Here is a 72089-nt window from a genome sequence, read left to right as displayed (position 1 = left end):
TCCGTGAGGACGGAGAAACTTTCAGCCTTCCAGCGCGGTCAAAACAGAGAATTTGACCTCAGCAATGACAATTTTAATTTCAATCTCAGACCAGGCATTCTTTCTGGTCACGCTATCAGGTCGAGTGAGGTGGGGCTCTCCACTCCTCAGAGTTTTCTAACCCCCGCCACCCCTCTGTTAGTGCTGGACGCGCCACCGGCACCCATACCCACCTTCCCTCCGGCCACTTCCAGTGAAGAATTCACATTTCCCATTAGGAGACCAACAGTAATCCCGCACCGACCATTACCCATCATCCCACAAGGGCCTGTTGCAGGCTTCCCTCAGGGCCCCGTCCCTGCCATCAACGGTAGGTAGCCATAGTCGCCTGACCATGTCATGTGATGCAGTTGTCTCTGTCACTGATATTTCATCACATAATGTTTGTGTTCAGAATATGGCAATAATAACCAGAAGTTTGTCCTTAAAACAATCAATATTAAAGTAAAGTCTGTTATAATATACTTCAATGTGAATACAGTGAAAGCAAATTTACTAAGGTGTTCAGGAAGGTACTGTGTTCATCACAGCGCTCCTGTAATTTCCTGTATTGTCAAATTTTTGACGCTGTTGACCCTAATGAGTCGTAAGTGTTATAAGAATTACATTTTCTACGAGATGCTATTATTCTTATGAGTTATCGGAGCGTATCTTCCTACAGCCTTGTACGACGTGCCCAACGCGGAGACGAGCCCACAGAGCACCCGGGGCTCCTGCCGACCCCAAACCGTCGTGGTCACTTCCAGGAATGTTGTGGTGTCTACCAGAGTGTCCGTCTCACAGGTCAGTGACAGGTGAAGGAGGTAGAGGAATTTATTTTAGAGGAAGATTAGAGAAACTAGGGGCAGATAAGTGAATAAGGATATTCACAGAAAATAGGGGTTATTTTTTCCTGAACTATAGGTACAGTATATATTGTCTTCTCCTACCACCCCATCTTATGTTTATAATAATTTACAATCTTACTCTTTATAAATATCTTATTCATTCCAATTCAAAGGATCACTCGAGTTCCTCAGGTCAGGAGCGAGATCCAAGTGTGCAACAACATTCCCATTCCGGACTACTTCACTCAGGCTCTGGAACAAGTAGCTTGATGCTCTTATGTCTCTGGTAGTTTCAATGGGCCTGGAACCCAGGCTCATATATATATATATATATATATATATATATATATATATATATATATATATATATATATATATATATTATTATTATTTTCTACTGGATTAGCCCACCAGGGCACAGGTCAATGACCCACATCAGGGCCTGAGGGGCAAAAATGTAACAATATAATAATAATAATAATATTAATAATAATAATAATAATAATAATAGTTCATAGTGAATAAAATTTATAATACAAAATACAAATTAAAAATAAAATAATAATAACATTAATATTAATAATAACAACACTGATAATAATAATAATAATAATAATAATAATAATAATAATAATAATAATAATAATAATGATAATGATAATAATAATATTAATATTAATATTAATAATAAACACAAAAATGAAAAAAAAGATCAATAGTGAGAAACAATATAATTACGTATATTGTGTTGTCAAAGTAAGAGAAACAATTGAGACCCTGGAATTGTGTGTAAATGAGGCAGAAAGTCAGATCAGCAACCTGGGACTTGGTCACAATTTTCTTGATGCCATATGGCAACAGGGTCTACCATTAGACAAAACATTATGCTTCCAATATCTTCCCAGGCGGTAGTACCTCCCGGTTTTGTGTGTGTGTGTGTTACAGGTTATGAAAGTAGAGTTCTTACCGAATCGGTAATATGTTTAAGTAAGGTTAATAGTTAGGTTAGGTTAGGTAATTACCTCCATTAAGTGTAATACACACACATACGCTCACTGTTATACTAGGGTAATGTTGTGTTCCCAGGTGGTGGTGCCGACCACGGTGGTACAGAGGGTCACCTCCACGGCATACCAGGTCCAGACAGAGTTACAGACCTCCTACGTCACAGTCCAGGGTCCTACTCAGGTGAGGCTAGTGTTTTCGTGTGAGTCTGTCCATTCCAGATGAGTCTATCACTCCCAGAGGAGTCTATCACTCCCAGATGAGTCTATCACTCCTAGATAAGTCTATCACTCCTTGATGAGTCTATCACTCCTTGATGAGTCTATCACTCCCAGATGAGTCTATCACTCCCAGATGAGTCCATCACTCCCAGATGAGTCTATCACTCCTTGATGAGTCTATCACTCCTAGATGAGTCCATCACTCCCATATGAGTCTATCACTCCTAGATGAGTCTATCACTCCCAGATGAGTTTATCACTCCCAGATGAGTCTATCACTCCTAGATGAGTCTATCACTCTCAGATGAGTCTATCACTCCCAGATGAGTATATCACTCCTTGATGAGTCTATCACTCCCAGATGAGTCTATCACTCCTAGATGAGTCTATCACTCCTAGATGAGTCCATCACTCCCAGATGAGTCTATCACTCCTAGATGAGTCTATCACTCCCAGATGAGTTTATCACTCCCAGATGAGTCTATCACTCCTAGTTGAGTCTATCACTCTTGATGAGTGTATCAGATGAGTCTATCACTGAGTCTATCACTCTTGATGAGTCTATCACTCCCAGATGAGTCTATCACTCCTTGATGGGTCTATCACTCCCGATGAGTCTATCACCCTTGATGAGTCTATCACTCCCAGATGAGTTTATCACTCCCAGATGAGTCTTTCACTCCCAGATGAGTCTATCACTCCTAGATGAGTCTATCACCCTTGATGAGTCTATCACTCCCGATGAGTCTATCACCCTTGATGAGTCTATCACTCCTTGATGAGTCTATCACTCCTTGATGAGTCTATCACTCCCAGATGAGTCTATCACTCCCAGATGAGTTTATCACTCCCAGATGAGTTTATCACTCCCAGATGAATCTTTCACTTAGATGAGCTCACCCCAGATGAGTCACTCCCAGATGAGCCCTCACTCCTAGATGAGTCTATCACTCCTTGATGAGTCCATGATGAGTCTATCACCCTGATGAGTCTATCACTCCCAGATGAGCCTATCACTCCCAGATGAGTCTATCACTCCTTGATGAGTCTATCACTCCTTGATGAGTCTATCACTCCTTGATGAGTCTATCACTCCCAGATGAGTCTATCACTCCCAGATGAGTCTATCACTCCTAGATGAGTCTATCTCTCCCAGATGAGTCTATCACTCCTAGATGAGTCTATCACTTCTAGATGAGTCTATCACTCCTAGATGAGTGTATCACTCCTAGATGAGTCTATCACTCCTAGATGAGTCTATCACTCCTAGATGAGTCTATCACTCCTTGATGAGTCTATCACTCCAAGATGAGTCTATCACTCCCAGATGAGTCTATCACTCCGAGATGAGTCTATCAATCCCAGATGAGTCTATCACTCCCAGATGAGTTTATCACTCCCAGATGAGTCTATCACTCCTAGATGAGTCTATCACTCCTAGATGAGTCGATCACTCCCAGATGAGTCTATCACTCCCAGATGAGTTTATCTCCAGATGAGATGAGTCTATCCTCCAGATGAGTCTATCACTCCCAGATGAGTTTATCACTCCCAGATGAGCTTATCACTCCCAGATGAGTCTATCACTCCTAGATGAGTTTATCACTCCTAGATGAGTCTATCACTCCCAGATGAGTCTATCACTCCTAGATGAGTCTATCACTCCTAGATGAGTCTATCACTCCCAGATGAGTTTATCACTCCCAGATGAGTCTATCACTCCTAGATGAGTCTATCACTCCCAGATGAGTTTATCACTCCCAGATGAGTTTATCACTCCCAGATGAGTCTATCACTCCTAGATGAGTCTATCACTCCTAGATGAGTCTATCACTCCCAGATGGATGAGATGAGTCTATCACTCCCAGATGAGTTTATCACTCCCCTCCTAGATGAGTCTATCACTCCTAGAGATGTCTATCACTCGATGAGTCTATCACTCCCGATCGATCTATCACTCCTATCAATCCCAGATGAGTCTATCACTCCCAGATGAGTTTCACTCCCTATCAAGATGAGTCTATACACTCCCAGATGAGTCTATCACTCCTAGATGAGTCTATCACTCCCAGATGAGTTTATCACTCCCAGATGAGTTTATCACTCCCAGATGAGTCTATCACTCCTAGATGAGTCTATCACTCCTAGATGAGTCTATCACTCCTTGATGAGTCTATCACTCCAAGATGAGTCTATCACTCCCAGATGAGTTTATCACTCCCAGATGAGTCTATCACTCCTAGATGAGTCTATCACTCCCAGATGAGTCTATCACTCCCAGATGAGTTTATCACTCCCAGATGAGTCTATCACTCCTAGATGAGTCTATCACTCCCAGATGAGTCTATCACTCCCAGATGAGTCTATCACTCCTAGATGAGTCTATCACTCCCAGATGAGTCTATCACTCCCAGATGAGTCTATCACTCCCAGATGAGTCCGACATGTTTAAGTGGCGTGACCCGCATAGTACGAGGAAGAGGCTTATATACTCTGAAATGATCTATTCTAGCAATCATCTGTCAGACAAGATCACCTGACCATGAAGACTAAGGCTGAGTGTTTTTATTTTCTTCTTTTCACATGTGTTTCTCCCGTATATTATTAGAAATATATTATGAGATACTTTGAAGCGAACAAATTATAACTTTTATTGTTATAACTTAATTTAACTATCATGCGAGGCATAAGCTTCGTTAATTACAGTATTATTTTTATCGATCAACTTAGCTAGTTTAAATATTTTTCTGAAGTTATATTTAACGTTTATTGAGGATGGAAATATGAGTCAGGTCAATTTGGCTCAGGTGGGAACTTATTCTAACACAGGCATGAATTGTGTAATCAGTCTGGTTTAGGTGTAAACTGTGTAAGAAGTCAGGTTGGTTTAGGTATGAAGTGAGTCACGTTAGGCTTGAGGATAGTGTAGATCAGTTGTCTGTAATGTTGTTTGATGTGAGGTAATGTTTATAAATCATGGCTAATGTTGTGTGATGTTAGTGCGTATGTGTGCGCAGCCACACGTAGGGTGGTTAAATGCATCTAGAGTAGCAGCATATGTTAGTGTTAAGGTGCAAGCACTGCTTACTCCCCCTCGCTTTCAGCTGCCGCCACTGGCTAGCCCTCGTGGCGAACAGGGAAGCAACTTGCATTCTTCTTCCCGGCCAGTACATCCTCCTCACCATCAAGACTCATGCTGTGCCTCCTCGTGGCAACACACGGTAACTGGGTGCCTCGTGGGCCGAGGATAGATCAGCATCTCGGAGTAGCAGTGGGCCCCAGAGGGATGGCGCATAGGCCCACTGGCATGTGGACACGTCTTGAAGCCTACCAACCACGTCCCGCTGCCTTGCGGACTAATCTTGGCAGATATAAGGCTACGGGAGTAAACCCCGAGCGAAAAACCTGCAGTGGAGCCCTGCATCAGGCAGACATGCTTACAGAGCTCCAACAAGACCCCAACAGCGGTGTAGGCGGAAGAGGTGACCACAGTGGAAACCCAACGATTACACTGTGAGACGAAGGCTATGCCTGATGGACAGACTACTGAGGCGAAACCCAAACTGGGCTATCGGCAGTCCATTGCGGCTGTCCCTCTCCCCAGTCGATGCACCACTGGATTAGGAAAAGGGAGAGCCAAGATGTGTGGTTGCAGCCTGTGTCCCCGCCTCACCACATAAATCATCTCACGCACAGCCATCATCCAGTTCATAATACCTTTCATCATCATTTAAACCCCTATACCCCCAAAAGTCCTATGGCGAGTGGCGACGGGGACAGGCAGAGATGACTGCCGGGAGTCTCTAATCACAACTCGGCACATGGGCGGCACAGATAAGATGGTTGTTTATGCGCTGGGATCTAGGCAGCTGTGCAATCCGGTCCTGTCTTTGCGACTGAGCAGCCCTTTCGGGGAGCCACTCTGCTCACCCCACATGCGGAGGGGCTAGAAGAGGTGCACTAAATATATCCTGCCTAAAAACCCAACCTGATTGGGCAACTGCACCCATTAAGGTCATCCTTATGAGTTCGAAAACATACCCAAAATCACAGATCCGAATAAAAACAAAACATACAACCTCTTATGGTCGCTGTGTGGAATGTCAGGACCCTTCTGGATACTGGCACAAATATGCATCATGAAACAAGAACTGCCCTTGTGGCAAAAGAGCTGGCTAGGTATATCATCGACATAGCAGCCATCAGTGAGTCCCGGCTCCCAAATGAGGGCCAACTCACAGAACGGGGGTCTGGCTATACCTTCTTCTGGAAGGGTAAACCGGCTGCTGAGAGAAACCGCATTTATGGAGTTGGCTTTGCCACCCACCAACGCATCCTACACAGGCTAACTGAAATGCCTGTTGGGATCAATGAGCGCCTCATGATGCTTGGAGTCCCACTAAATCACTCATGTCATGCCTTCTTCATCAGTGCATTCCCCCCAATACTGGATGCAGAGCATGACATCAAGGAGGCCTTTAACGCCGACCTCGACAGAGTGCTAACCTCTATCCCCAGAGAAGACAAGGTTGTGCTCCTTGGCGACTTCAATGCCAGATTTGGTAGAGATACTGACATTTGGCAGGGAACCATAGGGAGAGATGATCTAGGCAAGTGTAATCCCAACGGCCTACTCCTCCTCAACAGGTGTGCAACGCACAACCTCACGATCACCAATACCTTGTTTAGGCAGGCCGAAAAGTACAAGGGTTCCCGGCAAAACCCACGATTCAAACACTGGCATCTCATTGACTACATCATTGTCTGAGAAAGAAATCGCCGAGATGTCCTCATCACCTGTGCCATACGTGGCCCAGACCACTGTGACACCGATCATCGACTTGTCAGATCCAAGCTCTCACTTCATGTGGCCCGAAAACGGCGAGGGAAGCAAGCCTCCAGAAGAGGTTTTAATACTAAGCGTCTGGAGGATCCAGCGGTAGCACATGCTTTCAGAGAGCAACTCGAACATGGGCTTATAAACAACCCAACAGGAAACAGCGTGAATCCCATTGCCGAATGGGATACTCTTAATACTGTTACGACAAAAACCAGCAGAGAGACCCTCGGCCAGATCAAAAGATTACACCAGGACTGGTTGGATGATAATGACCCGGCAATCAAAGTACTCATCGATGATAAACGTGCTGCTTTTACTGACTGACAGAACAACCCTCAGTCTAGGACCAAAGCTGATACCTTCCGCAAGAGGAAAGCAGTAGCCCAGCGGTAACTTCGCAATCTGAAGAACGACCGGTTTAAAAATATAGCATGTGAAGCACAAAAACTTGCAAATCAGCACAAGATGCGCGAATTTTTCATTTCCACTAAAACATTCTATGGGCCAGTCACTCGTGGCGCAGCCCCCCTCCGCTCATCTGATGGTAACCTCATAATTAAAGACAATGAAGGCCTCTTTCAGTGCTGGAAAGAGCACTGCCATTTATTGTTCAACCGAAACACCGATGTGGATGTTCTGACTACCCAACAGGTCCCTCAACATCCAGAGCTGACCCACCTCAGCTATCCTCTATCCCTGGATGAGGTAGCTACTGCCATCAAACAGATGAAAAATAACAAAGACTCAGAGCCTGACGGAATCCCTGCCGAGGTGTATAAAGCAGGAGGACCTCTGCTTACCAGCCGTCTTCACTCTCTCCTGGAGAATATATGGGAAAAGGAGGAAATCCCCCATTCTCAAAAGATGCCTACCGTGGGATCTCGCTGCTCTCCATAGCTAGCAAGATTATCGCCCGAGTCCTCATAAACAGACTTCTTCCTGAGGCGGAAAACTTCCTCCCAGAATCTGAATGTAGTCTTAGACCATCACGTGGCACCACTGATATGATATTTGCTGCCTCCAGATACAGGAAAAATACAGAGAAAAGTGTCGTGACCCATACAGCGACCTAACCAAGGCCTTCGACTCGGTCAACAGGGAAGCCCTCTGGTGGACCCTCAGCCGTTTTGGGTGCCCACCAAAATTAATCGCCATTGTGAGGCAACTCCACGATGGCATGAATGGTAATGTCCTGCACAACGGCACCGAGTCAGAGTTCTTTCCCACCCAAACAGGGGTTAAACAAGGGTGTGTATTGGCAACAACTCTCTTTTCCATCTTCTTGGCTGCATTCCTTACTCGTGCCAGTGACAATTTTGCCAGCGGGGTGAACATCGAGTACTGGGTGAAGGGGGGTCTTTTCAACATAAGACGACCCCAGGCAAGGCCAAAGGTGTCGGCAGCTTCCATTACTGAACTTCAGTATGCAAACGCGTATGCACACTTCGGCCTTGAGGTGAATGTACGCAAGACTCAGATTCTCTTTCAACCTGCCCCTGGTTCAGACACACCTTCACCATCCATCCAGCTTAGTGGTACTACCCTCTATAATGTTGCCCACTTTTGGTATCTTGGCTCCCACCTGTGCAGTACTGCAGACATCGATGAAGAGATTCAGCATCGGATCAGATGTGCATCTCAAACCTTTGGCAGACTCCGAAATCGTGTCTTCAGCTTTAGGGAGCTGAAAATATCTACAAAGCTGCACGTATATCGAGCAGTGGTTTTTCCCCACTCTGATATATGGCAGTGAGACTTGGGTCACATACAGGAGGCACCTCAGGGCACTTGAAAACTTTCAACAACGTAGTCTACGTTCCATCCTCCGAGTTCGCTGGGAAGACAAGAGAACAAATGCCAGTATTCTTGTTGACCCCAACTGTAGGAGCGTCGAGGCTACCATTATCCATGAACAACTACGTTGGACTGGCCATGTTACCCGCATGGACGACAGTAAACTGCCAAAGCAGCTACTTTACAGTCACCTAACGAACGGTAAACGTAACGCCGGCGGGCAATTTGAAAGGTATAAGGATAGTCTTAAGACAAACCTGAAAGGTGCCAAATCGACCCCCACACCTCGGAGTCGATTACTCCACATCATATCGCTTGGAGGAGCACCGCACGATAAGGTGTCAATGCTTTTGAGTTAGCCCGACTGCAAACCGAGGCAAACAAGCTCTAACGCCGGAAAGACGCTGCCACCGCCCCTCCCATAACAGATGGAGCCCTCCACATGTGCAACGAATGTGAACGACGCTGCGGGTCCCGTACCGGTCTCTTTAGTCACCTCAAAACTCACCAACCTAGGTGACATCCCTAATATCTCATATCATTGTATCATAGCTGGATGATCGTCATACTCGATTCCGAGTGACAGCAAAGTAAAAAGTTAAAAATTAAAAATGCTTATGTAGTGGCTAATGTTGTTTGATGTTAGGTAATGTTTATATAGTAGCTAGTAATTGGTATTGTTTATAGAGGTAATGTCACCAATATTGTTTGCATAATATGCAAGCAATATTGTTTGCATATAATAGATTCGTTATTCTTATTTAGTGAGAAAAAAATCATGTGGTGCCCTAAACTATACAATAAATTCTCATGTGTAAACGGTTCCATAAATTTATAATCATACAGGACTTCGTTGAACATTTTCATGGGTGGTATTGATGGTTTTACAGGTGGTGACGTCACGAGTGGTAGAGGCCCGCTACGTGACACAGACGACAACAGTCACCAGCCCCGTACTACAAACGGTCACCAGCATCACTACGAAATACCAACAGCAGTACGTCACCAATACGCAAACGCAGTACGTCCCAAACACAGCCTGTCCCTCAACTCCCATGATGGGGTATTCTTACTCTAAACCTACTGCCGACAGTGCCTTGAATGCGGATAGTGGTCAATACGACGACGCCGTTGTCAGACCTTTGCCAGGTGGCTACTACGGCAGCGCCATCAGCACCACCGGCTACCAAGGACCATTCTACGGTCCGTTCTACACCATGCCCATCGGCTATCAGAGTAGGAAGAAGGGAGTATTTTCCAAGTGGTGATTATAGACGAAGGACTCCTTCCTCCACCCGCTGGCGGCCTCGAAACACTACCTCTACATGATCCATTCTGTGTTCTGTACACTTTTATATGATCTTAATTTAGACTAAAGTGAAACTAGGAAATAAGTGCTGTTAGCAAAATAAAGGCAATTAACAAATAATGACTTTAATTTTGTTCAATTTACAGTATGTTAAATATGGTAATTTTGTATATAAAGTAGATGTTAATGTATGTAGTGTATAATTTATCCTTCTATAAGAGATTAGTAACGTTAAAAACGATTGATGCAGTGCGGGATTTTTTCTTATTCTTCCTTTTATCAACACAGATGACTTAACTCACTTCGGGAACACAACACAACACAACACAACACAACAACACTAATCCTGTTTATTCTAGACTAATTGTATATAAATTTTAATTAGTACCTGATAAAATATGACACGAAGCAAGAAATATATTTTTATTGTAATAATCCAAATACAGTATATGTAATTATAGGCGAGTCCTTTACCAGAATAAAGTACGAAAATCTGTACACCCCATAGTTCATTCTTAAACTTTTCTACTCCCTTTAATTAGTCTTCTGGTGGGGAAAGATATGGGGCATCCATTCTCATTAACTTCATCTCTTGCCCCTGAACAACCATGAACACACACAATAAACGAATCTCGGGCGTTTTTTTTTTTTCTTCGTCTCCTAAAGGTCCAGCGGCATTGTCTCCCGTGCTTGGGGTCAGTGTGTTACAGCGAGCTAGCAAGTCCTGTCCCAGAAAATAAAGCCTTGAATAATAAACATAACTACAGAAAACTTATGAAGGAACAAGCACAAAATCAAAATAGGAACATGGAATTTGTGAACATTAATATGTGGCTGTTAGGTAGGCAAATATTTGCAAGGAAATGAAAAGATAAAGTGAAGTATGATGGACAGTTTCAAATAGCATAAATGTTGAAGTCTTGTACTTCATACATTCAGCCGGTAAAAAAACAAAACAATATTAAAGAGGTGTTGGTATTCTTGTAAACCCGAAGATTGAGCAGCAGTAGCAAGGGATAATGGGCAGTGTCAGGTAGAATTATGTTAGTGAAGTTTAATGCTGAACCCATGGAATGGGTAATAACATAGGTTTATGTACCAACAAGTGATAGTGAGGATGAAGCCTTAGAATATTTTTATAAAGACTTAAAGAAGACAAAAGACACTGTGACGTTTCACGACTATGATTATAAAGGGAAAGAAGCACCAGGAGCAGGACCGCATGGGTTGGGTAATAGAAATGAGACAGGAGAAATATTAATTAAATTTTGTAAGGTAAGCATGATAATAAGTGGAAATGTGTGGTTTAAACCACACCCTAGATGTCTTTATACATGGATAACCCTCGGCTTCGCACAAGTTAGGTATATACTAACACAGGTAGCCACCTCAACCTAACCTAACCTTGACTGTCACAGTTTGCCCTGCTTGACTTGGGTAACCCCCTCCCGCAATCGATGTGGCGATTATCAGTTATGGAAGATTTTTGTTTCTTGCCTGTACCAACCGTGTAATTTGCGTGTGAAACTTCAGGTCTTTTAACTGATTCCGTTTTGAGTCACAGCTGGAACAGACCCGGGCACAGGTTATCGACCCACAACGGGGCCTGGGGAGGAATAAATAAGAGTAAAAATAAATTAAAAATAGAATAGAAAAAAGACTGTATTAATCTACACCACGAAGATGCCGGAAGACCAGCTTTTTGAAGCGAGACAGATTGTATGAGTATGGAAACACAGAAGGCAGAGCATTCCACAGCTTGACTGTGTGAGGAAAGAAGGGTGTACTATAACGGGTTATTCTAGTGTGACCGACATCCACGGGCAAGACGTGTGTTACGAGCCCACGGCCTTGCCGGCGGTACACAGGATGCCAAATCTACCGAACATTGCCCGTTAAAGTACCTGTAAAAGAGAGAGAGAGTGAAGCAACATTACGGCGAAGAGAAAGGGAAGAGAGATTGTCGACTAAAGGAGGAGAGTTGATAAGACGAAATGCCTTTGACTCCACCCTATCTAACAGTTGGACACAAGAAGAGCCACCCCAGATATGGGAGCAGTGCTCCAAGTTAGGACGAATGAATCCCTTATATACTTGAAGCAACTGCTCGGAGTGAAGTAGCTACGGCATCCGTACAGCATTCCCAGCTTTCGGGAGGCAGCTTTAGCAATGTTGATGATGTGTGGCTTCCATGACATATTAAAGGAAATGGTGAGGCCTAGCATATCTATTTTAGAATTTGGCAAAATGATTGCGTCCTGAAATGTGATTGGTGGGAGATCATCTAATTTTGAAAGTGTAATTGGTAAATACTGTGTTTGTTACTATTGAATTTAACCAAGTTTCTACCTCCCCATTCAGAGATGCTGCATAGATCTGCATTGATAGATGAAATAATATCAGCTCTAGAAACAGATGTAGTTTGAGAATTAGGGGGAAGGGGAAAATGTGAGGAGTGAAGTAGAATCATCAGCGTAAGAATGTATAGAATTAGTCGTAGTGTGAAATAGATCATTGATAAAAAGAAGGAAGAGAGTAGGTGAAAGCGCAGAACCCTGTGGGACACCACTATTGGTAGAGAAAGAGCGAGAGATCGATCGCTCGACAACAACTGCCATGGATCGGTTCTCAAGGAAGCTAGAGATTAGAGAACAAAGTGGGGGAGAGAAACCATATGAGGGAAGTTTAGATAGCAAAGATATATGCCATACTCTGTCAAATGCTTTGGAGATGCCGAGGGCCACGACGAAAGTTTCCCCATAATACCTAAGAGAGGATGACCAACGATGGGTGCAGTAGGAAAGCCATACTGGTGATCCAACAAAAGAGAAAGACGTTCAAGGTGAAGGAGAAAATGAGAGTTTAAGATAGTTTCAAAAATCTTAAGAGAGGGATGAAGTTGGGGCAATGGGGCGATAGTTAGAGGGATTGGAATGGTCACCCTTCTTCGGGATGAGCTACACCGAGGCAAGCTTCCAAGAAGAAGGAAAAGTTTGGGTTTTGAGGCAAAGGCGAAAGAGGCGAGTAATCACAGGGGCCAAAGTTTCAGCACACCCCCTCAGAACACGAACGGGTATTCTGTCCGGTCCATGCGCCTTACTCACATCCAACCTGGATAACACACCCACAACCCTACGTAGCAGCCAGGTCAACTGGTACGTTGGCACACAACCTAACTTCTTCCCCTCAATCCCTCCTTCCCGCCGGAATGTCAGCAATTTTTAGCCAGAAGTTACAATTTAATTTCGGAAAGGAATAGAACCAGTGTTGAACAGTGCTTAAGCCAGTGAAAACAATGCAACATAAGAACATAAGATTGGAGGAAACTGCAGCGGGCCTATTGGCCCATACTGGGCAGTCCCATTTACACCCAACCCTATTGCTCATATATCCATCCAACCTATGTTTGAAGCTATCCAGCGTATTCGAGTTAATGATGATATTTGGTAACTAGTTCCACTCGTCCACTACTCTATTTCCAAACCAATGTTTACCTATTTCGCGCCTAAATCTAAATTTGTCTAATTTAAAACTATTGTTACGAGATCGCTCCTGGTTGGATAGTTTGAGTACCTTGGTAATGTCCCCTTTGATCAGCCCTGACTTCCATTTATACACCTCTATCATATCACCCCTCACTCTACGTCTCTCGAGGGAGTGCAAATTAAGATGCTTTAACCTGTCTCTGTACTCAAGGTTCCTAATGCCCAGGATTAGTCTTGTCATTCCCCTCTGAATTCTTTCCAAGGATTCTATATCCATTCTGTAATACGGTGACCAAAATTGAACTGTGTACAGTAATCCAAGTGAGGTTTCACAAGCGCAAGATATAGTATTAAGATGCCCTCGCTAGTCTTGTAACTAACACTCCTTTGTATAACTCAAGTACTTTATTAGCCTTGTTTCGAGCAAATACACATTGCTTACTTGGCTTAAGATTTCTGCTTATCATTACTCCTAAATCTTTCTCGCAGTCGGATCTCTCAATAACATCGTTGTTCATCTGGTACCTGGTTTCCCTGTTTACATCTCCTGTACTGAGTACTTTACATTTTTCCACATTGAATTTCATCTGCCATTTTTAAGACCATTCGAAATTTTTTTTTAGATCTTCCTGTAGTTTTGCGGAGTCCTCGTCAGATTTAATTACATGCCCTATTTTAGTGTCATCAGCAAATTTGCTTATGTCGATGTCTACGTCGTTTATGTATATACTAAATAATAATGGTCCAACAACTGAGCCTTGGGGAACTCCACTAGTGACGTTGCTCCAATCGGATTTAGTGCCGTTAATGCTCTCTCACTGTTTCCTGTCCTGTAACCACGCCCTAATAAATTTTACCTTCTTTAATGCCATGAGCCTCCACTTTTCTTATTAGTCTTTCGTGGGTCACTCTGCTAAAGGCTTTGTTAAAGTCGAGATATACCACATCATAATTGTGCCCCTCGTCCACTAATTTGAAAATAGATGTAAAGAATGTTAATCGATTAGTTAGACTTGAACACCCGCTTGTGAAGCCATGTTGGGAATTATTGATCAACTTGTGCTTCTCCAGGCGATTTCTATTAGAGTTTAAAATGATTCCTTCCATTAATTTGCCTACAATTGTTGTTAAACTGATTGGACGGTAGTTAGAGGATAGTGATCTATCTCCCTTAAAATTCGGTATTACATTCGCTATCCTCCAGGATTCTGGTACTACACCTGTTTTTAAGGACATGTTAAAAACTTTGCTAACTGAATACCTGTACTACGCTCTTCCTTACATTCCTTTAATACTCTGGCAAATATCTCATCGGGACCTGGTGACTTATTAGGCTTTAGTTTGTCTATTTGCTTACTAACATCGTTACTAGTCACTGCTTTCTCGCTTAATTTATTTTCTTCACTATCTCTGTATAGATTCGGTGGCTCGGGTATCATGTTTAAATTTTCGGTGGTGAAAACTGTTGAAAAATATTTATTCAGATTATTGCTCATTTCTCCATCGTTATCAATTAGCTTGACGGTGTCTTACTCTATTGGTCCAATCTTTTCTCGTGCTTTATTTTAATATATTTTATAGAATCCCCTGAGCTTTTACTTCGCCTCCCTTGCTACCTTCAGTTCATTATTCCTCTTTGCTTATTTTATCTCGGTCTTAACCCTACCGGCCAAAACCTTATAATAATCTCGGAGGTAAACTTCACCGCGATTGCTCTGGCCCTTTAACTGTTGATTCCTTCTGGGGTAATGAGGCTGGAACATGTATATTATATAGGGTTTTAGTAGCGAATCCCAATTGTCTGTTATCTATTTATTGAGGAATTTTCTCAGATACAGTTCCATGTGTATATCACCGTAACTTAATCAATGTTGCTATGAGTGTTAAGATGAGAACGGAGGCTATGTTAAATAGCTCTGCTATTTAGGAAAATTATGCCGATGTTAGATAACCTAAATAGCCTTAATAAATTGTAGTAGATAAAGGTTAAACCTCTCCATTCTATAATATGACCTTAAGGGTGGGCTGTGGTGGTGGTAAACCATATCAATACCAACCATATGTTTACTACATTTACCAAATATAATTGCTGCTTAGCCTAGTTGGGAGAGGACCATATTCTTCCGGGCTGGCTGAATTCAACTCGGTAAAGTTCTTTGTTAACCATTTTAAAATGTAATTGCTGTGAATTCTACCCTTGAACTCATGAACTCATTTCTCATTAATATTTAAATGGTTAATATTGACGACATGCCCGTGCAGCATAACTTGTTTTGATGGTTCTTTTCTTACTATATTTTCAATGCTGAGTTCGGATATGATAATTATTTCCTAGTCAAATGCTTCGTTTGGTAGATAATTAGGCCCATATATTCACATTAGTGGCATTACTTCGTCTTTCGTGGTGATCAAACGGTAATGCTGTCCGATCCACTTAGTGTATGTTTATTAGCCGCTTGGTCTGAACGGCTGCTCTCACGTCCACAAATTACCCTAAAATTTCACCATATCAAAGTAAGTTCTTTATGTTTAATATTCCAGTTGGTGCGGTCTTCTAACAACGCTTTGGCCAATTGTGTTTCTTATTAACTAAGGTGAGATAAAGATTAATTTAGAAATAACCTCATTTTAATACATTTGCAAAAAGTAGGACAGTGTACTATCGTGCACAAAAGTCGTGTCCACTACCCAGCCAGTGAGGTTTCGAATAGCCTTGAGTCTGAAGTTTCGAAACAGCTGGGGGAAATGCTATGGTCGGCCAACAGATGTCGCCCACTGTAGTGTGTGTGTGTGTGTGGGGGGGGAGTGGAATAGAGGAGGTGGGGGCTGGATGAGAGGCAGGTTTATTTATTATTTATACCACCATAATTTCAAGCTGCCTTTTTAACTACGTTTTGTCTTACAGTTGTTTCTTTATGGTTACGAATTCATGGAACAGGTGCAGTGCCCTGGGTGCTTATTGCCGCTCAGGTCACAATGATACTTTAAAGAATGGAATATATTAAGGATAAAAGTGAAATATGCAAGGATCAGCGTGAAGGGCCTTGGTCAGCTAGTTTTACTCAGCGACCACGTCACAATTTTGTTGTTATTCCGACAAAGAGATTATGGTAATATTTATTTATATTCCACCCATCCTTTGCTTAATAAATATTTGTGATAATATGCAATATTATATAATTATATACTTATGTTAAAAAGAGTGGAGTGAAAAAGTTATCAGTATTGTAAAATAGTATTCAGACTTAATCTAGTTCCAATTCTTCCAAGTTCCAGTGTTTAAACACCCCACCACAATATGCAAGCTTCATATATTTTGGAGTGTGCTCAGTTACCGTTAATATTGTGTGCTGAACATCATGAGCATTTCAATGATGGTAGCAATTGTAACTATATAATTATATTGTGTTATAAGACAACACATTCCACGACGTGTCATACAGATCATTGTATACCACACAATACATAATTTGTGGCTGTTAAGTTACTTTGTTATGAATTTTCATGCGATATAGTTTAAGACATCATTAAGGACATGGATTTAAGATAACACTGTAGGTGAGTTAATATATATTAATTGTATTTACAAACAATACTAAAATCCAAACAATACACCAATACACACATCTTAGTATTTGGTCCAGCCACCCATTGCATTCAGGACTTCATCAAGGCGATTAGGGATGGAGTCGACCAGCTTCAGGCACATCCCTGGTCGTCGACGTATACTCTCCCACACGTCGTAAGCTTGGCCTCTATTGCTGCACAGGTTCGCTGCTCCCCAATATCCCAATCACGTTTCATCATGGCCCAAATATGTTCAATCGGATTAATATCACATCCTAGTGTTGGCCAGTCGATGACCTCAATTTCAGGGTGATCCTGGAGGTAGTCCTTCACTATGTTGCTGGTATGAATGGGGCTGTTGTCATGAACCAGCCTGATAGTGTGGGGGGCTGGAACTGCCATAGCCCGGACTGTAGGAATTAGCACTTGCTCCAGGATGTCTACATACTGCTCACCAGTGAAACAGCCATTGATCTTGACCAGTTCACCTGGCCCATGTGCCCACATCCACCCCCAGAATGACACTGACACCCTACCACTCACTGCGCGATGTTGAATGTGTTTCTCATGGTAGCGTGTGTTGGGGGGGCCGCCAGCATTGCCTTCCTTCGGCTCCCACTGACCTGAACACCGTTTCATCGGTAAATATAATGGTTCTCCAGTATTCTTCTCTATGTGGAAGGTGTTCCAATGCAAAGCAGAGTCGACACTCCTTGTGAGTAGGTGTTAGCCACCGTTTGTGAGCTGGAATATGGCAGTCGATCCCGGCTTCATGAAGTCGGCGTCTCGTCGTCATGTGATGGCAGTTGAGGCCCAGATTTCTTGTATGCTCCACTAATGTTCGCATTGGATATGCCGTTGCAGCTGCCACGATCATGGCGTCCATCCTTGCCGACGTTACTCGTGGCCTCCCGCTTCGAGGTTTCGTCTCCACTCAGCCCTCTTCCTCCCACCGGCGGATCCACCTCCTAATCGTCTTGGTGCTCCTCACTTCGACAGCATTGTTCGGCACAGTTGCCCAGGCTCTCCACATCCCGATGATTTGGCCACGCTCAGCAATCACTGCCGACGAATTTGCTCGTCCTGCAGGCAAATCTGAAATGGCTGAGTAATATTATGTTGTGGTAACTGATGCAGGCTTTTATATACTAGAGTAAATTAATGGTATTAGTAACACCTAGGTTAAGTATTATTACTCTGACATAACGTTTTGGTAAATCTTTTAGGATCAACTGCCCAAGAAACCCTTCCTATTTCATGTATTCATAGTGAACTACAAGTGGATCCTCCCCCCCCCCCAAACCTCCACCACCACTCCTTCGACTGTAGAGTGAACATTCGCTGATAATCATCATCATCATCAAGATTTAGTTTAACCAGACCCATGACACCCATTTGAGTCTCTCCTAAGGCTGGCCAGAGGGATTAGTTAACATATATTTGTGTTTCTATAATTTAGTGTTATATTGTTTGGAGGAGATTACAGTATTTCAAAATGGTCAAAACTGAACTTAGGGAAAATTTTGGGGTCTCTGCTAAAATATCTTACATTGTAGGGTTAGTGAAGCACATTGTTCGATACCGATTATAAATAGGGCATTCAATGAGAATATGTTGGACTGTTATTTGTGTTCGGCAGTTGGAGCATATAGGTGGGGCTCCATTAGGGGAAGACATGAGTTGGCCATGCGTCAATTCTTAGACGATTCAGAATAGTCTCGTGTTGTCGAGAGGATTGTTTTGATGATGACCAAGGATAAACTGATAATTTGATCATTTTTTTGCTTATGACTTGTTCATTTTCCCAGGACTTTTGCCAATCGTCAAATATTAATTGTTTATATGTAGTTAGCCTCGCCGATAATCAAAATACATGGTTTTCCACTGCTTTACATATTTCTTTGACAATTTTCAACTATGACATGTTCGTCCCAGATTACATAGAACTGTAATAGGTTACATTACGTTAGGGTTCGTTATATAAAAACGTTTTTCTTCATGTTCATTGAGTCGTTCTGAATTCCATTCCTGTTCAAAATACCACATTACCCAACCCAAACTCCTAGGTTGCAACTGGGGGTGTAACATAACCGAGTAAGGTAAAGTGCGGCAAACGAATAGCACATCAAACACCATATTTTTATGGTGAAGTTAACTAAGGAGCTCATATAACAACTGTCATATAATTATAATAGGGTGTCCCACTAATTACAGCAGATATTTGTAGAGGTCAAAGAATGTGTGATTTTGAGTATAAAACTTCTATACATATATGGATTTTTCGGTTTACGTTTAGCAGTGAGGTGGATTTTACAAGTTACGCAAGGCAACCATTACAAATGGCGGAGTCGAGGCGGGAGATACCGACAGCGATAGCGACATATAGGAAAGGGGGAAGAAGGTTTAGTAGTGAAAGAATGTGGGTTAAACGGAACAGACTTTTAGGGGGAGAGAAAGTGTATGGCTTTCTGCCCACTGCATGGTATTGGGTGGTAGGTTGGGGTGACTGGGGCGATGGGAGGGAGGAAAGGATGTGGAGAAAGAAGGCGAAAAGAAATGGAGGGCCCATCCCTATTTGGGTGGGGTGCACCTCATCTTTAATTTGTTTGGAGGGCCCATTCATTATTATTTCTGAGTAGGGTTACACTTTTTATTATAGATAGAGGGAAACGGATGGAGATAGAGACGTGGTGACTCAATATCACATATTCTTTCACTTCTACAAATATCTGCTGTCACTCATGGCACACCCTGCAATAGTATAAGGACGACATGGGCTATGGTGACAAATTAATGTGACTTACCTGTTGGTGACGACGATGGTAGGAATGAGGCCTCGGCATGTTTCAGTGTTCGACATCACCTCCTTCCCCTGGTGTGTATTCTCTGTGACTACCATTACTGGCAGTCACGGAGAATTAATTACCGGTGTGCCCATCAGTCTCACCGTCGTAGCCATGAACGGCAGAGATATGGCCGTCGTAGTGCTTTTATTTACCCGTTACACATCTCTCACCATGCTTAATAGTATTAACTATCTTCATGACATTCTTATTGTTATCAGTGATTGCGGAATTCACGATGTTATGCTCCACCTACACACAGCCTGTTACTAGACTAACCCCCACCTCCTCTACTCTCTCCTCTCCCCCCCCCACCACTACAGTGGGCGACATCTGTTGGCCGACCATAGCATTTCCCCCAGTTGTTTCGAAACTTAAGACTCAAGGCTATTCGAATCCTCACTGTGGTTGGGTAGTGGGCACGACTTTGGTGCACGATAGTACACTGCAAAATACAGTGAATTTGCGGTGTTTTTAAATTGATTTTCTCTAAAAATCGGTGACGGGTATGTAGTCAATAATTACCATATTTAATTCTAAATACTATTTATTCTGAATTCGTTAAAGCCTTACAATAGAAATAATGAAAAAGAGAAAGCAATTAGGTCCCACAACAACGTCGTTACTTGAGATACTGAACTTTCAACACGCCCAATGCTGCCCAGTAAGACCCTGCCATAATTTACGCTCTCACACTAATACTGAAACTAATCCATCAAATCCATCGTGTCTGTGGCACGTTACCGAGTGGATACGAAATACGTCACGGACGGATAGATGGATGGATGGACGAAAGGACAGACGGGCGGTTGGATGGATAGACGGACGGATGGATATATAAGCATCATTGCCATATATCCCTAAACTTTCCGTCCGAGAGGAATAATTTATTAAGAAAAAGAAATTTAACGCAGGTCAGCAAGGAACGGCATTTGCAATACAGTAAAACGAATGACTTTCTATCTTCATAATAACTGGTCAATTTGGTGTTTGATGGGAGCTTAGGAAAACGTGGCATTCCTAAAAATTGCATCGAAAAATACTTCGATGTTCTTAAATCACGAGGAGGTGCTCCAATGCTCCCGAGTAATGACGACGTTCCTCAGGCATCAGTGTGAAGACGCTCCCACACGTCTAAAACGGGAGAGACCCAACTCACCGAAAATATTGATATCTGATGTTGACCTGTGACAGGCTCAATACTACCAATTTCAAGATCATCAAATGGATCTCTGCTCAAAAAGACCTGAATCCTAATCGTCCATGAAGCAATGCGGCCCTGATCATTACACGGATGGAGCCCATTAAAATTGGGATCCAATGGAATTAGTACTTACTGGGATTGGGACCTGTTACTACTAAGATCCATTCCTAATGGTAAGATTGGGCTGGGACCTCCTATTTGACGAATCAACAGCTGATAGAGAGGGCATGATCCCTCCAAAACACAAAACAGATTAGATAATAATCTGTAAACCAGGATAATGGAAACCATGACAGCTGGGGGAGGAATCCGATACCCTCATAGACGGCGTGAGGGAAACGAAGGTTGAAAGACTTTCATATCGACAGCGACGGGACCACAGGCGACAACAAAAGCGGCCTAAGGACAACGTTCATTTAAAACTGCTGTGGGATGCGAAGGACTCCAGACGTAGCTGATGAATACAACGTTATCAATGACTACGACAGCTTGGACGTACCTGAGATATGGTGTGTTAATGAAGAGCTGTTTTAACGCAAACTTACCTGGAAAAAACAAGGAAAAATCCAGTTGAGGTTACCTGCCGTCTATCTCACACCCACACACCTATATTATTATTCACATTACACTTGCAGGAACAACTAAGGCAGAACCAATGATCTTAAGCATTAATTTATGCCAAATGGATGACTAAGAGAACTTGTTCAGTAATTATGTCAAGAACACGGATCTTTTCGGTTTCATGTACCGCACTCACAGAACAAAAACAGTAGTATACTTAGTAGTTACCTTTGTGCTGGTGCTAGTGGAAGCCATGGCGTCATGCAGGGTCACCTCCTGGCACCGTCTTGACACTTTTATGACACCTCATGGTTCTTGATGACACCTTGCTGTTCCCCATGACACACTTTACACCTTGCGATGGTCGATGACACTTTGCAAAACTTTACAACATTAATTACACTGAACGATACTTTAAGAGACTTTTAGGCATTAATGGTACTTTATTAACACCTTTGTGATATCAATTAAACTTTACAACACTTTCAGAGACTCCACAGTCACTTACGACACTTTTCGATATCGTATGACACTATTGTATGTTGCTTGGGCACTTTCTAACTATTCGAGGCTTCAAGGCTTTGTAACAATTTATATCACTATATGGCATTGTACGGCACTTTAGAACACTTTGTCACCTTGGGATACTTCAAAACACTTTTGGACGCTTCATGACAATTCAGGGCACTTTGACACCTTAGGACACTTCATAACACACCTCTGACACTTCATAGCACTTTCTTATTGTGCACCACATATTGTGACATTATACAACACTTATAGACTTAACGGTACTTCATCAGACCTACTGGCTTCTTAAAATCACTTGATAAAACTTCTGGTTACTGCATGAATCTTTGTGACATAGCGTGACACATTATGAATCTAATACCTTATGCAACTTTAAGACACTTTATATCACTCTTATGATACGCATGGGTGTTTTTTGGCCCTCATTATTACTTTGTGACACTTACTGTATTTGTCTTCATAATGCAAACACTTTACAACACTTATAACATTTGACGTTACTTACGGACACGTTCTGATATATGTGATCACTTTACGATACTTATGAAAATTTTACGGCACTTAAAATCACTTTTTGAAACTTTAGACCACTCTCAGATACTTACAGTAGAACTACTTAGCAACACTTATAAACACTTTGTGACACTTTATACACTTCATGACACTTACACACACTTTACTACACTGACAAACACTTTACGATACTTTTCAGTCCTAATCAATTTTAGTCTCCGCCTCACCGGCAATTTGTTTGTCTAGAAGCCTCCGTATACTTGTAACTATTTACGACACTTATAAACACTTTACTACATTAACGAACACTTGACGATACTTTACAGTCCTCTTCAATTTCACTCTCTTCATCAGCTATTGTTTGTCTATATGCCTTCGTGTACCTCCTTACCGGCACTAAGGTAGAGACAGCACTGTGTACGTCTTGTCTTGTTAGAGGCCTCTGTTGACATTCTCATAAATCCGAAACCACGAAATGAGGCAGATTCAAGACTTGAGCGAACCGGCCAAACCTCGTCCCAGTGCTATAAGGGATTGTGTTTGGTCGTGTTTTACTCATTCGTTTCTCCACACATTTAGCTTTAGAGATCTTTGTCTTTATCTGTTCAAAATTATAAAGTATAAAACAATGTATTGCAAAAGATTATAGGCCAATATTTTGGTTCGTATAATGGTTCGTTTTTGGATGATTGAGTCTGATGTATCGAAAAGCTGTTCCTGAACCCTAGAAACACTTACGTCATCGATGTCTCAAAGTGGTGTCATTCAACTGGTGACAAAATGTATCCAGATGTGTTTATATTGTTTATCTTTCTTTATTTGTTTATAAAAGACAAACAAACAAACGAGAAACAAGCGGATGTAAGATAAGTCTGTATTAAACATAACAAATAACGATAGAACACATTTAAATATATTTTTTATTCCGAAAGTCAACGGTTTCGAAGACGTGTGTGTTGTCTCAGGACTACCAACCCAGACCACGACTAAACCAGAGCTACCAACAGTCTCCACACATCTGTCTGGTATATTGTGTGGTTTAATATGTTAGACAGACTACAGACAACCACAGAAAGTTAATCATCTTAAACTTAATTCATGAAAGGTTTTGAAAGACAAGATGTTAGGCGTTTCTTAGTTTACCTGTGTAATTAATCAAACTATTAACTACTGTATGACAGTTTGTAGCGTCCATACACCGATTATCTTCACGTCACTTTATAGAACATTATTTTACGCCCAGCAGCATGGGTAATTCTAAGATTAGATCTTTTCTGGTTGGCAGCTTCTGTCGAGAGTTACTACCACTCTCTATCATCCATGAAACTATCCAGCCTCCTTTTGAAACTTTCCAGCGTTCCAGCACTTAATAAAAAGTTGCTAAGCTTGTTCCACTCGTCCACCACCCTATTTGTGAACCAGTTCCTTCCTATCTCCCTCCTAAACCTAAACTTATCCAACTTGAATCCGTTGCTCCGAGTCCTATCCTGCTCGGATATTATAAGAACTTTATCTATATCCCCTTTATTGATTCCTTTCACCCACTTAAATACTTCTATTATATCTCCCCGCACTCTTCGTCTTTCTAGGGAGTGCAAGTTTAGTTTCATTAACCTATCTTGATATTGAAGGTTTCTAAGTCCTGTAATCATTTTCGTCATTCTTCGCTGCACCGACTATAGTGAATTGATATCCTTTCTATAATAAGGGCACCAGAACTAAACCGCATAATCGAGGTGCGGCCTGACTAGCGCAAGATATAGTTGCAATAAGATCTCTGCACTCTTATTACTTACACTTCTAGATATAAAACCCAATACTCTGTTTGCCTTATTTCGAACATTAACGCACTGTTTTCTGGGCCGTAGGTCCGGGCTTACAAGTACCCCTAGGTCTCTTTCACAAGTCGACTTCTCTAGGTTGATGTTGTTAAGGCTGCATACTTTGACAGTATTTGTTCTTCCAATATTAAGTACGCTGCACTTGCTGGTGTTGACTTTCATTTGCCATTTTTCTGACTACTCCTGCAGTTTATTTAGATCCTCCTGTAGTGCATTTGCATCCTGTCCTGAATTAATCTGCCGCCCTATTTTGGTGTCATCCGAAAACTTGCTTATTACTAATACAGGTGTGAGAAGTTGACTGGGGTGGTTAAGGAAAACCCCCAATACCGGCTAACCAAATTATACCTAAAGTAGGTTAGGTGAGGTTAAATTTCTTTAGGTAAGGTTAGATTTGGTTATCTATGAAACTATGAATCTATATAATCATCTACAGCCACTCAAAAGTTTCGAAAACACACACACACATATATATATATCAAGATATATATATATATATATATATATATATATATATATATATATATATATATATATATATATATATATATATATATATATATATATCTTGATAAAATCACACAGGAAAAAGGGAAACAATGGAGTACTTTAGATTTCATCTTTATTCGAGACATCTTCAGAGGCAACTGAATTACAAGGACTGAGAGGCCTTACAAGACATGAGGTCAGGTCAAAAATATGACATCCGCTAATCCACACACCGCAAACATAAGAGGAGCTTAAAAGAAAGGGCGACGTAACTAGCCATGTTAAGTCAGGTCAAACATATGGGACCCACCAATCATCTGTCCTACATCTAACTCGAAGGCTTTCAAAGCATTTTGAACCTTGGGCCACTGACAAAAAAATTTGTGTAACATATTATCAGTTTTGTACTGACCATCACTAAGGTTTATAGAATTCAATTCTCTAATCAAACTATCTCAACCAGAAGTCTTTCTGTGACACATGATGATTTGTACACTTCTAAACTGTTTTCCCAATCTATGGGATGATTATTGTAGGTCAGACTGGGAAAGCATTGCAACTCGGAATTAAACAGCACAAGTACAGTAACAGAACAGCATCTGAAAGCAATGCACTGTTCGTTCATATAAGGAACAATAATCAAGGGTCAGGAATTGGGTAAATAGTGTACACGGCCTCCTGGAGTTGTTTTGATCTTACTTGGAAGGAATAAAAAAACTGAACACATTCCAGATACACAAACGAGAGTGGTTATAACAGAATACCTCTGATCTAACACCAACCCCGAGGTATAAAACTCTCTTTATCGCCCTAATTTTTAGTTAATTTCCTACACTTCGTTTATCTGAATATCTTCCTGACAAAAATACCGAACTGCTTTATGTGATTCTGTTAGATAAATGTATCATTGGTCTGTTCACAATGGTATTATCTTTTTTACAAATGCATAATATAAATTGTTCAAACATAATAATAAGAAAAAACCCCAGAGAAATACCGGAATAACCAAACAGCTTTTATGTAAATTTACAAAGATGACTTAAAGATGCACTAATGTCAATAAATAAATCAGTCATGAACGGCGAGGAGTCAAACAGAACCACACATTTCGAGGACAGTGGAGGTGGCATTGAGAATTAGTTGTAGCTGTACCCATGGAGTCCGGACACCCCGCCACCGCCACCGCCACTGCCACCGCCACCGCCGACGCCACCTACACCGCCACCGCCACCGCTACCACAATGGCTAGGGGCGGTGACGGTCTGGGTGACGGTGACGTACTGCTGCTCCGTCCTTGTCTCTGTGACGGGGTAGTGAGTGGTGAGTGTCTGGGTGAAGTATCGCGGCTGCTGGATGGTGCGAGTTACCTGATCCCTCACAGTTCTTGTCTGGAACACCGTCTGGAACTGTGTCTGGATCTGTAGAGAGGAGAACAGAGTTAGGTAGGAGAACAAGATGAGGCAGGAGAACAAGATGAGGCAGGAGAACAAGATGAGGCAGGAGAACAAGAAGAAGCAGGAGAACAAGAAGAGGCAGGAGAACAAGAAGAAGCAGGAGAACAAGATGAGACAGGAGAACAAGATGAAGCAGGAGAACAAGATGAGGCAGGAGAACAAGATGAGGCAGGAGAACAAGATGAAGATGGAGAACAAGATGAGGCAGGAGAACAAGATGAGGCAGGAGAACAAGATGAGGCAGAGAACAAGATGAGGGAGAACAAGATGAGGCAGGAGAACAAGATGAGGCAGGAGAACAAGAAGAAGCAAGAGAACAAGAAGAGGTGAGAACAAGATGAAGCAGGAGAACAGGATGAGGCAGGAGAACAAGATGAAGCAGGAGAACAAGAAGAGGCAGGAGAAAAGAAGAAGCAGGAGAACAAGATGAGGCAGGAGAACAAGATGAGGCAGGAGAACAAGATGAGGCAGGAGAACAAGAAGAAGCAAGAGAACAAGAAGAGGCAGGAGAACAAGATGAAGCAGGAGAACAGGATGAGGCAGGAGAACAAGATGAAGCAGGAGAACAAGATGAGGCAGGAGAACAAGATGAGGCAGGAGAACAAGATGAAGCAGGAGAACAGGATGAGGCAGGAGAACAAGATGAGGCAGGAGAACAAGAAGAAGCAAGAGAACAAGAAGAGGCAGGAGAACAAGATGAAGCAGAGAACAAGGATGAGCAGGAGAACAAGATGAAGCAGGAGAACAAGATGAGGCAGGAGAACAAGATGAGGCAGGAGAACAAGATGAAGCAGGAGAACAAGATGAGGCAGGAGAAGAAGCAGAGAGAAGAAGCAGGAGAACAAGATGAGGCAGGAGAACAAGATGAAGCAGGAGAACAAGATGAGGCAGGAGAAGAAGCAGGAGAACAAGATGAGGCAGGAGAAGAAGCAGGAGAACAAGATGAGGCAGGAGAAGAAGCAGGAGAACAAGATGAGGCAGGAGAACAAGATGAGGCAGGAGAACAAGATGATGAGGCAGAGAACAAGATGAGGGCAGGAGAACAAGATCAAGAAGAAGCAGGAGAACAAGATGAGGCAGGAGAAGAAGCAGGAGAACAAGATGAGGCAGGAGAAGAAGCAGGAGAACAAGATGAGGCAGGAGAACAAGATGAGGCAGGAGAACAAGATGAAGCAGGAGAACAGGATGAGGCAGGAAAATATGGCGATAGACGCAAGTAATGTGAACACAATTAAGAGAAGTAGAGTGAGGACACATACAAAGATATAAAAGAATATTGTGTCGGCAAACGTTTACCCAACAGTAACAAACTTCACTGTTCTCCGTTTATTAACCTTCTTTTCCTGGGCTCCATCTGACTTATTCCCTCGTTCCTATACAGCATACTTGGTAGAGTTTATCAAGGGAAGCAGATAACAGAGGAGATTGTGACTGAATAATACACAAAACGAAGGTAATGACTAAACAGTGTTCCAAGTAGAATATAAGGAGTTACCGACAAAAGTACACTATCAATAGAAGACATGGCATCACTGATATCATCTGATTATTCAGGTAGTTACTTTTCAACAGTTAAACCAGAGCTAAATTAACATTAAAACTTATTTTTAACTGTAAATATGTTTCCATCAAGCTTATAATTGTAGTTTATGATGCATTTAGTTATTCTGAACTCAGGTGGGGCGGTTCATTTTGAAGGTAGCCAGGTGAAAATCGGGTAATAGTCCAGCTGCTAAGGAGAAATATTGTGCATTTTTGACAAAATTTCCCAAACTGCACAAAACTACTGAAGGACATTTGGAATCATATAAGATCGGGTACTTTCCCTTATGAAGAGGATTTTTACACCAAAACAAGTTTTAAAGTGTGCCGAATTAAATTTTTCACATTTCAGTACTTTTAGAAGAATATTTTTCACGATGGCGGTAAAGATGGCCCACCATATACACATAATCATAAGTCATATCAGTTCAAGCCTTTTTTCAAACTGTTTATTTTTATAGCAATAATTAACATAAACAAATTTATAAAAATAAAATCATAAATGCTTTAATAAGGAATTATATCATGATAAGAAAAATGCTACTGTGGTGAGAAGGACCTGAACATGGTCAACGCTGGGTGGTGAGAAGGACCTGAACATGGCCAACGCTGGGTGGTGAGAAGGACCTGAACATGGCCAACGCTGGGTGGTGAGAACATGGACCTGGGTGGTGAGAAGGACCTGAACATGGCCAACGCTGGGTGGTGAGAAGGACCTGAACATGGCCAACGCTGGGTGGTGAGAAGGACCTGAACATGGCCAACTCTGGGTGGTGAGAAAGACCTGAACATGGCCAACGCTGGGTGGTGAGAAGGACCTGAACATGGCCAACTCTGGGTGGTGAGAAGGACCTGAACATGGCCAACGCTGGGTGGTGAGAAGGACCTGAACATGGCCAACGCTGGGTGGTGAGAAGGACCTGAACATGGCCAACTCTGGGTGGTGAGAAGGACCTCTGGGTGGTGGTGGCTAACCTGGTGGTGAGAAGGACCTGAACATGGCCAACTCTGGGGTGAGAAGGACCTGAACATGGCCAACTCCGGGTGGTGAGAAGGATCTGAACATGGCCAACTCTGGGTGGTGAGAAGGACCTGAACATGGCCAACTCTGGGTGGTGAGAAGGACCTGAACATGGCCAACTCTGGGTGGTGAGAAGGACCTACAGATAAGGACACCGTGACGACATCCAGACTGAAACATCCAACTCCGACTCGGTCTTATGTACAGTTCTGTTCAGAATTTCATGATACTCTGGCGGTGGAGTTAACATAGCGTGTTGCACCCTTCCTGGACGGATCACTTCGCTGAACCACCCACCAACACACAGATACAAGTGACGACTCATCAAAAAGAGATGGGAAGGATAATAATATGAATATCGGCCAACGTTACTGCTGATGAATGATGAAGGTGTGTTAATATCCTGCCTACGAGAAGACGAAAACCATAGTGATAATCCATTTCAATATCAAAATATAATGGGGACAACGGATGTGAATCATTGATCATTATAAATGAACATCATGCAACAGTAAGTGATTCGTTTATTTGCTCACTTGGATTCATGAAGAGGTAAGTGAGGAGACAGGACTTTTGTTGGCGAGTGTACCTAATGATATAAAACTGGGTAGACGAGAAACGTTATTGAAGACGTGATTCGCGTGTGTGGAAAATTGGCTTTTATTTTGTTAGAATATACTTAATCCCCTGGTAATTTAGAACCTTCTTTAGGTGTATTCGGTACGGTTACTACTTCACCAGTTCTGGATAACCCTTTATTACCAAGTTAAGTATAGGGACATGTAATTAAAATGGAACCAAACAAAGTTTACTCCTGGACGAGAGAAGACCGGCGCTCGTGTGAAAAGGTGAGGTATTAAATAAACATCTTGTGTCTCTATTTTTGTTGACTGATACGGCCAGACGGAAGGCTACCTTTTCTGCACCATTGTAGATTTTTCTCAAACATACGACTTGATTCTAAGAAATATTCTATTAAAGTGTTGAGGCGAAGCCAAGTATCGTGTGATAAACAATGTTATTGGAACGGCTTCATCGTCAACAGCCATAGGAGTACGACAGGATTCACCCACATCCATTCTTTTGTTAGTTTTGTTTATCAAAATAATTAAAATCATAAAAGAAAAGTGTGAACCATAAGAGTTTTTTCATGTTACAGGTCTAGGAGCAGAAGGAACATGTTAAGGTACTGTAAGTGTCAATAATACAACAGTGGTGTGAAATCAATGGCATGAAGATTAACCAAAGAAAAAACGCAATTTCTATGAATAAAAAGAAATATTGTGATATGAAGCGGATGTGAGTGATGGTTAGGTGTCTTATGCTGTCAAAGCTCATGGGAATGTGCCATGTGGTGAAAATTATGACATGAATAATTTTGTGATGAATGACCTTCTTGCTAAACTTGGCCTTGGGGATTTCCCTTAGGGGTACCGAATATGTACGGTACAGACTAGCCTTCGTGGTTTTCTCTGTGGATCGCGGAAAAAGCACATGAACAAGCTGACTGACGGAGGCGACTGACAGGTAGTATCATCTGGGGATGGGTTGTGAACTAGGCTGTCTTCACGGCCCCTAGCCTTCCCTCTTACCTGGTTATTCTGCTGTGTCCTGGTGATGACCTGTAACCTGGTAGTAGTGGAGACCTGGATCCTGTTAGAGAAGGCCGTCTCCGTGACCCGTTGCACCTGTGTTTGCGTCAGGTGCTGGGTGTCCGTGATGATCCTCGCCCGTGTGACGTACTTGGTCTCAGTCAACAGCTGTAAAAAGAGAAATAACCAAGTACAGTGACGATAGTAAGATATGGAGGTCAGCAACTGAAGTTAATTTACATCGTCGCAGACTTTAGGAACTCCCTGACCAGACACCTTCAGTCTCCTTCTCCCTATGAATCAGCTCCTTCCCGTGTCTAACCTCTCCAGCTCAACACATGAAAACGTCTCTCAGTTAACCTACTTGCCCTTCTACATCATCCATCTTATCCAAATAGTCTTTCTTACACTATCTTTCCCAGTGTTCACCATTCTCTGTGTCTCTCCCTAAGAACTACTTCGTTCTTATCTCTATCCTTCAGTCCTCTCGCCCTTCTATCCCACCTGTGTCTGAGTCTGGATGATAGGAGGCACGACGGAGGTGATGACGTCTCTCTGCACTATGGTCGTGGGGTAGATTCTGGTTTGTGTGATCTCCCGGAACACGGTGGTGGGGATGGCGCGGGTCCTGGTGCTGATGAGGGTGGTCGGCACCAGGCGAGTGGCTGTCACTATGGACACCTGCACGTTAGGCTGGCATCCACCTCCCCCTACACCCCCGCCTCCGCCGCCTCCTCCAGTTCCCCCGTTAAAGCCACCGTCAGGAGCGCCGTACCGGACATTGAGATCACCTGCAGCGTCGATGGCTTGGACCTGGAATGCAGTTGTGTCATATATATATATATATATATATATATATATATATATATATATATATATATATATATATATATATATATATATATATATATATATATATATATATATATATATATATATATATATATATATTGATGATGTCAAATTGTTGCCCATGAAGAAACCTGTGAATATTTATAGTCAAGTAAATACGGTCTTTGTTTCTCTTAGTGAATTTGAATCATACAGCTTCACTTTATTAATAATTACATGAAAAATAACAGCATAAACTGACTTTATATTTCTAATTTCATTCTTTCGGATAAATGTAAGATACTAACATGAGTGAAGCCGAAGTCCTGGCCTTGGCCCAGGTTGAGGCCTTGGCCCAGGTTCTGTCCAAGGTCAACATCAAATCCTTGGTTCAATCCTTCTCCGTAACTAAGACCCCTTTGGTCAAAACTCCCTTGGTTGAAACTCTCTTGGTTAAATTCTCCCTGACTGAAACTCCCTTGGTTGAAACCTCCCTGGCCGACACCACCGCCGCCGATGCTGTTGTAGTCTTGAGGGGAGGCGGTGACTATCGCCAGCACGGCCGCTAAGACACAAGCTGCGCCACACATCCTGTGGGACACATACTCTTATGACACACAACTAAGATATCTATCATGTATACTTGACTTATTCAGAGTTGGACAAGTTTGTGTATTAATGTATTAACACTTTTATTTCATTGTATACCCCTTTGCCTTAGAAGGCTTCAGCAGTGTATTAAGAACATTGAAATTATGAGAACAGTGTGTGGATATTACCGTGAGTATCTCAACGTCAAGTTCACGTTAAAATCTGATGTAGATTAGAAAGATTAGTGTACAGTCGGGGACAAAAGTTCGCTCCCCGTGGGGAAAATGAGTCACGGGAACAAGTCTCTGAACTGACTTACCCTGAGTGTCATGTGGTGCAGTTGTGCTGTTTTTCTTTTATTTGGAATCGATATTGTTTCAGTTTGGGAGGGAGCGAACCTTTGACACCTGCCCATGGCTGTCATGATTTTGAAATAATAGTTTTGATGAATATGAAGAGCTGAATACAATTTGGTATCTATACTAATTAACTTAATCTATACAATTTAAATCATCACATCCACGAGACATTAATGGGTTGATTATATCCTTCTCTCTAATAAGACTTCCCAGAGTATTTAAAAGTTGTTGGAAAATAATTATTTCCGGGGATAATTTGGATCAATGTGTTATATAAACAACGACGAAGCTTTTATGTAGCTAAAATATGAACACTTTTGAACACACACACACACACACACACACGTCGAGTTCTATATGTCCCCGTCTTTAGAAATTTGTCGATCATTTATAAGCAAATAGATCAAATCCTACAACGGGGATATCTGTGTCACTTGACGTGTTTATAACAGACGTGTCCTGAGAAGTACCTCATTTAAATATCAGCTGACTGCTCTCTTCTGTATTCTTCACGATTTCGCCGCGACCACAACACCCACCACATCACCTTGACGAGTGGTCAGGTGTGGTGATGAAGGATGAGCCAGGCAACACCGAGAGGTCATCACCAACTAACATTACCAATACCTGTTAATGTTCTACACCAGAGACGCTACAGGTAACCTATATACTATTTATGTTAATTGGGTTGTTAGTACGACCTTGTTTGTGGCCAGAAAACGACTGGTCAGGAAATAGTTAGTGGTCATAACTCATAAGTGAAGGTTAATATTATACGGCAGTTGTTTTTTTTCTAACCATGATTAAATTTTATTGTTATTGATTTTGTTTTTGGTGTTTAACAATGTCTTTTGTATTGTGGTGTGTTGTTGTAAGTGTTATTAGTGTTTTGTGTTATTGCAATTGGTGTTAATTTTATTCCTGTTATGGTTTTTGTTATTTTGTTTCGTAGTCATTGTTGTTGTAGTTGTTATTAATATACGTTGTTGTTGCAGCTTTTCTATTTATTTTTGTTTAATTGTTTTATGTCGTGTATTTGTTGTTAAAATTCTTACTTGTTGCTGTTTTTCTTGTTAGTGTTTTTGTGTAATTCAGATTAATGTCTGTGTTTGGCTATTGTTGTAATAATTGTTAATGTTTTTATTGCTGTTGTTTTGGTAATTGTTTTTAAGCGTTTATCTCTTTTATATTAGATTTTAGTGTTTTTTGTTGTAGTTGTTATTTTGTTTTGTGAGCGTTATTGTAATTATTGTTATTTGTTTTAGTATTGTAGTCATTGTAGTTATTGTTAAAGATTAGGTTTAAGTGTATTGTTGCTGTAAATGTTGCTGTGTTGATTAATGTTGTCAGTGATGTATTTGTGAAAGCTTTTATTGTTATTTTTATCAATATTTTGCCTTTGTAAGCATTTAAGTTCTTGTTGTTTTGTTTGTGTTGTTGATAAAGTTGTTGGTGTTGTAGTTATCGTGGTTGTTATTGTCGCTGTAGGTAATTGCTCTATGCATTATTCTCCTTACCAATAACATCCTCAGAAACTCGATGTGAGAAGTCTATGGTATATCTTCCTATATGAGATAAATCGTCCTAACATCACCATAATCCTTTTAAGAAAGTTTTAAAATTATTAAATCCATCTTATGATAGTACAGGTAGAAAAGTACAGGTAAGAAAAACTGATTAGGTAAACAGAGGGAAGAAAGTACAGTTGGTGGAATTACGACTATGCAGGGCGGTCAGCTGCACCCCACGCGGTTTCCCCCGGCCTTGCTGGATCGTACACAGAGGAAAGCTAGTAATTTTCTCCCCAAGAAGCATCAGTGTAGAGCAGGGTCGCGAGCACCGCCTTGGACCCATCTGCTAATGACTGTAACCATTCATTCCACTACATCTAATTATAGACAGTAATTATAATGAAACGTCAAAGTTATTATTATAATTTACTACAATAACGTGTAAGTGTGTTTGCTTATGTTTGTGTTTCAATGCATGTTTGTTTGTGATGTAATTGTATATGACTGTGTGTGTGTGTGTGTGTGTGTGTGTGTGTGCTGAGAATAAAGCCAACTTCCCTCCCCCGTACTGTACATACCATAGAAAATTCTCAGCACGTCAGGAACTTAAAAATCACCGAGTTTCATTCATGTCAACCCGGTCACAGGAGCCATAATAGTGTTTTTGATACAATAGATATGATTGAAGCTGTGCTGTAGCCTTGATAAACTAATGGTACAGTAAGTTTTTTTAGTTTGGTAAGAGTTGAATAGGTTTAGTGGGAGTAATGATCTGGTAATGGTGGTGATAGTCTTCATGGTAGTGATATTGATAAGTTGAATTTTGTTTACCACTTAACCTCCTCAGTGCTGGAAATTTTCTCTAAGCTGATGAAAAATCCTAGGTTTCAAGAACACTCAACGGGTTATTGTGAAAGGGTGTTTTAATACATTCTAATAATAATATGGCACCTCTAATCTAATATGGTGGTGGTTTTGATAGTTTTATGTAATAATGAGGAACTAATGTGACAGGTTTTAATGGTAGTCATGGTGTGATACGGTAGAAATGATAAGGTTGGTACTACCTATAATCTAGAATGGTGGTGTTTTGGTAGATGAGATTATAGTCTGTAATAAAATTATCTCGACCGCTCCATCTCAAAGGGGAAAATAATGGAGCCATCTTTATGTGGCTTCACCATAAAAAAAAAAATTGGTGGATGATTGATAGAATAATGGTGTTATTATGGTGAGTCATGACGGATCAATCCCGTGTTTATGGTGCTATCATGGTGGATCTAAGGAAGGAACACGCAATGAACCTGGACTTGTGGTGGTGTGGAGTGGCAGTGCAATAGTGAAATTATCATGCGTTTATGACAGATGCATGACGATCATAGGAGAATCATAGCAGACTTATGGTGGTAAGGAGGAGCACGTGGAGGTACAGCGTGGTGACTGATCTGGATAATAAGTGGTGTTGTACTATCTGGCGTCCATGCCGTGTGTCTGTGTGTTGTGTTAATATATGAGTTAGTGTACAGTAAGTGTGTCCTTATGTAAGTGTGCATGTATTGTATACATCAGGTGTTCAATATATAAATGAATGTATATAATTTTGTTTATGAGACAGTTGCACGTCCAGGTGTGCATCTCTGTCTGTCTTTCTGTCATCATAATGTGGAAAGCATCTAGAAGTGTAAGTAACAAGAGTGCAGAGGTCTTATTGCAACTATATCTTGCGCTAGTCAGGCCGCACCTCGATAATGAGGTTCAGTTCTGGTGCCCTTATTATAGAATGGCTATCAATTCACTGAAGTCGGAGCGGCGAAGAATGACGAAAATGATTCCGGGACTTAGAAACCTTCCATATCAAGATAGATTAAAGAAGCTAAACTTGCCTTCCCTAGAACTACGAAGAGTGCGGGGAGATATGATAGAAGTATTTAAGTGGGTGAAAGGAATCAATAAAGGGGATATAGATAAAGTTCTTATAATATCCGAGCAGGATAGGACTCGTAGCAACGGATTTAAGTTGGATAAATTTAGGTTCAGGAGGGAGATAGGAAGGAAATGGTTCACAAATAGGGTGGTAGACGAGTGGAACAAGCTCAGCAACTTTGTAGTAAGTGCTGGGACGCTGTAAAGTTTTAAAAGGGGGCTAGATAGATTCATGAATGATAGAGAGTGGTAGTAACTCTCGACAGAAGCTGCCAACCGGCCTATTGCAGACTCCTTATTTTCTTATGTTCTTATCAAAGGATTTCCCCGAGTACTAACCAAACATCCGCTTAACATCATAATGCAATTAACTGGCACAAAGTACCCCGCTCTCCTACACTAACATAAACACAGGTTAATAATCCGGCGCAACTATTTAAACTAGTGGTGTTAATGACCTTTCAAAAACCACAAGTGATAACCACACACTGTTATCTTAGTTAACCACCTACACTCTGTTAACACAAGAAACCACACACTATAGCACAATATGAACACCATACTGTTAACATCGCTAATTATCTAATAATTCCAAGCACTATGAAGCATTATCATCCTTCTTGTAAAAACCCGATCTAATCATTTCATCGAACAATGAGTAACCCCAGAGTGTCGTAAGCGTGGTGAGGGAGAGGGGGTAACAGTCATCCTTCCCTTATGGCGTCCAAGGCAGAGATGATGTGTCTTTGAGAATTAGTGAAATAAAAACAATTAACTCTCCTCAGCCGCTATAAGTTGGTAACATCTCATTCTTAGTTGCTGTAACCATTGGAAACCCTTCAGTAGCTGCCTTATACCTACAATTTCAGTCCCGGTAAACATTTTCGAGATTTATTACTGCATTGTGGCAATAAGAACATTATCTTTTATTGCAGTAGTCAGCCCAGACGTGCCTTACCTTAGATGATGGATGTTTATCGCACGTGTGGGGTGTAATTTCAATGTACGGCCAATAGCAATGCATAATCAGTTCATAATCACTCTTATATTCTCAACATTGTACTGTGCAGGTTTTATTCGTGCAGTGTTCCTGTACACGACTAATGTTTTATATAATCATAGTTACTGTTAGTTGCAGGGAGGTGAAGTGTGCGTTAGTTTACCTGTCCAACTTACGATCCCAGAATATCTGGTCAACACAGCCTCAAAGGCATTTTCCAAGAACTGCTACCGCTAGTGTTTGATTATACTGCTAGGTGGAAGTACCTGTCTTGTGCACCCATATGAAGTATCTGACCAGAGTACCTGTTCAGGATCCTTTCTTAGAAGACGCGGAGCACCTGGCCATAGGACCCGCCTGAGGACCTGTCCCCAGAGAACATCTGCTTCAGTAATGACAAAAATACTGAGTTTAACTTTCTCCGGTACGGGTCAAGAGAACTCAAGATTCTCAGAGTACAACCACAGGAGTATGGACTTGTATATTTTGTATCTGCTGTGCTGTGAAGACCTGTGCTGCCCGAGAAAATTATAAAGAAAGTCCCGGGAATAATTTGATGTGCAAAATAAGGTAAAATTCATGCACTGATAATTATTATTATTTGACTAGCTTAGTATGTTAAAACTGCCATAGAATGTTGCAGTGTTGGTCAAGGCTGCAGCCTCCATTTATTTGGGCTCGTCTCCGGCCCATAGTGGATGAATCCTTGTTTTTTTTTAAATCTTAAGGTCTCTCTGTACCCTTTTGAGCAGTCAGGCACCCATTGACACCAGGAAGGGTAGGATGGGCGTTCACCGTTAACCTCCTACCCACGATAACATTGTCCAGACCAACGCTCTCCCCCAAGACCTTGAAACTTAGAACCGGTTCTCTGACCATCCAGTCACGAACCCCTGCTTATACGATATGTGGCATTGACAAGAGCTCGTCACAGAAGGATGTACCCTAGAGGCAGCGAGAGAGGAGTTATGATAGAGGGAGGATGCTCGAGGGAGAGTGAGAGACTCCACCAAAAGTTAATCTAAAAACAGATCTTAAATTCTTTTCATATTTCAGTTGCCAGAAATCGTCTTGAACATCGAACTAGTATAATAATCGGTAAATTTTACTGACCCAGCCGTTCTTTTAATTTAGCGAAGGTCCCGCTGGACCCCCATGTAAAGCTGAGACTTTTCCTCTATTTCTCTTTAAGACAGAGAGGCAACACTGGCTAGTGACCCTAAGAGTATCTACTGTCACATCTTGATATATTTATTACTTATTTTAAAGTGGCTTCCACAACACACCGAGACTTTGGTATTTGTTTTTGCGAGTGAAGGAGATACAGTGAGTCAACCTGAGACGTTAGTCAGCTGGTGCACAAGTTTGGATTTACGACCACAAGTAACCACAACTATTTCATTATATTTGTTTTCCTCGCTGGTTGACAGATATATACTAATGTAACTTATGTTATGTAAGGCTATAGGTATACAGTCCTCAGTAACTTACAGTATGTAAGGTTATAGGTATTCAGTCCTCAGTAACGTACTGCCAGATTCTTCACATACTGGTATAAATAATATTAACATCAATTATCACTGCTTTGAGGTGTGATACTGACCTTTCTTAGTTTAATATTTTTAGAGAGGCAGAAAATGAGGTGATGATCTTCACGCCCAGCAGGAGTGGTACTGATAACCCAGCGATGTGTTGAATGTATCAGAGAACTGTGTCTGTTAACATGAAGCATGACACTTGGCCTGCTTCTGTACTGTGGCCAGGACAACATTATGTAGCGTGGGACACCACCAGCTACTTCTGTGTTGGCCTCAGACATATTCCAGCGGTTAGTGCACATGTTGGTGATCCATTAGAAATAACATATAATTAAGTTTATTTAACGTTTGTAAGAGCAGTAAAAGTTACCTTATATTCAAAGTAGTGGGAGGTGACCTGAACGGCTGGTGACGAGTACTGGTGCGTTCGCGCATGCGTTGCACTCTGTGAGTCGCCGTCCAGAAGGGACTCCTGGCCCCACTTCCCACTCTACCTGGGTAGGCTAGAAATTATGGTTTCTGACTGTACTGTACATATGTGGCATTCGTGTGTGTACTGTAGCAAAATCATTTAAACCGAAAATAATTAAGATTTTTCTATTGAGCACTAAGAAATTATGAAATTAAAAAATAATAATTCGCCTACTTTAATTATCCTGTTTGTGTTTGAAGATAAGAACATATCAAAATTATGAGTCTGAAGACGAATAACACCTAGTGACCCGTAGTGACCTCCCACACAGTTTTCGAAGTTGACCTCTACTTGAATATGATTCAGCAGATCCTCAATGAAATTGGTGTGGAGGTCACTTTTTATTTCTTGGGTAGAACAAACTTTTTAAAGCCACTTTATTAATTCTGCTTCCAGACTATAACGCCGAAAGGAAAACCACGGAAAATAGATTCTTGCCAGAATGAGTACCAGTTATGGTGCAGGTAAAAGGGTAAAGAAGAGGTATCAGCTCAGAAGCGCAGCAACTCTTACTCATCTCCGGTGATGCTTCACAGATCAAGTATACCAAAACACTGTGTTTATCATGGGTAATTTTCCTGATGATAGACTGGCCAATGAGGCATGTAAGAAATAAAATGTTGACCGTGACCGTGGCCTGTCCAATGCTGTACTTAAAAACATTCAAGTCAGAATCATAAACTCTGATCTAGAAGAACTGAGAAATGCAGAGAGACCTGGCAGTTGTAGCATTAGTAAATATGACAAATTTTGTGACGAGAGGTACCGGTATGACCAGCATAAGGACAGAACCAGACAATGTGATGTAGTCGTGGCCAGAATTAGGCTAGGATACAGACACATCTGGCAAGTTAGTAACGCTGTACCCATACCGGAACACTCAGCCTGTAAACTTTGTGATGAACCTTTAAAGCATACACTTGAACACTATATTATTGAATGTGATACTGTTAAAGACTTCAGGCCACCTGGCTTATTGTATCATGAACTTTGTAATTACTACATTGAATCGGGGATGCTTGAGGACATTCTTGCTGTTTATCCCAAATTTGCTAGCCCACACTGATTAGTCTTCAATTAGAATATGACGTCCAATGTATATGAACCACTGTCTTGCATGGCAGTGAACAGTGACATCACTCACATGAATCTGACCTATATATATATATATATATATATTTACTGTAAATGAATATGATGTATTTCTTTGTGTATGAACCTCTGTCCTGCGTGGCAGTGAGAAGTGATACCACCCTCAGTGTGTCAAGACCTGACTGAATTACTCAGAATAGGCAAACTGTACTCCAAACTTTGTCAATAAATTTGTTAAACTAAAGAAACTGGGAGGCAAAGAGAGGTGGTGGGTGGCCGCCGGCTGGGGAAACCCGCCACACCGACACTGATCACCGGACGCGCCAGAGAAATTACTGAGGGAATTCTTGAGCTCCAAGACAGAGGTCACATAGTACTATGGCTGGACCGTCTACTACTGCTGCAGCGCCTCGCACGTCTCTCCACCCGTTGACTTTCACTTTTCAAATAAACGACAGTGGAAGTACTAGGCTGACAGCTGTCCTCCATCACGCTTGCCTGTATACAGTGGGTGTGTGTGTGTGTGTGTGTGTGTGTTGCCTCTGTCTTATGGGATACATTATATGTTTATTATACCTTTAAGCTGAATAATACTGCAGTTGATTAATCAAGGAAGTACTTTAAAAAGTACAATAAGACTTGAATCATTAGTCAGGCGTCTGTACAGTGTGTACCCGAGACAAAACCTGATGATCATCAGTAACTGCAGATGAACTTGTTGATGTGAGTGAACTGGACAGGTAAGAATGACAGGCCAGGGACGGACGACCACCGTTGACACATGAGGTCATTTTTCACACAGTATTTTATAATGATAGTATCCTTATGTGTCCTAGTAACTTTCCTGACATAAGAATCCGAAACTATACAGCCTTCTCAGGGACCATTATCGGCTTGATAAAATTGTTACTTTAATATTTCTAGCACTTTTGTACAACTTTATCCTTGGGACACTTGGTGACTGAAAGAAAAATTTACTGATATTTTTTTGGTCAATTAATGCAAGAAGCATCATAAAACAGCACTGAAGTTACGAAAACATTGAGACGCAAGCTTGGAGCCACCATGACCAGCCACCAGTGTGTTACTTCACAGCAACAGGGAAGGTGTCGTCACTACAGTAAACAAGGCCACATAGTGAGCCTCTGTACGTCACTTCCCGATATTTTCGAAACACCTTCACTGATACAGGGTTACGTACGACACAAGGAGGAGTATGGAACTCTCTACAGATATGAGCTGTTGAAAATTAGACTTTGAGTTTATGTACTCGAATACGCTGGATAGCTTCCAACATAGGTTGGATGCTTATATGAGCAATAGGGGTTGGGTATAAACGGGACTGCCCAGTATGGGTCAATAGGCCCGCTGCAGTTTCCTCCATTCTTATGTTCTTATGTACTGAAACTTCCTAACTAAAGAGAATCTGTCTACCTCTTCCTTTTATCGCTTTCACAAGAATAATAACTAAACGGACGGTTAAGACACAACAACATGGACGATTACATAACATCCCAGGGTTCTTGAACTGCTGGAGAATGTGACGAGCAGCCCATTGACGGTCTTGGTGTAAGGGTTGTTACTATTGAGTTACTCTTCCTCACTGTAAACACTCCCTAACCTCTTCCAGGTATTCTACAGGACCTTATTCACGTCTCACATATACAAAAAGCGACTATTATTTCACGCGGTAATGCACAATTTTAAACGAAAGTCTATCTGGACGGATTATTGGTATGATCGTCCACTATAAATTTTTTTCGACTTTATAGAAATTATTGGTTTGGTTTGATTGAAATTTTCTACAGATATTTCTCGGGTGGCCTTCTTTCTCCTCCAAGTTGTACACTAAAGCAACATTTTCTTAATAATAACGAGCTCTGGTGGAGAGTGACAGATGTTGGCAAAACATTCTGACGGTAACTGCATTATACAGTGCAAATGAGCGTTAAGAAAAAAAATATATTTTTTTTTGTGTTGCTGTTATCTGTTGATGTTCCTGCAATGTAAGTAGAGCCTGCCTAATTGATAAGACGCAGATAATAAAGAATATCTTTATGATATTCTGGAACATTAAAGTGAATTTTCTCACTGGAAGGCTATAGACGTAAGCAGAATGCATGAAAAGTTTAGTGTATAAAAGTGTACACATTTTTATAATACTGTTAATGGAAGAAACTGTGTGGAGTGAGAGCCATCCAGTGGTAGGTTAGGGAGGTCGGAGTGAGCCTGATGCTTTTGGCGGCAAGTAGTGGGAGTATCTTAGTGTACGGCCGGGGATGATATGATGAGGATGATGATTATGATGAGTGCGCTATTGACTTGGCGAAGATGGTGCTGTTAAACGAGGAGAGGTCTTAACCCTTTAGACGACAGATGTTTCAGCTGAATAAAATTATCTGGCTTTAGTCACAATAAAATCCTAGATGCGCCGTGAGTAAGGTGGAGTATTATGGAATGAATACGAGTAAGTGTGGGTGAACGGCTGATGTGAGTAGGTGGAAAGTTGTAGAAAGTACAGATGGTCGAGGCTAGTGCAGGTAGCCGAAGAAGGGTTGAGGGGAGGGTAGGTGGGGTCTTGGGGATGGTTCATGTGGTTCTGTCATCGGAAGGTCACTTGTCTTGTGGTGAAGGTGAGTGGAAGTGTCAGTCAACTCTAACCTTCCAATGATTAAGACAAAAAAATACTCATATTACGATAAGTAAAATAACAAATGGAATAAAGGAACTTAACTTTATACACTCTATTAACTTTATATATTACTTATATATACACCAGTTAAGTTTTTTTTCTTGTTCTTTCGTTAGTCAGTCTATCAGTCTGTCGCTCTGTTTGTCTGTCATATATACACACACACACACACACACACACACATATATATATATATATATATATATATATATATATATATATATATATATATATATATATATATATATATATATATATATATATATATATATATATATGCAAGTAAATCATTGTAGTTTGCGCTTGATCCAGGTATAGAATCTAATCTCATTAAACATACCAAAGCAGTCAACATGAATTTGAGTAACGGTATGAACAAACTGGACAATTTTGTAATTTAGAGGATTTGTAACCAGATGAGAAGGTTGGGTCACTAGGGTGTGTCATAGGAGGGAAGATCAGCTAAAACTAATGGCCCATCACTTTTTTGGTAGATTTTAGTGCATATAAACAGAAAATAATTTCAGTTTCAATATTTTGCAACCTTTTGCTAGGTAAATTTTAGCGTGAAATTTATCGAAAATCTAACGTACAGCTGCAATAGTGCATTACAATTAAATAGTGAACATTGCTTTCTGACTTCATTCTTTAACAACCCAACTAACAATATTTTTTCTGTTTCAGATTCTGATGCATTTATAAGTTGATAATATTTGCGATGGCTGCTTGTGTCAGGACGAGGAACCAAAAATCCAGCCATCTCAGTCACTATCTTGGATCTGGGAGAGAGCTCCTGAAGTCGGAGTTGCCTACATTGAGAGATGCTTTGAGATACGGTGTTTTAATCAGACAAATCAGTGAAAAGAACCAAAGAACTTACACAAACAAAGACATTGCCAGTGATATGACCAAAGCTGTCTTGGCACAGTACACTCTGGCTAACGCTCAGTTCAAACCTCAGTCATAACAAATCCCGAGAAGATTGGTGAGAGACTGCTAGCCAGTTGGGAAAAGAGCAAAGAGATATCTCTTGGGAGAGGAAAACTTTGCAGTTAAGGACAGCTTTGCCAAGCAACTGGACCAGTTATTTGACATAATTACTTTACAGAGAACTTGTTGAACCTGTGCAGGTTGGATGCGATCGTGACTGTAAATCCGAGGCCCACATCTCCTGTATTTGCAAAGCGTGAACTTTGAAGATTCCTGTGATCGAACTGGCATTTGTCAAGCACAAGAGAGAGGCCCCAGCAGTATAGGGAGCTCTCATGATTTCTAGCCAAAGATATTCCGGTTCAGAGGCAGAGGCTTCTGAGAGACAGAAGAGGGAGAGAGAAAGAAAGGTTGCCGAGGAAAGAGAGGCTTGAGGCCCAGGGTGAGGTAAAGGCCGATGATTCAGGTCATTTGATTCAGAGTTTAATGACTTCCCCATGGCTGATCCGAGTGCTGACCGGGAGAATGGTGACACGTCCTAACCCAGAAAATAATGATCTAAACCTTCCAGGCATAAAAGATTCGAAATAGGGAAAGATATCCCGAGCATAGCTCTGCGGCTGGCTTGTGCAACTACACTGGTCTCAGAGAAACTGCAGAGATAGCAACAGCTGCCTGATTGACGGTGGTTTTGATAACACCTGATGATGTTCACTATTTATTAGATCATAACAAAGTAGAGCTCAGGGAGAAACTTGTCAGTAACCTAGAAGAGGAGTTTGATAAGGGGATAAAAGTAGATGTTGTTTGTCTTTGATGGGAGAAGGGATGACACTAAAGTGTTCATGAAAGTTGGAGATTCTGACAAGTTGTTCCCTGCCATGGTGAGAAGGAGAACACTACTCCTGCTACATATTCAGGCTTGGGAGGGAGAATATTTTGTGGCATTTCCTCAGAGAAAGAATGACATCAGGGAAACCAGCTGAGAATAGTGGCAGATAACATTGAACTGGCTCAGAGGCCATGGGGCCAAATTTCCTAGGCCATTTGGAGGACGGCACCAGCACGAACACAAGGGTGGCAAGGGGTCATGCAGTGGATAAGAGTAGCGGAAGATTAGGAGGAAGCTGAGATGCTGGATTGTTTGTGACCTCCACACCAACGAGTTGCCACTCGAACATCTGATCCAGGAGCTGGATGGCAAGACTCTTTCAAACAACAGATGGTCTGGTCCTCTTGGCAAGATGCTTGGACTCTGCCACTGAGTTAGAAAATAAATCGAGCTGAAAAATCACAGTTGGCCCTCCACTCGTTGAGCTTGCACATACTGTCATTGACGACCTGAGTACTGACCAGTACTATGGTTACATGATTTGCAGTGCTTATGAAACTGGAATTGTACTGATAGACTTGCTTACCTGCAGGTAAGATTATTCTACATTTAAGGTACATCTGGCAAACTCTAAGGTTCTGCAGAATTTGGGTCATATAAACTGAAAGGGAACCAGCTTCACAACCTGAGACTTGGCCAATCAATTCATCGTGAGTGTCTACTTGCCAAATTGGTTCAACACCAGATCAGAAGTCATCGTTCTCCGAAGGTCCGAGGCATGTTCTCTTCCAAGCGACTCCCAGTCAGCCAAGGAAGGTTGTTCAGATTATGGGTGACTGTGGGGAATCTTCCTGAGGCGTACTCATCCCGAGGCCAGTTCTGCAGACAATGCTCTGCAATGGGATGAGGAGGAGAGAAAGTGGCAGTCAAAAGATCTGGATATATGAGACTTATATGAGAGGATCTGGGCATGACGAATCAGTTGGTGACGATTCCTTCAAGGGTCAGGAAGACTCCTGAAGTCAATCTAGGTGCCAGACCCTCACTGATCTCATGAATCTGGATAACATCAGGCTGGCAGTGAGCCCCACTCTTACCTGCAGCCTCACCAATGTGTTCAAGTCAGAGCTTTTCCTGGACAACCCCGTACATGTCCTGCTGGCCCTCGCACACCAGAGTATAAGAGCTGCATTGTGTACGAAAAGCAGAAGGCTGATGCGTGGCCTGGCCAGGAGAGGAAGGCTACATCCGAGCTCAGGTGTGGTCAGCAGGAGGTGATGGTAGAAACAGAAGCAAGAAAAGACATATTCCTCATGGTGTGCAGCAACACACGAGATTAAAACCAATGAAGTAAAACCGGTTTGTATTTGATGATTTTGTTTTCCTAAAAGGAATATTAAATTTAATAAATGTGTCAAGATCATTCGTTTCACTATTCTGGATCATTTTCATCCTAATAAATTAACCTGATACATTTACTTTACTTTTAAATATAAGCTAACAGTAGTGTTGGTAAAAGGGTGGGAATACTGAATTTTCATAAGATTTCCAAGGTTAAAATTTGCCACAGCAAAATGCAGCTTTTCTAAATCTGAAGATATCACATGATTCTGCACATAGAACTATATCATTAATACCATGGGCCGATTTTCAAAAAAAAAAATTCGCCTCCATTATGACACACCCTATTGGGTCACCTTACCCTCTGACCTGACTACCGACCGTTGCGGGGCTTTTTAATGATTAGTAGGGTCATTACATAAGAACATAAGAACATAAGAAAATAAGGAGTCTGCAATAGGCCGGTAGGCCTGTGCATGGCAGCTCCTGTCGAGAGTTACTACCACTCTCTATCATCCATGAATCTATCTAGCCTCCTTTTGAAACTTTCCAGAGTTCCAGCACTTACAACAAAGTTGCTAAGCTTGTTCCACTCGTCCACCACCCTATTTGTGAACCAATTTCATCCTATCTCCCTCCTAAACCTAAACTTATCCAACGAATCCGTTGCTCGAGTCCTATCCTGCTCGGATATTATAAGAACTTTATCTATATCCTTTATTGATTCCTTTCACCCACTTAAATACATCTATCATATCTCCCGCACTCTTCGTCTTTCTAGGGGTATAAGTTAAGTTTCTTTGCCTATCCTGATATGGAAGGTTCTAAATCCGGAATCATTTTTGTCATTCTTCGCTGCACCGACTCTAGTGAATTTATATCCATTCTATAATAGGGGAAATGAACTGCATAATCGGTGTGGCCTGACTAGTGTAAAGATATAGTTGCAATAAGACCTCTGCACTCTTGTTACTTACACTTCTAAATATAAACCAATTCTCTGTTTGCTTTATTTCGAACATTAACGCACTGTTTTCTAGGCCGTAGGTCCGAAGTAACCCTAGGTCTCTTTCACAAGTCGACTTCTCTAGGTTGATGTTGTTAAGGCTGTATACATTATAAGTATTTGTTCTTCCAATATTAAGTACGCTGCACTTGCTGGTGTTGAATTTCATTTGCCATTTTCACACCACCCCTTCAGTTTATTTAGATCCTCCTGTAATGCATTTGCATCCTGCCTGAATTAATTTGCCGCCCTATTTTGGTGTCATCCGCAAAATTGCTTATGTCACTGCTGATCCCAGTATCTAGATCGTTTATGTAGATTATGAACAAGAGTCGGCCTAGTACTGACCCTGGGGAACCCCACTGGTTACACGGCCCCACTCAGATTTAACACCATCTACGCTGACCCTCTGCGTTCTATCGGTGACATGATTTTATCCAATTTAAACTTTTCCCTCGATACCATCAAGCCTTAATTTTCTCAGAAGCCTCTGATGCGGTACTCTGTCAAATGCTTTGCTAAAGTCTAAGTAAATAACATCGTAATTTTTGTCATTATCTACTACCTCGAAGACTTTCCTAAAAAACTTTAGCAGATTTGTCAGACAAGATTTTCCCTTTGTAAACCCATGTTGAGAGTCGTAGATTAATTTGCTTTTCTCTAGTTGCGATCGGATGCTATCTGCTATAATTGATTCAAGAAATTTCCCCACTACTGACGGTAATTTGACGCTGATGCTCTGTCTCCCTTTTTGAATATGGGTACTACATTTGCCTGTTCCAGGTCTTGGCACAACTCAGTGTCTAATGATTTTGTAAATAAGTTTACGAGGGTCCGCTAATCTGTTCCTACTCTTTCAAGACTCGAGGAAAATTTCATCCGGCCCGGATTTTGTTTTTCTTTAGTTTATTTATCTTTTCAAGAACATCCTCTTTTCTGATAGTGATATTCTTTAATTTCTCTTCTTCCTTTCCCTTAAATATCAGTTCTACCTCTGGAATTTCATCGCAAATTTCTTCTGTGACTTGATAAGTAGCTATTCAATGCTTTGCTTATTTCTACACCCATTTATCACTTCTCCCTCCCTGACTATAGGCCTAATACTGACCATTGTGGACCTGATCTCACCCTCCTCTGTATATATTCACCTTGTTTTGTACTTCTCCTTAGTCTGTACTCCTGAAGATGTAATTACATGAAGCCTTAGAACTTCGTGTTTTCTTCTTTTACTTGTGGTTATGAGCATATACAGTATATATATATATATATATATATATATATATATATATATATATATATATATATATATATATATATATATATATATATATAAAAAGTATCTGACTCATTATCTATTAGGAATGTCACTCTACCACACTGTCACTCCTCCACACTGTCACACATCCACACTGTCACTTAACACTATTGCTCCTCTACACTGTCACTCCCCACCCTCCACACTGTCCTCCCTCCACACTGTCCCTCCTCCAAACTCTCACTCAACACACTGTCACTCCTCCACACTGTCCTCCTCCCACAGTGTCACTCCTCCACACTGTCACTCCTCTACACTGTTACTCCTTCACACTATCACTCCTCCCACATTGTCACTCCTCCACACTGTCGCTCCTCTACACTGTCACTCCTCCCACACTCTCCTCCTCCACATTGTCACTCCTCCACTGTCCTCCTCCTAAACTGTCACTCCTCCACACTGTCCTCCTCCCACATTGTCCTCCTCCAAACTGTCACTCATCACTGTCACTCTCCACCTGTCCTCCTCCACACTGTCCTCCTAACTCCCACAATGTCCTCCTCTAGACTGCCATTCCTCCACTATCAATCCTCTACACTGTCCTCCTAACTCCACTGTCACTCTCCCACACTGTCCTCCTCTACCTCTCCTCCCTAACTCCACACTGTCCTCCTCTAGACTGTCACTCCCTCCACTGTCACTTAACACTGTCACTCCCTCTACACTGCCACTCCTCCACACTGTCCACTCTCCTACACTGTCCTTCCTCTCACTCTTCCCTGTCACTCCTCCCCACCTGTCACTCTTCCATTGTCCTCCTCCACACCCTCCCACACTATCCTCCACACTGTCACTCCTCCCACACTGTCCTCCATTTGTCCTCCTCCCACACTGTCACTATACTGTCCCTCCCCGCACTGCTCCCACACTGTCCTCCTCCACACTGTCACTCCTCTAGACTACCCTCCTCCACACTGTCACTCCTCCACACTGTCCTCCTCAACACTGTCACTCCCTAACTCCACACTGTCCTCCTCCACACTGTCCTCCTCCACACTGTCACTCCTCTACACTGTCCTCCCTAACTCCACACACTGTCCCTAACACTGTCCTCTCCACTGTCACTCATCTGCCTCTCCCTGTCCTCCCTTTACCTGTCACTCCTCCCTGTCCTCCTCCACATTGTCCTCCTCCACACTATCCTCCCACCTGTCCTCAACACTGTCCTCCCCTCACACTGTCACTCCTCCACACTGTCCTCCATATTGTCACTCCTCCCACACTGTCCTCCATATTGTCACCCTCCACACTGTCCCTCCACAGTCACTCAATACTGTCGCTGCTCTCCACTGTCACTACTCCACACTGTCACTCCTCCACAGTCACTCCTGCACACTGTCACTTCTGCACATTGTCACTCCTGCACACTGTCACCTCTAGACTGTCACCTCTAGACTGTCACTCCCTAGACTGTCACCTCCTCCACCGTCACTGAACACTGTCACCTCCACACTGTCGCTCCTCTACACTGTCACCTCCACACTGCCCACCCTCCACATTGTCACTCCTCCACACTGTCACCCTCCACACTAGCTCCTCTACACTGTCATCTCCACACTGTCACCCCTACACTGTCACCCCACACTGTCACTTCCACACTCACCCTAACCCACACTGTCACCCTCTAGACTGTCACCTCCACACTGTCACTCCAACACTGTCACTCCTCCACACTGTCACTTCTACACTGCCACCTCCACACTGTCACCTCTACACTGTCCCTCCCACACTGTCACCCTTTACACTGTCACCTCCACACTCTCACTCGTCCACATTGTCACCTCCACACTATCACTCCACACTGTCACCCAACACTGACATCTCTACACCTGTCACTCCTCCACTGTCACCCATATTTAATCCTCCACACGTCACTCCATATTGTCACCCTCCACACTGTCCCCAATACTGTCACCCACACTGTCACCTCCACACTGTCACACCATCCACACTGTCGCTCCACTGTCACTCAACACTTCCACTCCTCCCACACTGTCACTTCTCCACACTGTCATTCCTCTGCACTGTTACTCCCCCACACTGTCAATCCTCCACACTGTCACTCCTCCACACTGTCACTCCACTGTCAATCCTCCACACTGTCACTCCACTGTCAATCCTTCACACTGTCACTCTCCACTGTCACTCCACACTATCACTCCACACTGTTACTCCTCCACACTGTTAATCCTCTACACTGTTACTCCTCCACACTGTCACTCCACACTGTTACTCCTCCACATTGTCACTCCTCCACATCGTCCCTCAAGTAATGGTTTTCTGAGCAGTATTATATACAGGAGGTCAAATATGTGGGGTTAACTTTAGTGTTTATGACAACTGTGATGGTAGAGGAGAAAGAAAAAAATATAGGTTAAATATCAATTGTTTTTGATTAGCTTTAAATATATTGTAAAAAAGGAACTATATTAACATGATGAAATCGTTGGGAAGATATTACATAATATTACTCGTTGGTAAGAGAGCGGTCAACACCAGGGCCGTGTGTTACAGGAGAGCGTTGGGGATTGTTCAATAATGGTTGACCCTCTTGTAACGAGGATGACCGTCCTTAGGGCCACCTAGGCGTGAATTTGTTTAAGGTGTAGAAGCTGTCGCCAACACAACAGCCACACCCTGAGTTAACGAGCTGCATGGCCCAGTGTCAAGAAATAGTCCGAGAAAACCGGACAACTCTCCAACTGCATCGGCTAACCAGGCACCGAACATGATCCGCAATTCGATTAACATCCAGGTCCCCAGTTAATGCTGGGTAGACAGAGGCAAATGGCGTAAAGAAACTTGCCCATAATCTCACCCCGCCGGATCGAATCCGGTCCGTTTCGCTTGCACAGGTTGCCGCAATGGGGAGGAGAGGGGATTAGTTACTGATATCAACACACGGGAAGAAGTGCGCTAAGGTGCAAGAGTCACAAGAGAGATATTAGGAATTTATAGCTTATGATATATTGGGGTTGATAAGGACATCTAGAAAACTTTTGGAGTGGTGACTTTGATCACCTGCCACAGAATTTCGTTGATTTATTGTCTCTGGCAGCACATCTAGCTAACATGGGTGACTTAGGTTATATTTACTTTGATATGGAACCACATAGTTATATCTCAGTGGATGTGGGATATTGTACATTCTGCAAATGTTTGAATGTTGGAAATGTTGTGGACTTCAGGAGACAGCAACACTCCATACTAAGTCGTTGATCACCTGGCGCCATCACGAAATAAAAAATAAAATATGCAGAATTTTTTTTGTCACTAGATGAAGCGTGGCAAGAGACGCCCTGCAGTAGTGACCTCTGTAGATGACACGAAACCAGTTCCTTCTCCTCTGTGTAACCCATCTTTCCGAGCGTCGCATTTTATATTCAGGATGAACAGAAATATCATATCATACAATACTCAATGAAATTGTAAGTTAACAGAAGGATCGTTAATGGTATCGTTGTTCATCTTGGGAAAAAAAATCCTGCATTTTCGCGTGTGTCTTTGCCATTGGCTGTAGGTCACTTTGAACACTGGCTGGCCCGGTCTACTGTCTGCGCCTGCTGGAGAAAACCTCATTCAGTGACTAAACAGATCATGATGTTGTGTACGGTTACTGAACTCTAATTATTATAACAAAAACAGTAGACTGTTCGGTTTGACACTGACTAACACTAAGAGGAACTGAACCCACACACTTAACACCTTCACTGGCAGTAAAAGTAAATATCCTTAAATGATAAGAAATTACCTGAAATTTCTGTTTTGTAAAGGGATTGACGTCTTGTGCAGATCATTCATTATAAATTCATTATCATCTATAGAGAGAGTTTGTCCTGCCGTCGCTTAAAACCATAAATTTTGTTCACATCTTACGGTAGACAGAACAAGTTACAACAGATTATAACGAAAATTAAATGACTTAGGTACCCAGCTCCATATCATGAGGTAAAGGGGCCTATTTTACCTGTTGTTTCTGTGCATTACATCAACATAAAGTTCTTACTGCCTTATGCTGGGCCGAGTTTGTTGAAGATCTCCATAATATATCATACTATTCGTTCATCTCTACAAAATCACCAACAAATACAGTATAAGAAACTGACTAAAAGTGTGATTTCTTATGTATAGTATCTACAGTATATATTTTTCCTCCACTCCTTCTTTTATCGTGGGTGAGAAAGATCAAGAAAAACAAACTCGTTAAAAAAAAAGTAAAAAAGTGTGGAAAACGTCGGGAAGGAGCAGAAACACTCCACACACACACACACACACACACACACACACACACACACACACATTCCATAAGGTAATAATCCACAGTATGTTGAAGTTGAAGGAAGGCGGGAAACATACGGCATGACTGGCTCAAAGTGACCACAACACACTACAGTAGGTCCGCCAGCAGACTGTGAGAGGTCTGGGTTGGCATGTTGTGTGAGTGCTAATAATATTGTCAACCGTATAGTCTCTGTCACCACGGCGAGCTGTAAAGTAAGGCTACAAAGATCTAGGTGTGTGTGTGTGGAGTGTTTTTGCTTGTTTCAGCTCCTTCCCGACTGTTTTCTGTGAAAAGTGAAAGGAAAGGGAGTATTTGAAACCACATGCGTCATTAGTGAGTGAAGCACACACTCGACACCAGTGAATGGCTCACCACCTACAAAGGAATGTTAATAGCATCATATGCATAATTTCTAAGTTTTTTTTTTCAAGTCGTTACAAAGATTACAAATGCCAGTCATGCTCCAATATGTTGACAAATTATTGCCGTAGAGAAGAACAAGCTATAATTTATGCACATTATGTTTAATAACTGTCCAGGGGCAGTATTATCATAATTGCAACTGCATGAGACTTGAATATATAAACTTTTAAGAGTGCAGCTGAACATAATCAATCTGGGTTTGTTGGAAATATCTATTAGCGACTGCAAGACGGTTCACGTGATATGTTGTGTATGGTCAATATTTATGAATAAAAATGTACAAACATAAGACAGTGAAACAGGTAAGCTGCCCCTCCCTCCTCCCCCACATAACACACCACTCACCAAAACGACAGACTCGTCACCACCTTCCATGAGGGTGTTTACTCCACATAACTGAGTCTTAACTTCTGAAACGAAATGTTAACTTATGAAACTAAATCTTAAAAAATCTTAATTTCTCGATCTGAATTTCATTTTCTGGAACTGAAAACAAACTGAACTGTTCCCTTACTCGAAATCTCCTTATATATATACGTAAGTAACATTTGATGCATCAAAATAACGTGAAGTATAATCAGGTCAACGCAGGTAAGATTATAGAATAAATATTTTCTTAGTGGGATCCTCGCTATTAATCTTTTATCTCCTGTGAATTATCGGTCAATTTAGCGAAATATGAAAGATGAAAGAAAAGAACGTGACACTCACAAGATCACGATGGGATATGGGAGGATGGAACGAGGGAGTCATCAGTGGAACACCTGGATGTAAGTCACCTGATAAAGTAGACACACCTCCAGTTATCATCGAGACGTGAACTTTTTCAAGGTTTCAATTCGTGCTGAGTTGCGCCAGCAGCTCTATATAATGCTCCATTACACACACTCTCTCATTTACTAATAGAACCAAAATAATCGATCACTACTGATGATAAAAATACACAGGTTACCAAACAAGAAACAAATTTTAACATGTAGAAAAAAAATTACCGCTGGACATAAACAAACGATGCACATTGTACACAGAAGTAAATAATCGCATGCAATTATATCTTGCTAACATGTGTTGTTTAACGTCCTCAGGTGGATGTTAAGAAAGTAATATGAATCACTGATTTCGTAACTTATCCACAACATAACAGCTGTGTGACAAGAATTGTGTTATAGAACAATAGTCAACATCACACGTGCTCACCTCCTCTACTGCTGTACCTCCTAACTACACCAAAACATTGCCCTTCTTCCCTCAATCATTAAACCTTTTCCTACCTGCCTTCACCCTCTCTACCTCAACAACCTCCCCTCCACCACCATCTGTCAGCCTGACTAACTCTTCCCTTTCTCCTCCCCGCCGTCACCGTGTCTTCCCTCCTCCATCACGTCCTCCCGCCTCAAGCCACTCGCTCGACACCTCATAATAATTTTTATTTGTCTGCCTTTGGCGAAGATTGCTGTAGGTTAATATCCAAAAATAAACAAAATCAGAAATAAAAAGTTACTGTTGATCTAGTCTACTAAAGGTATTACTTTCATAAGAACATAAGAACATAAGAAAATAAGGGGTCTGCAATAGGTCGGTTGGCCTGTGCATGGCAGCTCCTGTCGAGAGTTACTACCACTCTCTATCATCCATGAATCTATCTAGCCTCCTTTTGAAACTTTCCAGAGTTCCAGCACTTACTACAAAGTTGCTAAGCTTGTTCCACTCGTCCACCACCCGATTTGTGAACCAGTTTCTTCCTTTCTCCCTCCTAAACCTAAACTTATCCAACTTGAATCCGTTGCTTCGAGTCCTATCCTGCTCGGATATTATAAGAACTTTAATCTATATCCCCTTTATTGATTCCTTTCACCCACTTAAATACTTCTATCATATTTCCGATAGTTCTTCAGTTAGGTTAGGTTAGGTTAGGTTAGGTCCCTCCCCTCCCCTCCTAAACGATGGCATTAGGACGAATTTAATTGAATATCTGTGTCATCAATGGATTTTTTTTTTGGAGTTTCGACAAAAGTAGAGCAGCATATCCTATTTACTTTGTGGAATGCAAAGTGTAAAATATAGATTTGTGGTCAGATCTAAACATTGACACTTACTCTATGTGAGATAACTTTCGGACAAACTTTGAAATAATACTGAAGACTGACACACCTGAATTATCACTATGTTCGAGGGAAAAAATATTTGGTTATAAAACAGCTTATAAACAGCAAGCATTTAGCTGTAATGGAATTATCAAGAATTATCAAATATTCAAGAATTATCAAAAAAGCAGATGCAAGAGGAAGGAGACTGAATTATTGCAGACTTCAAGCAATCAGTGTACCATCCTCATATCTGAGGGTTGGCGACCACAGCCTATTATCTTCAAATAAATCAACTTTACATACATAAGACATATATAAAACCCACATTTTAGAAATACTAATGATTTAACGAGAATGTGAGTGCATCATGTGGGTGATTTTATTAGTATTACCGTCTTTTTTTGAGGGGGGGGTCGAACAGGTTTGAGAACTCAACTAATCATGAAGATAAATGTAAAGAAAATACAAGTAGAAGATTTTAAGTTTTAACGTAACGTAACGTAACCTAACCTAACCTAACCTATCCTAACGTAGTAGTATGGTAGTGAGGAAACGACTCTAAGAGATGGATATTTATTCCGAAAGTTTCGTCACCAGACTGTAATAATAAAGCAATAAAATATCAAATTTGCGTCAGAATATAGAATGAGAGAAATTTGTGAGGGTAATGGGGATACCGCAAGACTGTGGCCATAAAGTCCAATGTCTGGCACAACATCCCCACAGGTGGTAATGACTCCCTGCTGCTCCCTTTTCCTTGACCTTTTCCATCACTTTCTTATACTGATGTTTACTCACACAAGCGCGTCCTCACATATAAACACATAGATCAACACGTTTATAGATACGCTCATAAGATAATTTTAAGACTTGACACAATTTCGATGAGGGCTTCCGCTTATAAAGTTAGCCCTTGTGTACGATGCCTTAACCCTAGTGATTGTAACATCATAATACTGAAGGGAAAGTTAATCGCATTCAAAGGGTTACGATATCATACCTAAAGGAGCTAAGATAATGCTTCTTAGATAACGACCCTTCACGTCATTACACCGGGTATTATTTCTCATATATTTGACACTAAACAGCTGTTGTCGTGTTGCTTCCATGTGATATATAATAATTTGGAAGGGTAGAAGGAAGTGGGAGGCAAAATGATTGACTGACCTCGAATTTAATAATCAGGATGTATAACTTCCATCTTCTGTTGTCACACACACACACACACACACACACACACACACACACACACACGATAATTCACTAAGGAACGACCTGTAAGTTAAACTTCTTCAAGAACGCTACCGACATAAGAACCTCACCCATAGGCTGCCCATTACCACATGTTGACTGTTTATACCTGTAACTGATCAAAACGCTTAGAACCACAACTAACCAAATATGTTTAGAACACTACTAAAGAAGAACATATATGAAAATAACTAATGACGATTGATGAATAAGGTAGGGAAGGACAAATCCATCAAGAGTCTGGTTCGTAGCTGATAAAGACGTTTAGAGTCCTAACACCAAGACTTTCCTTATCACATGGGATTCGTATAATGGATTCCAAGTGTTATCAAACATATCTACAGAAGTCATGTTACATTTAAAGTCATCTTGAAGTACTCGGTGGTTTCTCATCAGCTCCAGGAAGATGAACTCAATAATTATGGTATGACAGGATTAAAATACTATACTATTGGATTTCATTATTGGTGCATGAAAAAAAAATCGAGGTAATGTTGAAGTATTCTGGAGTGACTGGACCTACGACTATTGACAGGAGAAGAATAAAAAGTCACAAAGTACATTAAGCTAACTGTTAAAAGGGACAGAGAAGGACATGGGTCTGGCTCTGATATGTTAACAGTAAATTTAACTTATCAAGAAATCAAGTTTGCAAAGACAAAATCCTAACCTAACCTGATGATGGACATGCGCTAACTCTCACTCTCTTACTTAGCTACAAACAAACTTAAACATGTTCCTTCTACGTTTGAGAGTATTCCGATGCACTTTGGTATTATTGAAATATGAAAGACGTCCAAGCAATTGAAAAATATAGAAATACACATCGAGAAATTGGTACCTGAGATGAAAAACTTCAGATATGAATCTTGTCTAGGAAGGAAAAGCTGCCATTGAGGGTGAACTGCAGAATACGTCGAGATGTGATCGAGGTGTTGAAGATGACGTGAGGAAACCTGTTAATATCGAGGCCACAAAAATATGATACTAGATGGTAGATATTGAAGCTGTTTACGATATTCGCAACAACAAAGCTTAGACAGAGTGAACGTGTGAAACAGCTTACCTGAACAAGTGGTCACATCTCCGAACATAATGACATTAAAGCGATACCTGGACAAGCACTGGACAGATTATGTTATATACCAACACAGATTAAAATACTTATTGTTAAAGCCACTACATTATTCGTTGTGGTACTGACTGGTGCAGTACAAGATAATAAATAACCAAGAACATTATGACTAAGACAAACCACAAATGTCTATAGTAGCATTTTTTACCAATAAGCTTTACTGTTATATAAATTGATCCACGATGTTCGAAATAAAATAGTTTAACCTGGTGGAAGGCTAATTAGGAGAGGTAAACAGAAAACACAAAGGTATACATAATCTGCCCATTGTTATATTTGACCTTTGAACCCCATCGTGTACGTGTGATCCATGTTCGTGTGAAGTGTCATCAAAAATATGCGTTACTAGAGCAAGTGTTTACCTACACAGAGTCAGACGCCACAACTAAACAGTAGACGGAGGTGAAAGAGATGAAACTTAACTAAAAAATACGAATAAAAAAAAGTTTAGAAAGAGTTGCACATTTTGGCTAATTTTTATGATGGTGTCAATAGGTATACAGTACATCAGCCTATACACTGCGCGTGACACATTATCATCTAGAGAGGTCGACTTGTGAAAGAGACCTAGGGGTACTTGTAAGCCCGGACCTACGGCCTAGAAAACAGTGCGTCAATGTTCGAAATAAGGCAAACAGAGTATTGGGTTTTATATATAGAAGTGTAAGTAATAAGAGTGCAGAGGTCTTATTGCAACTATATCTTGCGCTAGTCAGGCCGCACCTCGATTATGCGGTTCAGTTCTGGTGCCCTTATTATAGAATGGATATCAATTCACTAGAGTCGGTGCAGCGAAGAATGACAAAACTGATTCCGGGACTTAGAAGCCTTCCATATCAGGATAGGCTAAAGAAACTTAACTTGCATTCCCTAGAAAGACGAAGAGTGCGGGGAGATATGATAGAATTATTTAAGTGGGTGAAAGGAATCAATAAAGGGGACATAGATAAAGTTCTTATAATATCCGAGCAGGATAGGACTCGGAGCAACGGATTCAAGTTGGATAAGTTTAGGTTTAGGAGGGAGATAGGAAGGAACTGGTTCACAAATAGGGTGGTGGACGAGTGGAACAAGCTTAGCAACTTTGTATTAAGTGCTGGGACGCTGGAAAGTTTTAAAAGGAGGCTAGATAGAGTCATGAGCGATATAGAGTGGTTGAAACTCTCGACAGGAGCGGCCAGGCACAGGCCAACCGGCTAATTGCAGACTCCTTATTTTCTTATGTTCTTAATTATAAGGTACAATATGTATCGTTCTAACCTCGTCAAGCTTTAAAAAATAATCTACTCTAATTTTGGTTAGGTTTTTTGGTTCGCTTATGTTAGAAAAACCAATAATTACCTTGGAATTAAATTTTGAATTAGTTTTCCTCGTTGTGCCGCTGCAGTAGTCACAATCTTCATGTTCTGTGTGTAGACCGTCTCTACTTAGTGTTATTGTCTTGGGTACAACAACATCGCGGGGAACACTGTAGGAAACCTTTCAGGCAGGTGAACCATTGTCCTGTGTCTCTTCCACAAAACAGAAACGTGTGCTTAAAACAGAGATTGATTCAACAAGTTTATACGAGGAGGAACAAAGACGTTAATATTAAGCCAAAAAACAATAAAAAGAAGAAGGAAGTGAGAAAAGGAAGAAAGTATGTAGAAACTGAAAGTTGTGATCCCTGAATGATAGGGTAGACGGTAATGACCACCAGATGGCCAGTACAGTGAGAGCGGGCCAGGTAGGACGCCGAGAACACCCCCACCCCCCCAACAGTAAAGTTTCATAAACAACGGGAAGTAACGGGTCTGTTTCCTGCAGTCAAACATTCCGATCATTTGGGAATACTTGATGATGGAGTACTGTATCAGGCCCAGTACGTACTACTGTAGTTGGTACAGTCACCACTTGAAGCTTTCTGTATCTATACTGTACACACCTGAATCTGCACGTTTCTGGGTTACTGATGATGTGCGGTTAATCTTTTATTATCGCTTTTATGTCTGTCAGTATTATAAATCACAGATGAATGATGTTAAACTGAAACGCTTATCAGAATTAACATTGAGTAATTCGTCGGTATCCCATGCTAAACCGTCCACTTGAGTAAATATTTTAAGCAATCTTAATATAAAAAAAGGAGAGAGAGAATCATATCTGGGAGGTGGTAGAGTATTGGTGCAAAGGTTCATAGTCAATAAGTCGTCTCTGGGGATCTCTTGTGCACGGAGGACATAAAGTCGAAACCCCTTATATTTGAGTAACTATTGAGAGCTGTCATTAATAGCAATTATTCGTATATCAGGAAAACTTAGATAATTATTAGAAATTCATAACTTTCAACATATTATCTGATAACACAACTCTTTGGCGATACTGTTGCACGACTGTTCATTACAAGGTATAAGTCCTGTGCGTTAGACAAGTTCTCGGTACCTGCAGGAACATATTTCTTGAGTGTCTCACCTGGAATATATACGAACTGGAAGAGACACAACTACAAACTTCCGCGCAGGTTGTCAACGTTTCCAGTAAGACATATTCTTGGGTTCCTCACCTGAAATGTACAAACTAGCAGCGACAGAACTAAACTGGGCCATTTCTTAGAGGCACGCCTTGTTTATAAGCTGGAGGGCGGAGCCAGAATTACCTGAGTTTCCACCTCTGTGAAAGTTTGCAATTATCTTGGCTATTATAATCTGCATGGTGAATATATAATTACATGAAATAGTCGATAGTAACCTTTTTCATTGAGTATAATATATGTGTTTAGTTAAATGAATCATTGTATTTGAGTAAGCATGAAGTGGTATGAAAGCGTAGAGGCGAAGCTGAAGAACGTTCTTACTTCACATACCAGGTAACCTTCACACACACACACCACTATACATTCACCATCGTTCACGCTGTTCCCTACCGTGACTTAGCCAGCTTGTTGTTCTGTAAAGTATCACATTCATAATTTTACTTTTAACGCAGACAGGGTAGATAAATTGGGCAAGACAATCGTATTCCACAAAATTCCAAGGTTCACGACAATAATTAATTATTATACATTGGTTATGACTTTTATTTTAATCCAACTTTCATTTTCGGTATTTAATACTACTGAGAGTTGCCATGCCCGAGTGGATAATTATAACTGTCACCCTTTGTCCTAAGTATCGCTGGTACCTTCCTATTCACAGAGAGGTGGACTTGGGGCTCCCCACCCAGTCCACCTAACTGTGAATGGGTACCTAACTTTACAAATGGTGAAGTAAAGGCAGTCAAGTGCATTACCGGCCACACTGCCTACTTATATACTGAAAAAAAGACTCTGCCTGTAGTTTGTCTCTTACACACTGCTCCTAAAATACCGCCAAACTTCTCAATGGCAGAGGTATACATTCTGCCTGGAATCTTCATCCAATATAATCAAGTCTCATCCACAGTAAACACCTAGTTTGTCAGGCAACTAACCCCCTCAACGATACTTATACTGGGTTGGGTAATGGTATGTCAACCATGAGTGTGGTATCTACTATTCAATTAAGCCAAGTAATGCTGTATAACTAAACCTAGCGTAAAAATTAGAAAAGTTTACATTACAAACAGATTATCACGTGTTACGTAATTTAGCGTGAGTTTTACAAGGTATTATAACGAAATTATTTCAACTAAAAAGCCCCTAGACACACACAGGTAAAGAAATTATTTAAATTTTGATGTTAAAATAAAAGTAAAAGTTAAGGTAACAAAACGGATCTCGTTTGAGAGTTAGGGGAAAATGTGAAGAAAAGTGAAGAGTAGAATCATCAGCGTAAGAATGGATAGAATTAGTTGTAGTGTGAAATAAATCATTGATAAAATGAAGGAAGAGAGTAGGTGAAAGAACAGAACCCTGTGGGTCACCACTACTGACACGGATCGGTTCTCAAGGAAGCTAGAGATTAGAAAACAAAGTGGGGCAGAGAAATCATAGAAGGGAAGTTTAGAAAGCAATGACTTGTACCATACCCTGCCAAATGCTTTGGAGATGTCGAGGGCCACGACGAAAGTTTCCCCATAATCCCTAAGAGAGGATGACCAAAGATGGGTGCAGTAGGAGAGCAGATCACCAGTAGATCTCGCCTGGCGAAAGCCATACTGGTGAGCCGACAAAAGAGAATGGCGTTCAAGGTGACGGAGAAAATGGGAGTTCAAGATAGTTTCGAAAATCTTAGAGAGGCGATAGTTAGAGGGATTAGAATGGTCACCCTTCTTCGGTATGGGCTGAACCAAGGCAAGCTTCCAAGAAGAAGGAAAAGTTTGGGTTTGAGGCAAAGGCGAAGAGTTTCAGCACACTCCCTCAGAACACGAGGGGGTATTCCGTCCGGTCCATGCGCCTTGCTCACATCCAACCTGGATAACACACCAGCAACCCTACGAGTGGAGATTATAGGAAGGTGCATAGGTTCAGTAGGAGGTGCAAGAGTAGGAGGGATAGAGTTGGAATCGTCTAAAGTGGAATTAAAGGAGAATAAGGTGCCAAAGAGCTCGGCTTTGTCAGGGGGAGAGGAGGAAAAGAGGGAGTGCAGAAGTTATTACAGATGTTTTTTGGTTAAAGGCCAGAAGGATTTACTTGAGGAAGAATTATTCAGGACAGCTGTCTTTCTTTTTATAAAATTCCGCTTGGCCCTACGAAGAATAGCCCTACAACGATTCCTAGAATTAATGAAAGAGAAGTGGATAATAGGAGATAGTTTCATAGCTTGATCCGTCCTCTCTCTCTCCCTACAGGCAAGAGAACAGGAGCGATCAAACCATGATTGTAAAGTGAAAGTTTCGGTAGAATATGGGATAAAAGCACTCATACCACCCTGTATAACCCCAGCAATGCTGTCAGCACATACCGAGGTGTCCCGAGTGGAAAAGCAACATTCATCTCAAGGAAAGTCGGAGAAGAATTCTCGCAAGAATTGCCAGTTTGCCCTCCGATAGTGCTATAGTTGGCGTTTAGAGAGGGTTGGGGGAGGTGGCCGTGCCCAGTGTGATTTAATAGAAGTAAGATTGTGATCATTAGTACGAAAAGCGAGAGGGGTTAGAGGTAAAACAAAGATCAAGAATGTTAGCAAGTTGATTGTGTCGATCTGAAACGCGTGTAGGGTGTTTGATTATTTGTTTCAAATCATTAAGTAAGGAAAAAGAGAGTGCCTCAGCTCCACCTGGGTCATCCTCTAGGTAAAGAATTTCGGTGTTGGGGTGTGTGGATAGCAACGAATCATGGCAAGAAGTGAGATAATCAAAGAGTTCCTATTAGTTGGTAGAGTTGGGAGAACAGTATATTGGAAACAAGAAAAATAGTCATAGTTGGTAGAGATATTTTGAGCCAGATGACATCATTAAGGGAAGATTCAAGATTCGTGAGTCGAGCTAAAGGTGTACGTGTGTTGCAGTAGGCGCATACACCTCCCTTAGAATGGAAAGAGGTATAAAGGTTGTAGTTGGAGACTTGAAAACGTTTGGATGAAGCTGCTTTGGTCAGTTGAAGTTCAGATAGTAGTAACAGGTCGGGGGAAGAGGTTAATAGATGGTGCTCCACAGAAGGAAAATTGGATCTCAGGCCGCGAATGTTGGAAAAATGAAGTGTGAAAAATGCCGATCCTCCAGCAACCGCGGTGGCGTCAGTTGAGGCCCCAGTAGTTTGATGATGATCAGGTGTCGGCCCTGGGGACCACAACCTTCCCGACCAGTGGGACCCATCCGAGAAGGCCCCGCTTCAATATTAATATAAATTGACATAGAAGAATAAAATAGAATGAATAGAACAGATTAAGAATGAATACGGTTATATTTGTTGTGTTGTCAATAGTAAGAGAAACAATTGAGACCCTGCAATTGTGTTTAAATGTGACAGAAAGTCAGATCAGCAACCTGGGACTTGGTCACAGTTTTCGTGATGCCATATGGTAGCAAGATCTACCATTAGATAACACATTATGCATCCAATATCTTCCTAGGCGGTAGTACCTCACTGTTTGGTAGCTGCCTACTACCCACTACCCTGGGTTCATACATAGGAGTGTTAGTTACAGTACGAGCGAAGTTATCCTACAACTATATATTGCGCTTGTAAGACCTCACTTGGATTATGTGGTTCAGTTTTGGTCACCGTACTACAGTATGGACATTGATTCCATAGAAAGCAGTCAGAGGAGGATAACAAGACTAATCTCTGGCATAAGGAAGGTTGAGTACAGAGACAGGTTATAACATCAGAATTTGCTCTCTCTCGAGATAGACCGGTGGCCAGATACCGAAAGGGTCCCCCCCTGCGTCTATTTAACTGCTGCTATGATTTTTGTTTAGTTGGTACCTATATCTTCCAACAACCATCTGATATACACGCGATATCTGGCTGCGGGTACCCGATAATGGGAAGCAAAGATGGCCGTCATGCGTCGTCAGTGAAATTTAAGAAAAATGTAACTTTTGATCCAGTTGTCCTACAAACATCTTTAAGGGATCAACTACCCCTAATTTGGGGATGAAATTCACTGGTGACATTACTTCTGCATTTTGATGCCACCATTATGCCCAGAAATCCAAAATGGCCACCGGAAAGTCTATAACTGGAATTTTTTTTAACAAATCATTCATCTTTTTTTATTATTTTTCACTCCAAATTATCATTTTATCTCCTCTTGTCTTTCAGTAAGATGTGAAAATGGTGGACGAGAAGCCACTTAAACTCATAAAAGAGCTTAAGAAGAAGAATACACTTGACTGCATCATGTGCTTTACGCCAACATCGAAGGACAAGATCAATCCCATTAGTCAAGAAATCTTTAGACCAATAAGAAAAGCTGCAAGAATCCGTCAACTCAGAGGAAAAACTGACTCTAAAAGGTGCAGTGAACTGTGAAGCTCTTCCAGGTGTCATTGTCCATCACCAACTTGGTTATCACCGAAAATGGTATCAGCGATTCTCGACTACTAGTAGAATTACAAAACGTCAGCATGATGAAGTAGAGGTGGATGGAGAAGTCCAAAGTCCACGGAAAAGGCGGAAATGTAATCCTGTCTCACCAACTACAACTCTGCCCCAAGATCAATGCTTTATATGCTCAAAAAGGGTCAAGAAACATAATCAGAAATATGATCCATTGATGAGGCTGACACCAAGAAGCCGAGAATCTGATATAGAGGAGAAAGATCAACTTATACACGACCATAAACTGTGTCTCCTTGACCTGGATCTCGTAGCAAAGGAAGCAAAATATCATAAATCTTGCTGTGAAGTAAACATCCCCCCAGAGAGAGGCTCCACATCTACACCAACTGGTGTGAAAGCTCATGCCAAAGAAGCATCAGTTGCCCATAAAGCTGCGTTTGATCATACTGTATATGTCAACAAGGAGAGAAGCAGATCATCCAAGGATGTAATGTCGAGCGAATCACAATGTTACGAGAGAGATATCTTCAGTACCTGCAAAATCACCATTCACAGTTTTACAATCCAGGTTACAAAGCATGTAAACACAAAGCAAGGCTAATCAACCATTTTGGTTGCTCTATTGAATTCTGGCAACCGAACTACCGCAGTGAATTGGTGTATTCGTCCAACATTGCACAAGGTAAGGCAGTATTGGCTGCATTTCTGCTGCTCAAGGATCCTGAAGAAGCAGCACTCAGAATAGACCAGAAGCCATGGCCACCACCTCCTGGTCACACCTTACATAACCAAACTCCTCCGCCCCAACATTTGTTGCACTTTATGTCTGGAGAGAAACAGTTATCAGACCAGAAGTAGAGAGTGGCAACCTCACTATCACATGACATAATGTATGCAATCACTAATGGACATAGGATGACCTCCAAGTGTAGTATGCTTGGTGTATCGCTGTGGCATCTGACAGGGCAAGCAGAAGTTATCACCCTTCTCAACCGGTTTGGGCAATGTGCTCCCTATACAAAAGTGATGGAAATAATGACTGCTGTATATCTAAGTGTGAAGAGCATGGTGGTCCTCCTCCCCCATACATAGTAACACTCAACAATTTGGTGGTCCATTTTTTTTACAATTTCGACCTTAATGAAGAGACACCTTCTGGACGAGACATTACACATAATACACATGGGTATATATTGCAGGAGAAGCTTGCCATAGAAGGCTTGGAGGAGCCATCTTGGTAGACAGTCAGTATCCCGAAGACCAAAGCAAGATCAGCTCCACGTGAACAGAAAGGCCTACATCCATGTTATGTAAAGAAGAAGCCCGAACCACCAAAAATAAATGTGCCCTTGGATATAAATGACGACTTGATTGTGGCAACTCATCAGTCTGATACACTGTGGATACTGTGTCGTCGAATGTCAAGTGTGCCCTTACAAATAGTTCCTGGGTGGAAAGGTTGGGTGTCCTGTACTGGAGTCAGAGGCATGGAGGCTCTTACAACTGTGGAGTATGTGCCACCAATAAACGCGCCAATCACTGAGAACAGTACAAGTTGATTGACATCGGTGCAATACGTCAAGACGTCGGTGTGTATGTGTGAAGCACTCCTTGGTCTCCGTGCATTCACTGGCTGTGACACCACCAGTTTATTCATGGGGAAGGTAAAGCCATATGAGTAGATGCTGATAGATCCATCATTTATCCAAACATTCAGTCAGTTGGGTGAAAAAGAGGTGGTGTCTGAAGAGGTCCAGTGTTTTGGAGCACTTCACATGCGCTATGTATAGCTCAAAGTCTACATCCACAATAAACAGCTGCAGGCTGGAGAAATTCCTGCAGCGGTTCTCAACGAGGAAGTCAGAGGGGCCGCTGAATATTACTGTCGGCATAGACATGAGCCTGCTCCCACCTTGCCTGTCGAGTCTGGTCCTCCACATCCAGAGAGCTAACTACCAGTCATTTATCTGGAAGAACACTGGTTGCCTATCCACAATTGCAGTCTCCTATAAATAATGGCTGGGTCATTTAGCGAGGCTCACTCCGGTTCCAGTGGACCCACAGTGAGATGATGCCGACAGATCTGACGGGACTGATAGTCACCAACCCTTCTACTGACAATGATGGAGGTGAAGAAGAGCCTCCAACATGCAATTTTGAAGACGTATATTATGAGGTGGACAATTAACATTCATAGTTACCCTACCTTATCGATGGAGTTTTCCTTGTTATTGAACTCTGTTTTGAATATGTCGCATTTACGGACATTTTAGCAACAATAGCAGGACTTCAAGCGTTTAATTAACCCTTAGTGAAGCTTATGTTAGCCTTTTAGGTGTAAAGTGGCTACCATTCATTTCTGTTCTCAGGTATTTGCAAAGAAACATGATTAATTTCGCAAGCAATGCATGAATTAAAAAAATAATAATGTCTATTGCATTTTTAATTCCTTTAAGGTGAAATGACAGTAACAGAAGGGTGAAACAACATGGGTGTTTGAGTTTCAAAAATATTTTATTTTTAGCCTTCTTTATTACTAATTTAGGTGATTGGGCATGAAGATGACAACAAAATGCAAATGTAACGCCACCAGTGGATTTCTCATCCCGAAATTAGTGGAAACTGATCCCTTAAAGATGTTTGTAGGACAACTGGATCAAAAGTTACAATTTTCTTAAATTTCACCGACGACGCATGGCGGCCATCGTTGCTTCCCATTATCGGGTACCCGTAGCCAGATATCGCGTGTATATCAGATGGTTGTTGGAAGATATAGGTACCAACTAACCAAAAATTATAGCAGCAGTTAAATAGACGGATGGGGGCTGGGCGGTCTGGTAGCCCTTGGACTAAGAGACGTACAGTAGGGTGAAGGGCGATATAATCGAAGTGTATAAATGGAAGTCAGGGCTAAACAAAGGTGATAAAACAAAGGTACTCAAACTATCCAACCAGGAGCGAACTCGTAGCAATGGTTTTAAATTAGACAAACTTAGATTTGGGCGAGAGTTAGGTAAACACTGGTTTGGAATATACCAGTAGATGAGTGGAACAAGTTACCGAACATCATCATTAACTCGAATACGCTGGGTAGCTTCAAATATAGGTTGGATGGATATAAGAGCAATAGGGGTTGGGTGTAAAGGGGGCTGCCCAGTATGGACCAATAGGCCCGCTGCAGTTTCCTCCTTTCATAATTATGTTCTTATGTTCTTGTCATACCAATAAATACAAGTTATAAATAACCTTTCCTAATTACATCGTCACTGTACACAACTTCAGGTTCATCACGACTACATTTGACTAACTGCCATTATAACTTCTCGTGGTTTTCTACTGCAGTTATTTAGTCTAATCAACAACAACAAAAAATTTATGCAGAAATAAAATTAACTAAAAATATTACCTTTTCACTTATGCATGGCCCTCAAACACTCCCGGTGATACAGGAAGAACATGATAATCTCAAAGTTGAACGAACCATTTCAAATCAAAAAAAATTTTGACTCATTGACACTCATTAACACATTTTACTCAGGCTAACTTATACATCATGGAGGGGACTGACCGTACCTACACACAGGGGACCGGACAAAAGCTCCCCGGACAAAAGACCCCTGGACAAAACCCCTCATCTAAAGTGCAAAGTAGGACAAAAAAAACATTTAAAGTGCAAAATAGGTTAGGTTAGGTTAGGTTAGGTTAGGTTCATAAACTGTAAATTGTAAATGATAGAGAATTAAAATAATGATATAAAATTATTATTATTATTATTTGTGTAAGTGAACTTTTGTCCTATACTCCTACACACTATAGCGGGGACTCACCATACGCATACACCATGGCGGGGGCTCACCATACTCATACACCACGGCGGGGACTCACCATACTTATACACCATGGCGGGGACTCACCATACTCATACAGCATGGCGGGGACTCACCAAACTTACAGTATACACCATGGCGGCACTCTATACTTATACACCACGGCGGGGACTCACCATACTTATACACCATGGCGGGGACTCACCATACTTATACACATGGCGGGACTCACCATACTTACACATACACCATGGCGGGGACTCTATACTTATACACCATGGCCGGGGACTCACCATACTTATACACCATGGCGGGGACTCACCATACTCATACACCACGGTGGGGACTCACCATACTTATACACCATGGCTGGGACTCACCATACTCATACACCAAGGCGGGACTCACCAAACTTATACACCACGGCGGGGACTCACCATACTTATACACCATGGCGGGGACTCACCATCCTTATACACAATGAGGGACTCACCATACTATATACACCCATGGCGGGGACTCACCATACTCATACTCACACACAGCATGGCGGGGACTCACCATACTCACACACCATGGCGGGGACTCACCATACTCATACAGCATGGCGGGGACTCACCATACTCACACACCATGGCGGGGACTCACCATACTCACACACCATGGCGGGGACTCACCATACTCATACAGCATGGCGGGGACTCACCATACTCACACACCATGGCGGGGACTCACCATACTCATATACCATGGTGGGGACTCACCATACTCATATACCATGGTGGGGACTCACCATACTCATATACCATGGCGGGTACACGTCAAATCTTCACAAAAAAATATTTGAAATCTTTTGCATAAATATCAACGCTGAAGACATAAAATGGTGATAAATTTAGTGTCGTAAAGGTCTCACCGCCGGGAGACAAGAACAGGAGAAGGACGCCCACAAGCCCCTGCATGGCGGAGTCCTAGTGTCAGCACCGTCAGCAGGGCGGAATCTCAATACCAGACGAAGACTTCACTTCTATCAACATCGTCAGCGGGGAGGAGAATGCCAGTCACAAAGTCAGGGAACGGCCAGACTAACCAGCCAACCTCTCCACCACTGTGTAAGCGAGTGGCTGGAGCCATGGCAGACTAGACCGGCTAACTCTCTCAAAATTACCCTTAGTAGAATAATCAATAGTGGGGTGTCCACACAACTGGCGGGAAGGTTAAAGATTAATATCTCCGATTAGATTGGTTATTTAGAATTGGAAAAACTAAATCATATCAGCCCGTAACAAACCAAGGATTAAATGAGTGGAGTTCAAGGATGTCGGAAGAAGCGATCATCACACACAGACGTCCCAAACCTAGCTCCTTGTTATTGTACATACACTGCCCCACCCCTACCCATTCAGTGCCTCGAAGATTTAAATTTCGAAAGTGGGAGCCCAGTGATTCCTACATATATTTATTCTCATGATTATATATACCTGTAAATATAGTGTATGCACTATGCACTCATAACACCGGTCAACACAATTTTTCTGGCACTTTGGTTTTTGTCTATCACATCAGGTTTTTGAGATATACCATATTGCACTTTTGCTGGGAAACGTAAACTTTTGGATCAAAATTGACGGTTTAAACATGTATACATAAATTTTTTCAGCATTATAATTTGTATTTTTCTATAACCAAAAATTGTTAATATCAAATTGGAAAGTTAATGCACATATAATATTTAAATGTAACATTGAAGGGTGAAAAAACCAATTAATACTTGTTTCCGTTATGAAGAAGAACACATTTCAAGCTCCTTTTAGAACTGTCAATAAAAAGTCTCCAATCCTTACTATCATATGCTGGTAGTCCCATGGAGAGAAGAAGTCCTTCTACATCATTACAAAAAACAAGCTGGTCATATGAATGAAAGTACTTCCGCAGTTGCTCTTCTCTGTTGCGATAAAAGGAGACACTCGTGCCAGGTTTTAAGAGTCGTTTCTCTTGAAGCCTGGAAGCTAACAATTCAGCAGACTGTTTTGGCAAATTTAGATCTCTGACCAGATCATTCAATTCTGACTGAGTAAACAACGTTGGCTTTTCACAATCTTCACCAGATGGCTTGAAAAGATCAGTCTCTTCATCTTCATCAGTAGAAACAGGTGAATTCCGGTCTATATCCTCAATCTCTGGTAGCTCAGTAAATTCTGGCACGTTACGTGATGGAGCAAATCTGAGATCAGATTTGGATTCAGCACCTTAAAGTTAGTAAAAAACAGTTAAAAGGTTTCATGCCAGAAAAAAAAAATTTTTTTTGTAGACCAGTGATAGAAGACAGACCAAATTCACAAATGGACTTTAAACGGCGTTCTTTTTTTGTTAATAGCTGGCACTCATTATGCAAAAAAAAATTATTTTCTAATTTTAAATAAAAACGTGTCATTTTGCTGCAGTTAGTGATAGACAAATATGATGATACGGTTATTCCATCAGAATTACCAACTCAAGGCCAAATTCAAGGAAAAAAAAATGTTTTAATTAGCAAAAAAAAAAACATTGAGAAAGTCTGTAGGCCAAAACATTTATTTAACATGGTTAATACCTAATAGATTTGATGGCATGAATTAAGTACTCACAATAACAAAATCATCACAACTAAATCACAAAGCAGTAAATATAACTCCATAACTAAACAGTTTACACACTAGTAACGTCTACTAGTTCACGTTTCTTGATGAGCAGCACATAAATGCTGCACTCACATTTCTGCGGATGGCAATCACTTAAGAACAGATTTATGAGTTCTTTACAGCACATTCTAGCTTCTAAGGATTTTAACCCGGAATGGAGAGATAGATCTACTGTTCAGGTGGGTTACAGCAACCACTGTTGTTGCAACCATAAGCTGTCGCACATTTCATACTTTTTCAGAAGCGGTTGCCCCTGTTGCCCCTGGCTGTCTTGCATTTTTTCTTGCAACCACAAGCAACAAGCTCCAGGCAGGCTTCAGAGATTGGAGGAAGTCTTGTTCAACTTCCAGGCTGAAGTGTCCACCGGATTTTCAAAATCTACTGTACATGGTATTTGTCACCCTGGAGCCATACTTTAGCCTGATAGTTTGCCCGTTTGGCACGGAGCTCCAGGGCATCGTCTGTCGGTGAGGACATTTTCAGGATCTTCTTGGCTTTCCCAAAAAGGTGAACTCTGGCGTCACCAACTGTGCGTTGTTCCGAATACTATACAAATGACTCAAAAACTTCTCAACAGCTGTGATATCTCCATCTCGACCAATGGCGTGTAGCAGGAGTGGGTGGTCACTGAACACCTTTCAACACATATTTTTCCCATGACCACTGATGGACAAGACTGTGTCACACCCGGTCAAAGCATGGAAGCTGACCAGGTTGTACCCTACCTTGAGGCGACAAACTCTTGAATACATCATGCATGGGGTAACGTTTTCTATGCTTGGCAGTTGTGTACAGCATCCACACCTGAGCGAACTTGGTGTGAATGAAGTGAATCAGCAGCAGCATTACATCGGTGTCTCTGCACATCACCAGTATTCGTACACAGCCCTGGGATGCTGCATCACATATATAAAGGATGAGCCTGGTGTCCGCCTCTTCATGGTCGCTATGGAGTGGAACGTCATGTCGCCTGGATGACCGTGCTTCAGTGGCTTCAGAGAAGTCATCCCTGTCACCAGCTCACATCTTTCTGTTTGTATCCAGGGCCATGAAGTTTTTCCACACTTCAGGCAGTGGAACTTATGGGCTATTAATGACTCTCTGACTCGGTTTCTTCTTGCTTGCACGCTTTGTCCCGGTAACTGTTTTGATCGAGCCTTCCCAGAGACTGGGATGGATGAATGAAATAAAAACCAAAGACGAAACTTTAGAGGATTGGTAAAAAAAAAAAGAAAAAAAGCAATAGCCCGAAAACGCTTGGCGTGAAGGACTGTGGTCGCCGACCCTCAGATATGAGGACGGTACTCTGGTTGGGTGAAGTAGACGGCTGCCAGTCGAGAGTGCATGACGTCATCGTTGGTGGCTGGTATACAGTATATGACAAATTCTTA

At 41.6% G+C, this 72089-nt stretch overlaps 2 protein-coding genes across 4 annotated transcripts in view; one reads left to right on the top strand and one right to left on the bottom strand.

Moving 5' to 3' along the window:
- The window catches only part of LOC121879823 (mucin-2-like), a 12150-nt gene extending 1924 nt beyond the window's left edge, over positions 1 to 10226 (top strand). For both annotated transcript variants that reach the window (XM_042386617.1, XM_042386618.1), the window contains exons 2-5: positions 1 to 349; positions 701 to 822; positions 1953 to 2054; positions 9617 to 10226. The exon at positions 1 to 349 is cut by the window's left edge and continues 67 nt beyond it. In XM_042386617.1, coding sequence (XP_042242551.1) covers positions 1 to 349; positions 701 to 822; positions 1953 to 2054; positions 9617 to 9994 — 951 coding nt within the window. In that variant the 3' untranslated portion in view covers positions 9995 to 10226. The remainder of the gene's footprint in view (positions 350 to 700; positions 823 to 1952; positions 2055 to 9616) is intronic.
- A 15892-nt stretch (positions 10227 to 26118) lies between these two features.
- LOC121879825 lies at positions 26119 to 59866 on the bottom strand. Of its 2 annotated transcripts, none has more exons than XM_042386622.1 (5): positions 59832 to 59866; positions 31818 to 32100; positions 31183 to 31491; positions 30679 to 30846; positions 26119 to 26487 (listed from the first exon to the last, which is right to left on the bottom strand). In XM_042386622.1, exons 2-5 carry the CDS (start codon positions 32097 to 32099, stop codon positions 26206 to 26208), a joined length of 1041 nt encoding a protein of 346 aa, XP_042242556.1. In that variant the 5' UTR covers position 32100; positions 59832 to 59866; the 3' UTR covers positions 26119 to 26205. The 2 variants fall into 2 exon arrangements, with proteins under 2 accessions (XP_042242556.1, XP_042242555.1); XM_042386621.1 differs by having other exon boundaries at positions 59741 to 59860.
- Positions 59867 to 72089: the final 12223 nt, after the last annotated feature.

This window comes from Homarus americanus, unplaced genomic scaffold (assembly GCF_018991925.1).
Source record: "Homarus americanus isolate GMGI-L3 unplaced genomic scaffold, GMGI_Hamer_2.0 scaffold50400, whole genome shotgun sequence".
Lineage (NCBI taxonomy): Eukaryota > Metazoa > Arthropoda > Malacostraca > Decapoda > Nephropidae > Homarus > Homarus americanus.
Note: the sequence above shows the minus strand (reverse complement) of the source record. Positions and strands in the feature narration are given on the sequence as shown.

Coding starts and splice junctions, on each gene's coding strand:
- LOC121879825 (XM_042386622.1), bottom strand. CDS start 32,099: ATGTGTGGCGCAGCTTGTGTCTTAGCGGCCGTGCTGGCGATAGTCACC. Junction 31,492..31,817: donor AGGACTTCGGCTTCACTCAT/GTTAGTATCTTA, acceptor ACTGCATTCCAG/GTCCAAGCCATCGACGCTGC. Junction 26,488..30,678: donor GGACACAGCAGAATAACCAG/GTAAGAGGGAAG, acceptor TCCTCTCTACAG/ATCCAGACACAGTTCCAGAC.